The following is a 63,943-nucleotide window of genomic DNA, read 5'->3' on the forward strand; positions in this document are numbered from 1 at the left end:
CTGTGACTTGACTTTTAATTTGTCCACATTTTTAAAGACTGTGAGTGCACACGTTTGGTTTTGTTTGGTCAAAATGTCCATGACCAATGCCACAAGAATGGGCGGATTCCTTCAATCCCTGGTAAGACAAAACATTTTCGTACTTTCAGTGTGTGAGGCTGTAAACATTTTTTTTCCAAAAAACAGTTATTCGAACCCCATGCCTTCCTTGTTCCTCCTCCTCTCTTTCAAACGCAACAATGCTTAATGCATACAGGAGAGATGCCACCACAGGATACCACAAGATAGTACCCATGACAATGGTAAGCATCATAGATTGACATTCATTTAAAAAATGCGTCATGACACAAAGTGCAGAGAAATGAAGACTTGTGCCAGACTAGCCAACATGCAGTCCAGGATAAATAAGAATGCTACACTGCCATTGTGATAAAACAAAACACCAAACACATTCAGATAAATGGTCAAATGAATACTTGATAAAGATGAACAAATTCCTAAAAATGATACAAAAATAAATATTTTTTTTTTGCAGTCATGAATCCTCTACTGCTATGGAAAAATATAAATTACTTTGAAAACATAGGTAATCTTGGACTACACATCACCTCAAGCATCTCTTTGTCTATGCTGCATGATATCTCATACATTTCTTTTCGTAGATGCAATAACGTATGAGTACACTTGCTCAGTTTTGTTTTCTTGTAACACGATTCAACAGCATGGCACATGACAAAGAACAATACAATGAATCAAATATATTTGCTGTACACTGGCATAAATTCGTAGGTGGCCAGTGGAAGTTATTAAGCACCTCCTGGTGTCACTGGCAACTGCAGACATGCTGGCAAAGACCGTGGCGAATTCATCAACCCAGCTTATTTTGCCTCTACTGCGCCACATGGCAGCGAATCCACAGTAGAGTACAGTGGCACCACGCACGTGGTAATAAATATTCCAAGATGGCTGCTAGCGATGTGTTCTGTGGCACGACATCACGGCGAACTAGCAGCCAAAATGACACGGCATTGCTCAACGAGGCGTCTCTTCCCACTTCCATCTGGCACACGACTCGCTGGTCAGTTTCACCCTTGAACAGGTGCGAGTTGGTGACCAGGATTCCAAGTTCTGGTGGTATGGCACAAGAACAGACCAGACTTCTCCCTGTAGCTGTTGTTTTGTTTTTTGTTTTTCTCGCAGGAACACTCACTCGACCTTTCCCATGTTGGCACGCTTAATCACATTGCACCACATCCTCTTGGGTACCTCAAAGTACACCGAGTTGCTGCCGCTATACGGGAAAATGAACAAAGGGAGGAGAAAACAGAGAGAGAAAAAAGAAAACAACAGTTAATGATCTGAAAAAAAAAAGTATGAGTACAACAAACAGGGCTAACAATGTACAGGTGTTTGATAATATGCCAAAGATTATATTCAATGCTGTCTTGTTTTTCTGATCTTTTGTATAATCATACTTGGTCTTCACAGGGTGTACCATAACACAGACTACACAAGTACTGTAAAACCAGTAATCTTTGCATTCAAGAAACTTTGGCAAAATTTTGTGAGCCAAGATTCACGAAAGTAAAATGATCACTGCAGTTTTTGTCTTCACAATGCACTGACGGCCAGTCACCCACTTGCAAAAGTTTCACATCGTGATTGTTTCTGGTTTTACGGTAATCTTACTTTTGAGAGCTACAGCAAACAAATATGTTAGGGATTGTATATAATATTGGTTCAGGTGAGGATTTCGCTTTTAACTTTTTGCGAGATACTTAGAAATCACTTCATGATATGTTAAAGAGCAGGCAACTCTAAGACAAATTCAAAGTTTATTTGATGAAACTTGGTTTTGAAATAGCTGAGAATTCCAAAGGCAAATAGTAAAACAAAGCAATCCTAATAAAAAGTGGATCCCACCTTTTATTAGGTTAGCTTTATTTTGGATATCTCAGGCATTTTACAACCAATTTTCATCACATAAACTTTGAATTCCTCTTAGAAATGTATGCTCTCACTATATCAAAAAATTATCATCACGAAAAATTTTTGAAAACCTGAAGTTCTATATCTCAACTGAAACTAAACCATCCCTTTAAATGTTACTAAGACAGACCACGGTGTGTCATAACATTACAAACACAAAGCCCACTCACCCCTTGGGAGCTGAGATGTCCAGGAAGTCCTTCCCCAGGTCCAAGTCCTCAAGGCCCAGCATGACACCCTCCTGGGTGAGACCAGTCGTCTCCTTGAACTCATCCGGAATCTTGTCAGCCTGGTCCATCTCAAATTTGAGATTTGCTGTGATTTAAAGGAACAGCAGAATCAGACAGACATGAAGCAGGTGTTAAAAAAACGTATCCAGACAATTACCCCCAGAGGGCAATTACCCCCCCCCCCCCCCCCCCCCCCCGGCGAAATACTGGTAAGTGGTTAGGTTAGAGTAAAGATGAGGGTTAGGGTTAGGTTTAGGGTTAGGTTTAGGGTTAGGAATAGGTTCAGGATTGGGATTAGGAATAGGGCCTGGGGGAAGGGTCCGAGGTAATTGCCCTAGACCCGTTAAAAAATATCTGCATATCTGCCGATGTGACAGCTCAATATGCAGCAACAAACGGGAGAAAAACTTGCAAACCTAAGAATTTTCATCCAACTCCCAACAGATGTTTACAAAAGTACAAACACAATGGTGGCATAAAGTTTTTGTTGTTTTTTTTTCCATGAAAAAATAACACTGCTTTTTAAACAGAAACATCTGGGAGGGATGCATTTCTTGTCATACAAGCACCTGAGCACCTTTGTTAGATGTCATTTGCACTCACCTACATTACTCAAGATGAGGGAGAGATTGGAGATTTTAAAGTAAATGTTAACTTCATTTATGGGGGCGTAAATGATGCTTTGAAGGTAGACAATGTATTATTTCAAAACAGGCAAGGAAACGGTGTAAGGCAAAATTTAAACACAGTGTAAGTCTTACTAAACAGCTTGAACATTGCAGGTCCTGTTTACCTTTGGGAGCAGTGATTTTAAAAAAAATGTTCAAGATATCATATCATATTATATGTGTAGGTGTGTTGTATCACAAAACATCCTACCACATAAAATTTTCGCAATGAAGCCTAAAATATAGGAGATATCAGTATTTTTCTCGATAAACCATGATTGTAGACGGTTTAGTCTGGAAACATTCTTATTATAACTATTGTTCACATTTTGTGTATTCAACAATACTTCACATTGATGATACAGATTCAAATTTTTAGAGTGTTTGTTTTTATCCCTAACTCATATTTTACAACTATTTTAAAGCACTAATTCAGGGGATTTTGTTTCATCTGTAGATGATGAATAATGCCTTTAAGAGCAGTGTCAGCAAATTTGCTTCTCGCAAATACCTTCACAATTTGGTAAATTTGTAAATACTTGCCACAAGGTGACTGAAAGTGTTCACAGTCAGAGGAAAGGAGTGATCCTGCGTTAGTTGGTGCATAGGGAAACTGGATGTACTGTGCGCGAGTGAACATTATGAAGAAGAACAGAGACAAGAGTCTAATACAGTATGTCAAAAAAAAAAAAATTACAATCGGATTTTTGCATTGATAACATGCAATATGATTAAACTGTCTCAATGCTACTTCACGGTCTTAAAAGATAACATCTTAGCTCTATTTTGCCAATAAAAACCCATTCAATTTGGTTAAGTGGTCACAGAGAAATGTAGATTGGTGTAATGCATGTCATGGGTCTGATTCTTCCAAGTTTAGCACTTGGATGCACTTGGAACTGCATATTAATGTGTGAACATAATAGAGAGAACTTGGAGGGAAGAGATTACTGACATGCTCTACAAAATTCCTCATTTCTCTTTGACCACTGAAGCAAATCGAATGGGATTTTCTGTAAGATGTGGGCAATGAGTTATAGTTTCATACCCTGAAATTGTATTTGGATTGATTCACTATTTTTAAAGTTATCATTGCAGAAGGTACCGTTGTATTTTTTTTTTTTGACATGCAGTACAGTGGAATAGCTGCCAATCAACCATACCTTTGTTGATTGGTCCCAGATCACAGGCAGTCTTGTAACACATGTCACTGGTCCAGAAGGTAGGGACTGACGGGTGGAGGCGGCCGGTGTCCTGAGAGGTGTGCAGGCCCAGCTTGTGAAGCAGGGACCTGAAATGGAGCTCGTTCTGGACTGCCTCTTCCTTCTCCGTAAAGGGGATAATGGGCACAGACTTTCCGTCCGCTGGGGTTGGGGGTGGTCAGAGGGGGAGGGGGCGGCAGAAGGAAAAAGGAGATTAGGTCCAAATCTTTCAACGACATCTTCAAAGTCAAACGATAATGTAAAACTACACAATTATCTGCTAAGGACTCATTTTTGCAAAAACCTACAAATATGTGGTAAGTGAATATGAATATAACAAATAATTTGATATTGATAAATTGCTTAAGGTTATAAGAACATATTAAAGATAAAGGAAAGCTTCATAGGATTATCTGTGTACTCTCCCTGATTCAGAAAAATTTATTGAAATGATGATGGTTAGGATCATCTCTGACAACAACAACAACAAATAATAATAATAATAATAATTTTGCAATAAATACAGGTGTCACACACAAATTACATGCAAAGCAGTATGACAAATATGCAAAGTTTGATGTTTAACATCATTATGATAAAACTTCTCAATTCATAGACATTAATAAGGATGATTGTACTATGAGTGCGGGAGATATGTATTTTGCCATAAAAGTGCACTGATGGATATTCCCTGTGGATTTGTAAAACTAGAGTTAAAAAGTGATAATTACTTCATTAAAGACATATTTCAATCTCTATACATCCTGATTTGTGTCTTGCTTCATATAATTGTGACATAACATAAGTATTTCTATTTCTTTGAAGTACACCTAGAACTCAGTGGTGTGATGTGGAGATTATAGTTTATATACTTACAACAGCAATGCCAGATGTGGGGTTCACCAACATGGACCTTGGGGCAGTCTAAGGAGACAAAACCACATACAACCATTTAGCATTAGCTTAGTTAAAAGTGGCATATCACCATGTTTATACCTCTTGAGCTATGATTTGTGGTACACTTCAATGTGAATGTAGTAATGCTCTAGCTATGGCAACATTTTATCTGGTGTTTCTTGTCATTCATTCATGCTGTCCCTCTCTTGCATAAACATCTTTACTTGTACATACTAGTGTCACATGTGGCAAAAAAAAATGTGGAACAGGCTATACAGCTGTACACTGCCTCACATCCCCTTCCTACAAGAACAAGATCTAAGATGCATAATAGTATCAAGAGCAAAGAAAGAATCCTAGTGACCATAATGTGCAAAGTGTGATAATGTTCTGGGCAAATACATTCATATGACATTTACAATTGCAACTGATTGCCAACATTTTTATATTTGCAAGTGATCATAGAAAATCATAGCATTAGAAATTTGCACTACTTGAATGGCAATTGAGTCATATTACCTTGTACATCAAACTTGATTCGACGTCTCAAAGACATAATAAAAGGTGAAAAGTTCCCTTCTCCATACATGTGCAAGTCAAAAATGAATTCAAGTAATTTCGATCATCAATCCATTACACATGAGTTATTTAAGTGTCAGAAATGAAATTCAGCCATTTCTTTCCCACTTACTCAATTTGAAGTAGCAGATCTCCAGTAAGATACCTTGAAGCTCACGGATCTCATCCTCGAAGCCTGTCAAAAGGAAGGGCAGCAAAAAAAAAAAAAAGTAGTGAAAATAAAATATTGCATCGCATCGTAGAGGATGCACTAATGGGGGAGATTTACTCCGCAAGAATACAGTGAAATAAAGCTAACTGATCATTCACAGCTATAGCTAAATCTGATGGATCATAGGCCCCATTCCGGTAAGCCTATCTTCAAATACGTCTAGAGGTGCACTGAAATGAGGCTGGCTAGAGATTAACTTGAATTGTTATATATTCACAAAGGAGTTGATAGTTCTCTTGACGTGGGGATGAAATTCATCACGTATCACAAGATTCATAATATTTGCCATTTGTAAAAAAAAAAAGAAATATATACATATATATATATATATATATATATAGCAAATATATATATATAGATAGATAGATAGATAGATAGATAGATAGATAGATAGACAGATAGATAGATAGATAGATAGATAGATAGATAGACAGACAGACAGACAGACAGACAGACAGACAGACAGACAGACAGATCGATAGATAGATAGATAGATAGACGCAAAAAAAAAAATCATGAAATATGCTAATCTGTCTTGGACATGGACAGGGAAAAGATAAATTGTAGATCCCGATTCAAGTCTGAAATTGGACAGAATCATGCCTACAGGAAAGAACAGACAACAGAAAACCCCAGAGTTCATTGCAGCGTACCTTTCTCTTTCAGGGCGGCAATGCAGTCTGCTACTGTTGTCTTCTCCACTGGCTTTACCATCATCGACGGCCCTGCGTCCTCTGGCCCGTCGCATTCGCTGTCGCTCTCGTCACGGGGCACATAGAGGCCCTTGACATTGCCAGTGACTTTGAAGTTGAATTTCTGCAAAGATTAACAGGGATATTTACACAATGACATAAAAAGATAGATGCAGGTGACACAGTGAAATTTTACACAAACTTTTAGTCATTAAGATCAGTGTTGAATCAATCATTAATACAGCTTTTCTGTCTTGCTTTTCAACCAAATGTTGATGCACATGTGGCATTAACACTCCTTGAAATTTCCCTTTTCATTTTTTTTAAAATCCCTTCAAAAAATGCATGGTCATTTCAGGGCAATTTCTGATGGTTCCATGACACTTGCTCCGGCAACAATTGTTCCCATGAAATATTATGCATGAAGCCAAACATATATTCCATCTACTAACATTACCCTAACCCTTATCCTAACCCTAATCCTCACAACAAACTAGACCTAAAACCCTATAACAACCCTAACCATAACCCAAAGTCCTTCAAGAAAATAAGACCAGAGCAACTGCTGCAGAAGTAAATGTCGTGTCACCATTTATGACATATTTCTCAAGTAATCCCTTTACGTCAAGCAAACTTGTTCACGCAGAGGATCTTGAAATACATATCCCGTTGGAAAGAGAAGACACAACTAGACTTGTTCTTTCCCAGCTTGACCCTTTGATAACAGAGCATATCCCTTTATAATAATACATGTCATTGACATCATATCTGGCAACAGAAACGTGCTTTACCAGCAGTACATAAGTACATGGCATAGTGAGAATACATACTCTTCACGGTAATTTTCATGCAACTTTGACAAAAAAAAAAAATATCCTGGAGTAGTTTCCATATGCCATGTCAATCTACAATACAAGAGACAAACACTCATTCTGTATTTCTTCAAAGTATACTGCAAAAAGGAAGTCCCTCATCAATGCCCCTGTTGAACTATTAAAGGCTAAGGACATGAAGAGCTCAATGGTAAAACGAGCTAACTCCATTTTTTTTTTCAATGTGAAATATTTGAAACTAGAGGCACTTAAAAAAAGGGAAAAGAGTAAGAAAACATGGGACACTTTTAATCATAACTTCAAGAATATTCCTTGTTACATAACAAGTGAGGTATCACTGGAAAGATTTTTACTTTGCGCTGTCTGATGAAGGATCAATTTCAAATGTTTACAAATGGCGTTCAACCAATTTTGCGATCACATTCTTCATGCGTACATCAGTTTCCAGCTGTGTACATGAAACTCAGAAATGAGACTATCAATGTCCTCATCCAACGTACCTTGTTCTTGCCCTTTTCTGATTCTGACGTCTCATGTTTCCTACAAAGAAGAACAAAAGAAAACATGGCAGAGTTTAATCACCAACATGGTCAGAAATAAGCTCATTCTGCTCCTGATTGAAGATTCACTGATCTGGGAGCACAAAGGGTACAGTATAGTTGCAAGTTGAAATTATTTGATAAAACGTGTGCTTGTGAAATTGTATTTCTCCATTAAGATCTAACGGAATGAGAAAATATACCAGCTTCAATATAGAGCCAAAAATCTAGGTCATGTTTTCCATTCGTAATAGCATACACACACACACACACACACACACACACACACACACACACACACACACACACACACACACACACACACACACACACACACACACAAAAGCAACAGTTCAACTGTTATCAAGTTGGACTGAGGGATGGACAAGCACGATTCAGGAACTCACCTTTTGCGAGGAGCAATGTCGTCGATCAATGTCACCATTTTCAGACACTTCTCCTTGTGCATACAGCCCAGAACGCAGAACTCGTGGACGATGTAGTCAATCAATTTCTGTGATTGCTGCGAATGAGAGTGGTGATAGTACATAAGCATTGATAAAGAATAAATCAAGTAAATCAAATGATAGGTACCAAAATATGCATCACCAGCCTTTACATTAATATGCAGTGGATGAATGAAGAAAGGTGGGTGCCCTCTCCCAAAATAGTAATGAAATTGTAACATACATCTCATCACAATTATCACTTTAATTCGCAATGCAGCCATATCTGATTGCAAAACATACAATCCCCGTTGAAAGATTTGGGGTTTTGCTTTTTTGTTTTGTTTTTTGTTTTTAAACTTTATGAGGTACGGTACAGCAAATTTCTACTAACTGGTGTTGGTGGTTACCTTGGAGATGTGGCCACTGCCTGACTCCCAAAGGCAAGCAAAGGTGGTGAGGATGGGTATCTGGAAGAGGACCTCTGGGTTTTGGATGTCCACAGCAATGTGGTGCATCATCGTCATGACGACCTCGTTCTCCTGCAGCGAGTTCTGGGAGAACTTGGAGAGCATGTAGTTGTAGACTCGCATGATGGGCCTCGAGGCAAATCTGGATGGGGAGAGGAAGGACAATAATGAGAAACATGGAATGATAATTGGGCAAAGAGGGAAGGAGCATCCAAGGAAAGAGATACTGACTAGCAAAGAATGATGAGTCAAAGGGCACAAAGCACGTTGTCTGCTTCTACGCAATAGAGACTTTTGGATTGGATGAACGAGAGTGATGTGACGCCGACCGCAGGCTTATGTCAAGGCGTCACATCCCCGCGTTGAGCCACTGTGTGACGTCATAGATAAGGCGGCGTGAGTGCGGTGTGAGTGAATTTGGGTGGACGGTGATACCCGGGGTGAACGTGTTCGAAAACTGGGTGATGAGCCAGAGATCGACACTCAAGCATGTGCAGTACATAAAAATATATCATAGCACGGAGACGCCGGGCTCAACATGAAAATCGAAAAGTGTCTAATATCTCTTCGTTACTGCTAAGATAACATGAAATAAAGAGAAAGTGTAGAGAAAGGCCTCCAAAAAAAAAGGGGGTTCACTGTTGCTCTAATGATAATCATGCAGTTGGAATTCTATATGCCGCCTGTCTATCACTTCAGAGTGCTAAAAACACCCTTCACCCTACTACTATCTAGCAACATAAGTCATGAGAATCAATCCTCACCCTCATTCCCCCCCCCCCCCCTTAAGATGTTCACACTCAAATCATTGGCCAGCTTTTTAATTCAGGCAATACTTCCCAGTGAGTATACCCCAAATCAAACCTTAAGAGTCACCTTTCTATGAAGTTCTAACAATGAATATGCTACCCTGGGTGAAATACAACACCTTGCAAAGGCCCTGTCATCTTATCATTATTATCATCATCATCATCATCATCATCATCACCATCATCATCATCATCATTATTATCATCATCATTATCATTATCATCATAATCAATTTTATCAAGAGAGATAGCCAAATAACATCACAGCTGGATATCTTTTGTTGAAAAAACAAAGGAAAAGGAGGGTGGGGGAAAGAGTGGATGTAGCATCAGCGAGGGTTGCTTGCTTACTTGCGCACGTGACTGGCCATATCCAGCTTCCCCCACTCCGGCCTGTGAATGTGCTGCACCTGGTTGATGATGCGCAGGGTCAGGTCGTTGCCCATGATGATCTCGCGCAGGAAAGCCAGCGTCTGCTGCTGCGGCTCAAACTTGCGGATGAGGAGCAGGTAGAAGCTGCGCACTGCCTTCGTCAATGCAATGGTGGCTGCATACAAAAGAAAACAAAAGAGATTGCCATGTTTCATTCCTAGATCAAAGATAGAACTGATACAGGCAATACCGGTACTCATCCTTTGCTAGAATATTCCAAAGTGAACCTCCTGTTCTTTATAGAAATTGTTGAGATAAATTTTTCATTTTGGGCCAATTTCAGTGAGATTCACTAGCTTATAATTTCACAGATGAGAGTAATATTGCAGCACCTCTAAAAAAACAAACAAAGAATATTCATGTTCTGAATGTCATCCTAAAGAGAGTGCTAAATTCACAAAAATTTCACACCACAAACTTATCCACACTTTTATGGTGTGATATCAACACAAAAAAAAAGAAAACAGATATGGCAGCAAAGATAATGAGAGAAGAGGACAGACGACAAGCTCTTTAGTGGCATGGCAGAGTGGAATGGAGAGTGAGTAAATTATGCATGCATCACAAGGGATAGATGTACATACCCAGCACGGTCTTCATGTGGATGGCATCAGTGCTCTGTGGGTTTGTGGTAAACTGCTGAATGGCATTCAACATCTGTCTCAGTGTGGACATCTGGAGGCTTAGTCTGCAATCCAAATATAAAATACATAACACTATTATACGAAGAAGAACAACAACAATCTACACATTTCCATCAAAACAAACTCTTGATTGGAAAGCATTTTAGAGGGACAGATGCTAGTTTTGGCTTATGGTACTTCTACTTTGCACAACCCAAATATCAAAGCCGCTTGGTAATTCTTTTCTATACTTTGCAAGTATTGTGCATAGAAATTCACATGATTGACCATCTGATGCAATGACTACAAATAAGTTACACATTTCCTTACACATTTCCTTATTTTATTTATTATCTTTAATTCCTTTATCGGTCCATCAAATTTTTCATAATCTCTCCACTACGCTTGCATTCCAAATTACTATGAGTGTTGTATGAAACTTCATTGTCTCCTTGCCAGAAACAAATATCACAACCTGTAAATATGAATAAGATGTATACAACAAACTAGAAAAGCACTCTGAGAGCGCAGACCTCCGCCAAGCATGCAAATCATTTTCACCACTGATGTTGTTCTTCTGCAGAGATATCTGTGATTTCCACCCATACGTACTTTTAGCATTGTATGCTGAAAGTTGCCTGATTTCCCAATATAGAAGCCTTTGTTACGTCATAAACACTCAGCTGCACGGCGCGCCTCACCCAAGCAGAAACTAAAGTACGCACTTTAGAGCGCGCATGCAAACCTCAAATATGCGCAGCCTGAACTCCCAAGTTCATTGACCCTACCTGCCAAAACGTGAAAAATCCTTCATAAATTCCCCCAAAATTCTCGGATCACTACCAAAAGTTAATCGTTTGGTACTTGTGTCATTCTCAACCTTTCCTGCAAGTTTCATCCCAATCCGTTCACCACTTTTTGAGTTATTTTGCACACGGACAAACTAACAAACCAACAGTAACGAAAACATAACCTCCTCCCTTGGCGGAGGTAATAATGAACATCTACCATGACAATGAACCAAAGGCACAGCACAATACTCTCAACTCACACTTTGAAGACAGAGTTGGACTTGCTGTCATTGCGCTGAGCATTCGCTCTGACGTATTCTTCCCACGTCCTCATGGCCGTGTAGACAAGCTGATTGAATACTGGTGCTGAGAGAGTTAATCTAGATGATGGAGAGATACAATGTGAACAAAGAGAAAATAAGTAGACACAGAGTACAAAGGGTGTATGGTCTTTCTAAACTGGTTAAGTCACAAGGGGTGAAAGGTCATTTAGAATTAAGTTTAGATCTCACAGCAGAAGAAGAAGAAAAAAAATTTTGCTGTGTTTGGCACTTCACCTCAACATTATCCAGTAAGTACATTAAACATTTTTAAACATGCATTGGGTGTTCCACAGGACTGGATGAAAGGTACATCAGGCATAATGTAGCTGGGGCGATGAGACCTTGTATCTGAAATTTTCGTGAAAATGACTGCTTTGGATTAATGATCAGGTAATCAGTGAAGTGATGACCTGTCCAAATCTTCCTTGTCCTACCCCAAAATGAAGCCACCTCGGCATGTCAAAGGAAAGGTTATCCCATTTGATATAGTGCTTTGGTTGCCATGTTTTTTTGCTCTCTTGAACATTTGACATTTTGAAGATATGACGTCTTGTCGCCTCAGCGATGATAATATACTTTCAAATCAACACAGGCTGATTTTCCTCAGCCAAGAAATGGTTTACAAACAAAAAGCTCTCTATTACCACTGGCAGCAAAGAAATGACATGTTCAATAAACACTTACTTGACATCAACATAGTCTACCGTCGGCAGGGTACTGAAGGGCAAGAAGAAGGTGAGTTGCCAGAGGAAGTAGTGGTTACACACCATGTTCTTCAGGTCATCCTGAAATCAATTATGAAACAGAGAGAGATATCGCGTCATTAATACTCTACATTGATGAGGTCTTCCACCTTAATCTTCCTCCTTTTTCTATTTTTTTAAAGGATATTCTGCTTCCTTCATCCTGAAGATTCTTGCAGATATTAGTCAGCTGTTTTTGTATGTGTGTGTGTATGCTTGTATGTTTGTTTGTTTTGTTGGACCACTTTGCCTACATTTCACCATGCTCTTCACAAGAGAAGTGCATGGTTGCCCACCTTGCAAATAGTACGGCATTATTATGAGCGCTGGAAAACAATATTTTTACTGTTCCTTTGATAGAAATGTGTAGCAATACATAGGGAAAACAATAATATTAATGAAACCTGCACTATTTTAGGCTAAAAACAAAACGAAATACAGCAAAGAAGTAACATTTGGCACCTCTGAATATATTTCAAATGAGTCTGTGGCAGAATGACAAATTAATGGTGACGGTGACATTTTGATTTGTGATAGGTCAGGACTATTAAAGAAATGCCCACCTTACACTGTACCAGGATGTTGTCCATTCCACATGTGACATACTCCACTCCAAATTCTGCCAGGTTTTTCCTACGATAGGGGAAAAAAGATGACAAAATATGCATTGCAAACTTCACCAACACTGAAAGAGGCTCCTAAAGTGAGGCTAGCAAATTGAGGTTATCTCAAAACCATCAACAGAGGGAGCTCCACAAGCATTGCAGAATTATCAAATAGATCTGCAAAAATAAAAATATGGCACAATCCAAGGGAAAATTAAACAAAGTTTCAAAATATTCCAAAGAGTCCCCAAAATTTAAAACGGAGAAACAAAACAATATTACATGCAGAACAATGCATGTCAAAACGTGATGGAATTATTCCATCAATGGTGCCAAGATGCTCCTAAAATTTCTTTCCAAGATTAGATTTTATAACTGATCCCATTTCCAGTAATCTTGCATTTCAGTACTTGAGCGAGCTTGTCATGATACTGTGCATACGCCATATATTTGGGAGTCTAACATTTTCGCGAATCGGGACTTCCCAACAAGTGGTTAAATTCGCGATCATGGAGTCTTGTACTGAACAGAGAATTGTATACACATACGTCATATTCATGTCGGGATCAGGGTCAATATTTTTTGCGTGTCTTTAATTTCGCGAATAGCACGTCTCGCAAAATTCGTGAAAATATAAGCCTTGCGAAATATTTGGTGTACTGGTCTACAGTACTACATCAACACTGCACATGTATGCAACAGATACAAAAATCCAACCAAGAAGCATCAGTATAATAAATTTCAGTGTCACACTCACAGATTTCTCTTCTTCAAGTTCTTCCGGCCTTCTTTCTCTGAATCTGTTTCCGATGACCCAGATGACCCTGTACCTGACCCTGTGCCTGACATTGTACCTGACCCCTGACTGGAGCCTGAGTTCGGTGAGCTTGGACCCACGCTTCCCTGTTGGGGTGAAGGTCAAAGGGATAGACTTGTTAAAAAACCAGTAAGATATGAAATTTATGTGTCCTTTCATATAATATCTTATACAGTATCAACCTGTAACCAAGTTTTATCCAAGGGCATACACAAGTCAGTTTTGTCTCCAAAAGAACATTCAATGTAAACCATTGTATATTGTCCATACTCTACAAATCTCACATTAATATCCATGTCAATATATGGATTTTGAATTGTTTTGAACACTGAGAATCCCAAAAGTTCTTCTGATCAGCGAATGTATATTTTGTTATGAGTGATAACTGCATTTTCATTTGAGCATTTGATGTTATGAGAATTCTGTACCTCTGGAATCATGCCGTCGTCGCTTTCGATGACTGGTGTGTTGCTCCGTGAGGAGAAGGAGCCATCATGGTTACTGCCTTCATCCTTCAGGGTCGACTCAGAGCAACTGGAAGACTGGCTGTCTTCATGCGCGGATATGAGAGGTGAGAGCTGGTCGTCGTCGTTAGGTGGAGACACTGGTGGTACGAGCTCCAACACCATCTTGCTCCCCTGGAAGTGCGAGAGAGCCCGGTATAGAGGCAGTATGAAGAGACAGGTCACCAAAAGCCGAGTGCCATCTTAACTAGATTTACTGAATTCAGTTTTATCACAGAACTTCTTCATTTTTTTTTTTTTTTGGTGGGGGGATAAAATTTAATCTAAAATCCAGTTTCTGCTGCAGTTTTTAAATACTTTGCAAGAGTACACAGCAAGTCATTACAGAGATCTAGGAAATAAAACACAAAATACCAGTACATTAGAAAGTTAGAGGTACTGTAAACCCTTGAATCTTCCTGGTTGATTCACAGCAAGGCAAATTAAAAGCATCCACTTCAAGATGGATTATCTAAATTAGCTCTGCAAACACTACTGTCAGCCAGATAAAGTAAATACCAATGACCTTCAGTAGTATCACTACACCTACAATTCTGAATATGTGTTAAGATCAAGAGTGGCACTGTTCAGGGTTTATGTGCATGTTTCTACGAGCCCCTGTCATACCTCATCACTCGTTGATCCCGGACCGCAATGCGAATCTTTGTGGGAAGGTTCGCCAGTGCACGTCTTATCAGCCTCATGCGATGCAGAGGGCGTGATTGGGTCCTCCTTCTCCTTGGTAACCTTCATTTTCGTCTCTTCCTGCTTCCGCCTCAGGTACATCACCATCTTGGAGGAGCTCTGTGGGTAGGGGCAAAATCAAAAGTCTATTAACCTCCATACCTTGCTTATCATACATCCGGATGATTCGTATATCTCTTGAAAAGGACAAGTTCACCTTAATGTACAAGTGGATTGAGAGAATGCAGTAATATCAGAACACAGAATGCCATAATATCAGGAGAACACACCAGTGAAAGTTTGAGGAAAATCACACAGTCTGTTCAAAAGTTATGAATTTTTAAAGTTTCTGTGCAGTCAGTGCTGGATGAGAAGACTACTACATCTTGTGATGTCACATGCATAGAAACTTTAAATATTCACAACTTTGGAATGGATCGTCCAATTTTCCTCAAACTTTTGCTGATGTGTTCTCCTGATATTGCTGCATTGACTTCATCCACATGTATATTAGGTAAACTTTTGGCAGAAATAAAAGTTTAATGTTCCAAAAATATACCAAATGATAAGCAAACAGTTCCTCAATTATGCTGGTCCTAATGATTCTTAATGGTAGCATTCCTCTGTTGGAAGTCCTCCTGATTCTTATGAAACATCAGTAAAAAAACCTCTTGATATCACTGAGAGGTGTTTGACATATTCACATCAGACTGCACTCTATGTTTAGAAGTGAGAAAGCATGACAGCATTCACTTTCAATTTTCAATTGCCAAGGTCTCCAATGACCCCAAAAAAAACAAAAATTAATGAAAAAATAACAAAGATGGTGCCTTGACATGTAAAAGATACACTCTTTCAACTCGATTTAACGGGGGAAAAAAATCAGGTTTACTGGTAAGTTTCATTGATACTCTATTTCTAACCTATTGTTCAAACAAAAACATAATCCGTTTAGCAGCATAACTGAAAGTTTGAACTCGAGCACTTTGAGACTTATATTGTTAATTCACCTGTTGATGCATAAACATGAGTTACGTGTATTTTATGTTTGTTGTGATTGGGAACAACAGTGTGACTTAAATCACCAAGCACAACTGCTACTCACCGTGTCTTTGTACATTAGGTGCAACACTTGCAGAAAGGATGACAGCCATTTTCCCTGCAAGGAAATGAGTACAGCATCCTTCATTACAATTCCATACATGTAGCTCCAGAAACACACAATAACAAACAACACTGCAAAGGTACTCTCAAAGGACTTGTGAATTAAATGTAGCATTAAAACAAAAACAAAAAAAATTGACAAAAGCTCTACTAAACTGTATTTCTGCTGGTACATGAAACAGCATAAAAATGAATAGTGAATTTCTTTTCATGCACGTTCCATAAACACATGCAAATGTATAGCACATACCATCATAAAGAAAAATCATTTCATAATTGATTTCTTCACCTGGGCCACTCTTTATTCAACACATACTCTGTAAAACAATGTATATTTCATGTTCATATCAATATTGCAGAAATAGAGTAACATATCGAGTGAAGATTGATTACTGAGGAGTCTTACCCCTTCACTTCTCCTACAAAGGTCCTTCAGAACACCATGGAATCCACATGCAAAGAGATTTCTGCGGGGAGAAATTCAACACATTCCAGTTGACTCGGATGAGTGGTACTCATCCACAGTGAAGCAGCAGTAGAGAGCTCAAACAAAAAAATTTTCTACTATAAACATACTCTATTACTCAATCTTCTCTCTATGTAATTATGTGTGTAACACTATTACTGACACTTCTTAACATTAGTCGTCATCTACTGTCACTATTATTCTCAATGATAATAAGGTATACATCAAAGTGGAGCGTATTGCATTTTTAGTATCAAAATAAAAGAGCTGTAGCATTACTTGATTCATTATTATCATACCATTATACCACTATAATTATTGTCATTATCTTTGATATGCATGAAAATGAATTCTACACATCCAAAGAGTATAAAGTACACACATTCAACACATTAAAATGCTCATAGAATAAATAAAGGTAATATTTCCCCCTACAGCTCAGGAGGGTGATCCTATGTTTAACATATAATATCCTAAAGAACATCAGCGACTCAAAGCATAATCCATTGGTTACTATTGGCAAATGAGCCCCTCTTTCTTGACACATACAACACTATCCCACTCTCAATCACTCATAAGAAATAAGACTTCTCGAACTCACCTGATGATCATGTCATTGTTGAGGCTTCCCACCATGTAGCGCTCGTAACTCACATACAGCACATTCCTCAGCAGGGTGAGGCAGTTGCTGAGCGTTTCCGCATTCGTTTTATTGATCGGATAACTTCCCGCCTATGATGATGTGAAAGGACATAGGAAGGCATACAGAGTGGTCATGATAAATACTGAACACGAAGTTGAACTCTACGACAAGGGGGCAGAACTACAACATCTGAGTAATTAACTCATGAACTTTGCTTCCAGCTATTTTCTTTACAACTCTACGTAACTTGAATAAGAAAATCTGATACTTCTTGTACATCAAGCATGTTACAAGACTGAAAACCCAGATACTTTCATTTGAACACAAAAAAAAATAAATGAAATATAAGGCCTCCGGCGACACTTTGTGGCAGAGGCAAAGAAACCAAAGTATGTATCAAAACAGCATAATCCATTTACTGTACAAATCATAAAACAAAAGAGGTTCTTTAATAGCTGGAGTCACATAAGCGCTCCAGTATTTCTTTTTCTTTTTCTTCTTTTTACATCCATGGAAGTGACAGGATGACAAGGCATTTGCCTAGAGAAAAGAAAAATGGTTGACAAACTAATCCCTTTAAATGAAAAGCAATCGAGATCACACTTGCTACTAAGAAGTGTCCAGGGGCTCCTTCCCAACCTCAGGGCTGTTTTTAGCCAGGAAACGCAAGCGCCGCCGATAGCCGTGGCAACTGGCTGACTCACCTCTTCGATGATTAGTGCCATCTGGCTGACGAAGGCAGCAATCACGTTAGCCTGCGTGAACTCCTTCTTGATGGTCTCCAGCATCTTCTGGAGTTCGTGCCGCTGCTGGTAGTCCTGCTTTGTCAGCTTCTTCACAATGGGCATAATCACCTCCAGTGGCATTGACAGGTGCATTAGCAGCCTAAGAGAAGGGGAGGAGGGGGAAGAGGTGTAAGGCGTGGTTGTCTGGGTGTGGTCGCACAGGCGAAGATTGAGCTATGAGGTAGCTTTAACACTTTAAGAATCTTTTACTAGCACCGCTGCAATTCATTTAAACTGACGGGAGGGTTTCTGACAATTTAAACATTAACCAGACTGTATGCTCTAGAATATATTCAATAACAAACACAAATCCTTTGGAAAAATCATAAAGGAGGTAAGTGGATATAATCTATTCTAGGTATCTAAAAATGTCAAAAGAGAAAAAGGAGGAAAGGACTTGGGACAGCATGAATTGGAGAAAAATAACGAAACAGCATAAATTAAACGATGGGGGTGAAGGAATTTCTTACCTCACAATGGCATCAAACACATCGGGATAGTCTTGGGAATGGCACAAGATTGGGATCAAATCCTATGCGATGAAAGGGAGGGAAACACAAAGTTGAAGAGTGACAATCTAGTAACATTGTTTTATTGTCATCATTGATGTGTGTACCACTATGTATAGAGATTCATATTACTTGTACAGTACTCTATACCCAAGTAAGTACATGACTCAGAAAGTGCAACATTTTCACCTCTATAGCAGCTGCCATGCACAGTCAAAATGTATGAACCACAGATATTCTTGAAGAGTAATTTGAATAGCAAAGTCGAGATAGTCATCAGACAAGCATGAAAAGAGAGCAAGCAGAATGCGATATTCCTTCACTGAACAGGTGATAGTTCTATTTTTCATCAAAGCAGACACTACCACACTATGATTATCAAAATATTGGATTTATTGATAGTGGGTGTCCATGAGTTGAGAAAATGAGGTAGTCGTTTCCTTTCTTTACTTCAGTGTTATCCCTGCCAGCCCCCACATACAACAGACTTAAGTATCCCACCATCATTGACATGATTCTTTTGAAATAGCAATACTGTCAAAGATGTATTCTCAGGAAGAGGTGGGTTGGGGAGTTACATCATACTGTCCCTACAGATTCAAACATGTGGTGAAAACCTGCATCCACATTCAAAGGTCTCACACTTACCATCTGGATGAGCCTGCTGTTTCCAATATTTCGTCTTGCTTGGCAGGTCACTTTGCTCTCTTGCATAATGCTGTTAAGAATTTGCTCCAGACTATCTGCAACGTACAAATGGAGAAAAAGTCCCAAGGGTATGTTAATTCATCCCATTACTGTCGAAAGTAAGAATTACAGAGATTTCAAGATTTAAATCCAATACAATTGGGAACACATCTGCTTTCATATATTTTTATTTTTATTATTTCTATATTTGATGGAAATTGCGTCCTATTTATTGCTTGTAAGGGAATCTGCCTCGACAGGCTTCATACGGCCTTTACTGATCCCTCACCTGCTATGTTTGTATATCTTCTTCTCTTCTGTTATATTGTGAATGTGATGTTTTCTTTTTAGCATGTGAAATAAATTTGAATTTGAATTTCACACCGATCTGTCTATGTCTTGCAAAAATTGCCTGTCCTGTAATCATTTTTGTGTATCACTTTGCATTGAAGTATCACTTCTTTTACATGTTGAAAACACAGCATGCACAGTTGTCTTCCATCATATATAACACCTAAAACAAGCTCTACTAACATACTGACATCCTTTTCACAATTGCTAGCAAAATACAAACAGCAATCTGTATCTTTTTGAATTTAGGAACATTAAAAATATGAAAGAATATTCATTTCTTTTTCTTCACAGCAGTAAGCACATTCCTAAGTCATATTCAGTTATCGAACTTGCAACACTTCATTCAGAAAATGAGGATTATAATGAGGCCAAGTGGAACTGGAGTAATTGTAACTCATTACTGTGCACCTTACAACATTTTTTTTCCTGAGGCAAAAACAGGAAGAATATGTGAATTCCTTGAAATAAAAAAAAGGGGGAGCCCTTCTAAATTGCAGTCCTTCTTTTACTGTCTTACCGTAGCACTCCTCTGCAATGACATACTTGGAGTCCTCCTGGTAACCAAGATTTGTTGCCGTGGCCGAAAGACCACTCACCATGATAAGCCACTCCATCTTCCTGAGTTTCTGGCCTTCTCAAACGTCTGAAATTACTAACAAATTCAAAACAAGCAACTATATTATAAGAAGATACAAAGCGAGCAAAAACTTCTAGAATTAACAAAAAAATCTAACCCTGTCTTTACAGTGAGCATAGCCCATTCAAAACAAACGAATGAATAATGATATAAAAGAAAAGTTCTTTTAAAACAGATCCATACAATATGTAAAACGCAGTCATGTGTGACAGCACAGTATAGCCCTGGGCTCTCTTTGTAATACAATGTACATTCAAAAGTGCAATGCCCAATTGGTATTAATTTACATTTGATTAAATAAAACATCAAAATCTGAACTAAGTTGGCTACTAAAGCATACTTGCACACAGCTGCAATGTTATTCTAAATTATTTGTTAGTTACAAAATGAATGCACTGTGTACACCACACGTTATACTTGAACTATTCACCAAGCTATCACCATTAAATGTCCTTTGACTTTATCCATTCACAAGATGTAATCCAAAATAAGCAAAAAGATATAATGAAAACAAATTTACTTAAATGAAAAAAAAAGTGAAATGAACTGCAACAATATTGTTTTATACAGTGTAAGTATACAATGTGGATGATAACAAATTTTCCCTGCTTATCAGAATTTTCCGAAGCATCCACCTGCAGTAGGATTTACAAGTAAGTAATCCCTAGCATGATCCTGCCTCAGGCCCACAAAGCTGCTAAATTCATCTCTTGAGATGCTTTGTAGGCAGCAACATGGCTTGCTCAGGGCAAAATGACATCACTAATCACATTTTATACTACACATGCATTACACAATGCCACAGACTATTAAAGTATTTTCTCCCTCCCACAGGGTTTCTTTCTCTTTTCTTCTCTCCCCCTCTCTTGCATTCTCACTATCTCTCTCTCTCTCTCCCTCTTTCCGGCAGCATCTCTAAGTACATGCACAGTAAAGGTATTTCAATGAGCAGGGAGACTGATGTAACATTTAAAATATCTAACATTAAACACTATGTCTTTGAGTACAGTGTGTTGTATCATCTATATTACAGAAAGGCACACCCAAGCACTTACACTTAATTGCCTACACAGTATACTGCTAAGACGAATACATGCTGACACGATAAGTTTAGCACTATTCCTTGTCCTTGTTATTGTATGGCTCTGAATATGATGAACTGCACTACCAGCATTGTGTAACAAGTTTTCTGCAGGTATGCTGAACGGAAAAGTCATCCTACAATATAATATAAACACAACATTGCCTCATGAAATCCCTGAATAAGGTTTCAGGGCATGGAATTGGTGCCAAAATATACTTCAGCATAGAGAATTGGTAACAAACAAATGTATTTTGAATAGTCTTGTTTTCTAATTCAACATAAGGATCTCATTTCATACAAAGGTTCGCAACAAGTTTAAATAATTTCATTTTAGATTGCAACAGTCAGCATACAACCAACAAGAACTTTTTAAGACATGTTCAAAATAATTGCAATTGTTGCAAATAATGATTCTACTGATGTCTTCATGAAACAGGCCCACAAAGAACTTTGAACTAATATTTGGTTGCAATTACAATAGCACATTCTGGTTTCTGTACAGTCAGTTAGTCAAACAAATGTGAGACACAGCCTTTCAAAAGTGCAGCACATCACTTGCACCAGCAGACTGGGGCATATTTGTACTATTTCAACTGATTTAATAGCTCACATAGCAGCTATCTAAAGATTCAACTAAAAACTTAGATCATCTGTGACATAGAGTCATCTTCACAGTAATGATTCACCTCAATCAATGTTATATCTCTTCTCTCTCTCCCATCCATCACATGGTGGTAGCCACTATTCCTCACTGAAACTCATTTCAACATCTTGTGTTTTGGACAGTGACAAACATTTTCTCTGGCCTTATTTTCCCCATGGACTTAGGGGTAGGGTTAGATTTAGTTTTCCGAAGACATGATTAGGATTAGGACTAGGATTAGGGTTAAGGAAAGGTAAGGGTAATGTTTGTGGGTAGACTTTATATTTGGCATAGCGTGCGAGCAATCACGGCATACATACGCTGTCTGCACAATCTGAAACTGAAGTTAGCCATCAAATCACAACAATGGAGTAGCTCCATGGTCTAATATTATGTGACGACTCTTTCAAGTAACTATAGGAACAAAAAATCAATTATGTAGGCCTACTAGGGAAAATGATTTATGTCAACTTGAGAAATGTAGTTCCTCTATCACATTTCAAGACCAAGCATTACATGCAGACAAATGGGAAGATACAAACATAGCAGACAGACAGACAGACACAGACAAAACACACACACACACACACACACACACACACACACGCACACATGAATCTACAATTAATAAAGAATTCTATGCCCAAAATTTCTCATTGACCAGATATAGAACTCTATAGACAGGATTTCAACTTGCCACAATCAATGCACAGTGATTTTTAGCTCCAACGTTGAGTCTGTTCACACAAATAACTAGATGTCGGATCTAGATTCGTCTAATTTTAAGACAGATAACTTCAGTTTCAGATCGGTGCAGGCAGCATACGCCACGATCACTAGTGAAGAGTGATTTTATTTTGAATTTAATTTAAGCGACGACATGAAGTGTTAGACCTATCCACCCACAGGCACTGACCAGAATTTCCACAAAAGAAATATCTAGACCCTATTTTTCTATACCTCTAACGTGTGCTGGTATAGGGCCCTATGGATCTCGATCGAATTCAAAATGATGACATAAGATCAGCCTTCACAATCACAGGACCATCTAACGTCAATTACCGCTTAGTTGCCACTCGCGTGTATTTCCTATGCACTCCCAGATTGGTGAACTACAGCTGTATTACATTAGGCACTGTATTAGTTCCCCCCCCCCCTCATAGAGTGCCACATAATTACCTATTAGCGCACGTGCTATACACACACTTCAATGTGGGATTCAATGTGCATCATCACTTCTGAAAAACTTTTTTAATCTGCCACCTGAAATCCATTCAAAATCAAAAACATTCTTGCATTAAGAATAGTCTTGTCACTGTTGTAGTGTTAGGGTCTACCAATGATCTAAAAACATTTGGATTACGATTAGAGATAAAGGTACCGGTAAATTTAGATCTATTTGTTTTTATGGAGGAAAAAGGTGAATTTTCAATAGGAATGTCTTTTGAGAGCAATGAAAATCCATCGCCCCAGCTGATTTCAGATCGTGGCGTGCATTACATGCGATGTGAATGTCTGGCAGTGTGCCGGGCCGGGCTCTTAGCGAGCGTGCAATGGATCCAAGATTGCACGGTAAATGGAGCCACAATTGCACAGATGATGACATCATAGCCTACTCATAGTGAAATGGGCGGAATGATCAATGTCAAACAACTAATCTAATGACAAGGATCTCTTCAGGCGTTATATAATCGTATTGACGACTTAATCTTCCACTCCAGTTCAGCACTTCATATCATTATGAAACAGATGAAAATTTCTAACGTTATACTCCTATTAATAGACCCCCCTATAAAATAAATAATCATATTTATCACACCGGTACCCAGTAGAACTCTATGCATCAACTTGTAATATAACTTTGAATCACAAAAATGCCACGCCACGGGGATGCCTTCCTGGCTATGCGACCCTCCCCATCCATCCCCACCCCCCCCCCCCCCCCCCCCCATTTCTCGTTCGTTTTTGGGCCTTACTCGCAGTTGATACTCACCAAGGCGAAACATTATCTCCGCATCATCATAGTAAAAATGTAACATTAAATTATTAAAATGTCATGATAATAACTGACTTACTGTACGTTTAGAAGTAAAATATGGATCCGGGGTCTACAAAAGTAGACAATCACGTCGTAGCGGCGTTGGCTAACAAGTTGTCTTTCCTTCACCTGTACTAGTAGCAGTGACAGTGTTGATACCAATGCAGTCAGCGAATAGTGGCAATTGAATGATATGGTTTCTGCAGCTACAGTGGGACACAGTAATGATATCCCCGTTGACGTTGTATTATAGGCCTACTCCTGCGATACACCGAGTGTCACGAAAAAGCTTGTCGAAAGATGCTGTTCATGGCAGTATCCAAGTGACTGGAAGAACTTCAGGCAGCTCGGAATCGACTCTAACGCCTCACTAAACCAGGCATCATTTTCGGCCAAGTCTATCTATAATGCCATAGAAAGAAAGAGTATATATGCGCATACTGTACACATACGTATCTGCTTCCGATATCCAGCCAATATATTACGACGCAGGTGCCTTACTGTTGCACAGTACGTTTACCCACTGCGTATATCGTTCACCTTGGCAGTATGGCTCTCAGCCAATCAGCGTGCAGGATTCCAGCGATTTTCCGCTACACGTGTGTCGTCTGCACGTGTAGTAGTGTTCATCTGAATTTCTTTTTCCTGTGTGGCCTACGTGACGACGATCGTTTCAATTTTTCGCTGCTCCGAACAAGTGCGTTTGTCTGACTGATTAAGATGTGTGGATCAGCGGCTTCGACAGCGCGCGAGATGAGATTTGCAATGCCGAACACACTATACTCTACTTAGTATTTTGTTCTTATTGTTTTCAGTCACACGGTACGCCGCGGGCAATCGTCGAAGCTCCGTAGGGGTAGGGCCTATGCAATTTCTTTGGAGGGAGTAATCTAAAAGTTATCTACAGAGAGGAAAGATTCATCAAATTTGTATCTTTATTGTAACTGTCTTCTGGATACATACGTCGAACGACAAACGGGTGAATGCTGCTCTTCATCATGAATGTATCTTGAATTTACCTTGAAGTGCCACACCTCCATCTTCACGTATATAGATAGATTGCAAGTGTGGCAGGGATTAGGGAGCTTTGTAGCCCATTAATAACCCAACACCTAAAGCCAAAACCCAGCTTTAGTGCTTCAAAATAGTTCTTAAGTGTGAGCAAGGGATAGAAACAACCAATTTCAAAATTTCAATCAAGATATTCGATGGTTAGTATTGTTAAATTTACAAAATGTGAACAATAGTTATAATAAAATTGTTCTTATAATAAACCGTCTACAGTTACGGTTTAATAAGAAAAACAGTGATATCTCCTTATAGTTTAGGTTTAGCTGCGAAATTTTAATACGGTAGGATGTTTTGTGATACATTATTACTGACCTACATAATATGGATCTAATGTGATAACTCGATCATTTTTAAAATCACTGTGTAAACTGTACCTTTTCAGTTTAAATCACTCGATCACTCCACAAGCAACGAATGACATAGGCCTACATGTATAGTCATTATGATAATACTTTGTCCAGGGTAGTACTGAGTAAAGAGGTAAGTCGTGGGTGGCACACTGTTATGAGGCCCTACCACCAGGGAGGTGGGAAGAGAACCGTACGTATAGCTCCGTGGATCACCTTGGTCTATATGATCACCGTTTAGACAATGAGTCGCGTCACTTCAAGGGATCATTATAGTTTTGGTTGAGACCTAACTCAGGTTTCTAACATTTTCTGGTGAGATAATGAGAAACCTCCTCTGAAATATGAAAGTGCATGATTATAATTCCAAGAGGGATTCAACGTTTACATGATGAAAATTGGTTTTGAAATGGAGGGGTCTATATAATTCAAAATGGAGCAATCCTTACTTGCATCTTTTATTACAATCGCTTTGTTTTACTTTGTTTTTAGATGTCTCAGTCATTCTAAAACCGATTTTTTATCTCATGACTTCGAATTCCTCCATGGCATGCTCTGTATTATTTTATGAGTGGTTTCTTGGTATCTCGCAAAAAAGTGTAAAAGCCCAATCTTAGGCCTAATTCATCTCCACCAATAGGCCCTACCTTCCCTTTCAGCGTTACCATGCAGGTTCCATGTAAATCACGAAAAGGCATGTAAAAATAATATAAAAAATCACCCGAAATCGCCAAATGTTGATAACGAGAGCTTAATTAATTCCAATATACAACCACAGACTCTTAAGGATTTTTCCTCTGTACTGGTTGCACGGCAGCACACGTGCCCTAGGTGCGAGTTACGTCTTGGTGCAATAAGGGCCTAGGGCTGTGCAGGGAATATTATATAGTTTTGTAGGACCCACTCGAAAAAAAAGTCCTTGAATATCTTGTTCCCTTTACCAAATCATGAAGATGAACAAGAAAATTGTTGATTTATAGCCATAGCATATAAACGTGCAATAACATAGAGCATTTATATCTACATTTCGACCTGATTTTTATTCTGTTCGCATGTATAGGTCTATATATTTCAAAATAGGAAAAGAGTAGACTGCAGCATAATTATACTGAACCAACGTATAAACATATACAAACAAAGTTTCCCGGGTATAGGCCCAATCAAAAAAGAATTACCTCGATCCAGGCGTCAAAGTCTGATCAAGAATGCAAAGAGTATAAAATCAACTTCTTACATGAATTGCTGGCAAAGAGTATATAGCTTATATCATCATAATCATATTCCCTGACACAAAGATAGATAAGAGGGTGCAAAGATTGACAGCTGAACTAGGTATAAAACACGAATGAATGCACCAACATTTAAAGGTTGAACAAAGTTTCCATATGACTGCGTAAACTGTCGATTTTATAATGCATTTGTGTGAAATTACGCTTGAGAAAACACGATTTCAGTCGGGGTAACCATTGAACGAAATCGTACTATATACCTAATATAAGGGTAAAAAAAGATAGATTCTAAAAATATTCAGTTGATATAAAAAAAGGGGAAACGGACTTTCAAATTCAAATTCAAATTCAAATTCAAGTTTATTTCACATGCTGAAAAGAAAGCATTTCGGCCATAAAGTTTTGTAGTTTATTTTATCCTCTTACCCTCATGCAAACTTTTTCAGGTAATCGGGTGATCCACGGCCGAGATCTGGGGGAGGGGGCGAGGGAGATATAATGCCCCCCTTCAATAACAAGACTAAATACCCTGGGAGTATTAGGGTTAAGTATGATTAAAGTTATACACTCTAAGATCGAAATTATCTTATACTTTTGATCTAAAAATATAGTTCAGTCCATTTTTTTAGCATTTTCTCCATGGCATCATACATCACAATCAATAACATAATAATTAGGCCTATGCACAGTGTACGTGAAAGTAAAAAAAAATTAACATAAGTAAATAATTAGTGAAAGGGGGTATTATTATAATGATAAATCAACCAGATGATGGAGATGGGGGACCCATTGAAAAAAAAATATATATATATAGGCATATATATATATATATATATATATATATATATAATATTCCCAAACAACTCATTATCCTGGCAAATGCACACGTTTCTTGGAATTAACCTTTTGATATATAATTGCGAGCAAATTTTAAATGGTGAAGGATGAATTTGGACCTTTCTGAGAAATAGGCCCTATATTTTAGCTCGAACACCTTTATATTAAAAGATAAAAAGAATAATGAATTTGTCGCAGTAATAACATCACTTCAATCTTCAGATATTAAAACTTATTGTAAATATTAAGGTTTTCTATATTATTTCATAATCTGGTGCACATTATAAACGTATACACACACATATACGCACACGCACACATAAACACACGCATGATGCATTTCACATAAGAGGAAGAACTAAGATGTATTTTGCACAGTGACGGTTTGCGATATCGAGTATACGTGTGAAACAGTCACCATGTTATATGACCGTTTACATGCAGGTTTTCAGCCACGTTAAGCTGCATGTGCTTGTCCGCAACAGGGAATGTTGTATTCTTGGAGGTAGCTATGTCTCGACAAATGTGTGATAATAACCGTTCTCTGTATGCATTAGCGAAAGCGCGAAAGAAGAATAATTAATCAAGAACAAAAGTCAACAACTAATAATAAAAAAAAAAAAGATCAACGCCCGTGATCATGGTGATCGACCGGGATCACTTTCAATTTATACGGTATAACGAGTGAATAACTGATTACAAATTAACTTCGGGTGATCTTCGTCTTTCCAAATGTTTGTTATAAAAAGATGTGAAGTTTTTCTTTTGTCCCAAAAGTTCGTTATTCCTAAACACACATTCGTTAATCCGAAAATGAAAGAGGGTTCGGTTATCCGAATGACGTTATTCTGAAGGTACGTTATTCCGAAGGTTCGTGACTCCGAAATGTATTAAAGGTTCGTTATTCTGAAAGTTATTCCAAAAGTTAGTCAATCCGAAGATGAAAAGGAGCTATAGTGCATGATACTAACAAACCGGAATTTTACAAACTTTATTTCATTTTCGGAATTTACGGGAATCTCTGGAATGGCGAGCCTTAATTCATTTTCGGATTAACGAGCATTCGGAATAACGAACCTTATTTCGTTTTTTTTAATCAATATCATTGTGGACCTTTAGAATAGCAAATCTATTTCGGAATAACGAACTGTATATAAACTGAAATTACATAGACGAAGTCGTGTTGATAAAGTCAATACATTGCGATGTTTTCACAGCAGTTGGAGATGTATCTTATAAGAATTCACAAGTGCATGGATCAATACTATACTCACAACACTTGTGAGGTCCCGTTACAGCACCTACACTTGTCTTGTATGACATCAGCCGTGTGGTACTCGACTTATATTTTCCTAAACATGTTTCCTCTCAAAATACTATCTTTGCCATTCCGCAAGAATCTGCAATTCATAAGGGGAAGGTGGGGGGGGGGGGGGTAGCGTTGGGCGGTGTTTCAGATTATTATGTCCCAATATAATATTCTTCAACCTAAACAAAACCAACTTCCATAAAGATGTTAGCCACTTAGAGCTCCAGCCCATAATCATTGTTTCCGCCAATGGCGAATGTTAATATCATAATTTCGTCCTTATTTTCTGGTAGAGGACATGCAAGTATGGATATTCTCTTTTTTTTTTTCTTTTCTTCGATTTGAACTTGTTCATTGTTTGGTTGTTTTCTTGGGTTTTTTGCAATTGATGTATTTACGGTAAAACAAGCGACTGATATTTGGTGGATAAACAATGTCTTATGATACATTAAGGTGTTGATTGTTATAATAAATTATGTACCATTAATAGTTTCTTGCAAGTATTGTTATATGCATACAAAAATATGAGAGCATAAGTCATATCATGCATGTTAGTATATCTCTTTATCATGCTGTGGGGGCGCTGTGGCATAGTGGATAAGACTCTCGACTCCCAATCGGAGGACCCGAGTTCAAATTCCGCCCAGTGCTTACGTCCTTGGACAAGATGTTTTTATCCACAATGTCCCTCTCGACCCAGGTGTATAAGTGGGTACCTGGCAACGCTGGGGTAATAATAATGGCAGAACCCTCTGGCAGAGCAGTGGCAACACTGAAGAGGCTTCCCTGGATAAATAAGACCTTATTATTATTATTATCATCATTATTATTATTATTATTATTATTATTATTATTATTATTATTATTATTATTATCATTGTTGTTGTTGTTATTATTATTATTATTATTATTACTATTATTATTATTGTTGTTATTATTATTATTATTATTATTATTACTATTACTATTATTATTATTATCATCATCATCAACCACAGCAGCAAATACTAGCGATTGTAATGTGAGGAGAGTTGGAACAATCTGATATCTTTTAACAATTTTCAAATTCTCTGCAAATTTCGAGTCTAGCGGATTACGTGTATTATCGTCCTCCCCCTCCCCCCCCCCCCCCCGCCTCTTTTTAATGCTGGAAGACGGCAAGCAAGAGATGCTCATCATGCATTTTGTATGAGCTGCGAGTCGAATGATAATCTTTATCATAACTCGATGGAGCTAAATGGCCGGTGCCATTGCTCACATTACACTTTTCTTTGCATTCCTCTCACTTCGTTAAGTCTGCGTTCATGTCGCTTTTTTTTTCATTATTATTAAATATTCTCTCCATCTAGCCTTGCCATGATCCCTCCCCCCCCCCCCCCCCCCCCCCCCCCCCCGCCCGTCGAAGGAGTTGCTACCTCAATTTACCCTATAGTTGCTATGGACACGTGCTCCGGAGGCACATGTCGCTAGCTGGGACTACCAAACGTGTCGTGTGCATACGAGCGAGTGCGGGTCCGTCCAATCAATCTAGCGCCAAGGAGGCTGTGAATGGCTTCGCGGCTCACAAAAGGGCCCCAGCTCTTCCTGACACACATCATGCGCACATGCAAGCAAAGAATCTGAAATATTGATAAAATCAGCCGTGTCTTGCAGCAGAAATGGGTAATTGAAAAGCGATATGCATGTACCAAAGAGTAAGTGTTTTTTTACGAGAGAAGTGAGAAAAAAAATCAGACAAAAACGAGGAAAGTAGACATTAACAAAGTGATTGAAAAGATATACATTTATGATGGATTGTTACTCTCGGACGCTTCGACAGGAGAATAAAAAAGAAAGACAACAAAGAGAACAATCACATGACTACGCCATTTCGTTCTTATACAAGAGGTTACAAGAGCGTGTAAATCTTCAATTCGTACCGAAGAACATCGATTCCTATAGATTAGAGCAAGCAAAGAGATTTGCAGCTTCGATAGATCTATGTGCTTCTTCACACAACCAGACGACATGCACGTCAAATTGATATTTGAGATTGTTCGTATATTCATTTTTTTTTAATTTTTTGGATCCATGCCCGGTCTGTCAGTGATCCCATTACATTTTCCGACGTCATAGAAACGAGATAATAGTTTGCTTGCTCTCAAAAGAACACTCGAACAATTTTCGCTAAAAAAACGATAATGTATACGGGCCCTAGATATTGGAATGACCTCTCCCCCGAAATAACAAGCTGCTTGTCTTTATATTCCTTTAAACGCAAATCAAAAGAGTCTTTATTGAGTGTATATCTTGCAGAAACTGAATAATTGTAATGTCTTATGTAATATTGTGGTATGTTATTGTCCGATCAAACATTCTTGTCAACACGCTGCAGATTCCATTTTGGGTCTTGCTGTCAGGCTCTCCGAATTCATCATTATCAATTCCACATTCTACTTCGCTTCCCTCTCTTCCTCTTTCCCTCTTTCTCTCTCTAACTATCTGTACAGAGCTTGACGGCGGACACCAAATGGCTTGATAGCTGTAGGTATTGTTACTTCTTGTGTCTTACTGATCATATCCTGGCGATAGCTTTAATGCAACAACAGTTTATAGTGTATATACCAAAGTAGGCTTTATGATTATGCAAATCATGTTGTATTCCTGAAACCAATGATAGCTCGGTCACAGTAATAGTTCACATTTTAGTTTTTTTTTTTCTTATTTGGCACCCTTACATCATCTGGTCTAATCTACTATCCGTTCTCCGTTTCTTTTTCACAAACACTGATTACTCGGGGCTTACAGCCAAACAAGCTTGCTTTCATGTAGGTCCGCCATACTTTTCTTTGATCAACCCCATCTCGATTTCGAATTTGACCAGTTATTACATATAATTACTGTGTTATCACCATGTATATTGTTGTGTTTTGCACATTGTTTACAAGGTGAAAGAACTTGTTTGATTTCTGTGTAATGTCCATAAACGAGAAGTATGGAAATAAATGAATTGAATTGAATTGAAAAAGAGATTAGCCAAGAGGTCACAGGAGCGTGTAAATCTTAAATTCGTACATCGATTAGAACATCGATTCTTAGATTAGAGCAAGCAAAGAGATTTACAGCTTCGACAGATCTCTGTGCCTCTTCACACAACCAGGTGACATGTACGTCAAATTGGTATTTGAGATTGTCCCTATCTCTGTGCATTTGGATCCATGCCCGAACTGTCACTGATCCCATTACATTTTCCGACGTCATAGAAACGAGATAATAGTTCGCTTATACTCTAAAAAGAGACCCCATTGCTCTCGATGAGATAAGATGTACAATAGTATAATATAGGGTCCTACTCATAAGTTATCTGGTATACGTGCATGCGGTTAAAAGGGGGAGCTTCGAAAGCGTAGGTTTAAGATCAAACATTTGCAGATTTACGGAAATTTGGAATTTGCCACATACTTAAATGATTTTGTTAATTTAACGTGTTTCCCTCTATAGGTGTGAACTCTGCGACAATTTCTGATGTCATAATATAGTACAACGTGTCAGTGAAAAGAAAGAAGGATCCCTTCTTTTGTGGGGGGGGGGGGTGGGGGTCTAACTGCATGCAGCCAACCTCGCCAAAGTCAAAGGGATAAAGGGATGGGGCGGGGGGATGAAGTGCTTCGATTGGGATATTTCTACTTACACAAGGGAATTAACGCACGGTTATATAAAACATTTTCTTTGACTTTGCCCATTTTTCCACTTTTATGAGTTCGACTTAATAGAGGTTGACTGCATTCTTTTTTTTCCCTGGAAAAGCAAAAAGACGATTTTTTTTTTCCACATGACTTGGTACGTGAGTGTGCTCCGACAAAAGCGAGACTGTAATGTGTGATAGTACAATGGCATAGTCCATGCATACTTAATAAGCAGAAATAATTCAACCATGTACTGTTGCAGCCTGCTTCGCAGTATACTGTACTCAAGGCAAATAAAATCTTGCGTGCAAGCCACTACTCAAACGAGAACCTGCATAATGTATGTACTTTCCCTCCTCCCCCGCTATCTCCCTCCTTCTCAAATCCCCTCCCTTTATACTCACATTATATATCTCCCCCTCCCTCCCCTCTCTGTCCTTCCTTCTCTTCCAGCCCCCCCCCTCTCTCTCTCCCTCTCCCTCTCTTCCACGACTTTCTTTCATTGCACACAATCAATATCTTGTGCCTGATAGCACAGATCAAACTGTTTTTATGTATTTTTTTTTTTTATTGAGAGCTCTTTCCGATTTTTATACTATCTGGAGTTATCAATGTGTATGCTGTAAAGTAGAATACGCCCTCAATAATGGTGAATTGGAATAATGCAGCAATATCATAGTGGATATCCAAGGAAGTAAACTACCTCCTTTGATATTGTTAGAAAGCATCAGTAAAGTTTGAGTAAAATCGCACGACTGAATCGTATTGAATTGAACTGAATTAAATTGAATTAAATTAAATTAACTTAAATTGAATTGAATTGAATTGAAGAAAGGTATTTCATTTATTAATATCCATTGCAGCTCGCAGGGTAAACTGCGGGCATTTTACACTAATGAGCATGATTACTTAGAAAATATGTGCAAGGTAGTAAAAACACATAGCAGCAAAGCAAAATTTTGGATTTACAATTTTTAACACCACTATTCCCATTACCATACTAATCAGTTTATCACAATAAGTTCGCTATAGTTTGTAAATCAGATCTCTGAATAATAATATATCATTAGAAATAATATGTATAATTATATACAAAATATGTACAGTATGTATATTTGTCAAGACTCCTGAAAAAGGCGGAGGCCGCTGAAAATTTGAGTCGAATAAACTCATTCTTTATTGGCTAAAATGTATTACCAGTTTAATTCGTCATTATATACATATATATATATATATATATATGTTGCGAATTCACGTATTGGCTCCAATTTAACGAAGAATAAACCGGTAATGCAATATTTCGCCAATATAGCGTTTATTGAGCAACTCAAATTTATATATATATAAATACACACATATATATAAACATATATATATATATATATATACATATATATATATACATATATATATACATATATATATACATATATATATATATATATATGTATAAACCCCACAGGAAACCCCACATATATATGTATATATATATATATATATACATATATATATAAACACACACATATATATATATATGTATATATGTGTGTGTGTGTGTGTGTGTTTATTATATACATACATATGTGTGTTTGTTTATAAATGTATATATATATATATATATATATATACCACCCATGCGCATATATTACAATATCTTCAAACTACCATTACACCACCCAGATACATATATACACTCAATCGTACACGCGAATTAAAAGAATCCTAATTTGCAATGTGCAATGTATTGCTAGAGGAGACACCATCCGTTTTTGGTTTAGATTAAAAAGGAAAGAAAACTTGTTCCTCTGAGGAGTGAATGACGAGCAGAATTATCACCCTTCCCAACGTGTATAACCAAAGCAACATGTATTGTACCAATGTATGTTTCTGGTCTGATTAGAGATATAGCTGTCATTCAAGTCGCTCAAATGCCTTTACACATAATATCGTATCATTCAGAATAAAGAAAATGTTTATATCCTCTGCAGATACTGCGAGTGCTATATATGATTTCGCTGACCTTCCTTACCAATGTAGTACATCGTTGCTGCTAACAAGCTTCCTTTGCTGCGACAGTTTGTTTCAAACCTCATTACCACACACTGATTGTAACATATTTCTCTCTTGACCCATACATACAGACACACAAGGAATACCTAATTGATTCATGCCAGAACACATGGCCACTGTCTGGTTTGGAAGACAAAAATAGAAAGAAAAACCCCACAGGAAACCCCAAAGTGAGGGACTGTTTTCGTCCCTTAAAAGTGCCGTTTAAAGCTCTGTATATACGTTGATACAAAAAATACAAGACTTCATATTTCACATGTCACAGAACATTAAAAACAATCGAGTATTGCAATCAGACTAAATCAGAAAGGTGTACTTGAGACTAAGATATTCTGGCAGATGAAAAAGAACGTGGAACATTTGAGATAAATTCAGTAATGGACTTTAGAAAACCCAAAACAAACAGACAAACAAATAAAACATATTCTGTATACATCAGTTGTATATTCCGGGGGTGTTTCGCAAAGCTGTTCTTAAAATTACGAACTTAAGAACGACTGGTGATCAGTTCTGATGTGCCATAACTATCAGAATTTCAATAATTCAGCACAAGAGCTGATCACAAGAACTGATTAAAAAGATGGAAATTTCTACATATACGAGTAGGGTACGAATGGACAGAAGTATTAAACCTAAACTTGTTATTAAACGATGATGGAAGTTGATCATGAATATATTTAAACATAATTACTGCTACTTGAATAATATTCAAATAAAAAACCTTTAATGTTCTATGTTCATGAAATAAAGAATCAGTATGAGCCAGGAAATGAGATCCAGTACAAATACGTATAGCTTTCTTTTGTAAATTGAAAATATAATTTATTTTGGTAAAGCCGCAAGTTCCCCATACAATATTACAAGAACTTATATGGTAAGAATTAAGGAATTCTATAATAAAAATAAAGTTGAACGAGGGAGAAAAAACTTCAGCCTGGAAATGATCCCTATATTTTTAGAAACACGTTGTAACATGATACAAATGCTCATTCCAAGTCAAAGTTTCGTCTATACTTTCAGAAATTTTGAATTTGTTTTCTTTTCTAATGAGATATCATCAATGTTGATATGTATCAGCGTATCTGCATTTATGAGAATGAAATTTGAAATAAATGAAATGAGTCTTTTTTACATTAAAAAAAAGTTGATTAGACTTAAACCACTTTGATACTTGACTAATTTTCAACATTTAAAGTATCATTTAAAATCTTAAGATCTTTATGAGAATAAAATATGTTGGTATCATCAGCAAATAAAACGAAAGAAAGAAGAGAGGATGTATTAATGATTATCATTGACATAAAGAAGAAATAATAGTGTGCCCAGAATTGAACCTTGAGGAACGCCACATTTGATTAAAAGGGGATCAGATTCAAAAGTATTAAAAGTAACATATTGTCTTCTATTAGTTAGATAATCTTTAAACCATAAAAGTGCTTGACCCCGAATACCATAATGACTAAGTTGGAGAGTAGAATAGAATGGTCGAGAGTGTCGAATGCCTTCCTCAAATCACAAAATATACCTGCAACGTGTTCTTTATTGGCAAAAGCACTCGCAATTTTATCATAAATTTGTATCAGTGCTAAAGTCAGTTGAATAATTCTTTCTGAAACCATATTGATTTGGAATAAATAAATCATATTTAGTAATAAATTTCAGAAGTCTACTATAAAAAATTTTTTCTAAAATTTTGGATATACTAGGCAACAAAGAAATGGGCCGATAATTGCTAATTTTATGAGGATCATCTTTTTTATGAATAGGATTAAGTTTGGCTATTTTCAGTAAATCTGGAAAATTGCCTTGTGATAAAGAAAGTTTAAGTATATGAGTAAACGGTTCTGCGAGTGGATAAACTATTTCTTTGAGAAGCGTCATACTTATTTTGTCAAAACCACAAGATTTAGAGCTATCTAAAGATTTGGTGATATTGATAATTTCAATAGGAGTTGTTAGGTTGAAATAAAAAGACTCGCGATTTTGGTCAGAGAGATAATCTGTAAAATGAGCAGAAGTATTGGTAATTTTAGTAGCAAGTTCCGGACCGATATTGACGAAAAATGAGTTAAATAAATTTGCATACGTATTGGGATCATTTATCTTGATGCCATTTAATGTGATATCATCCGTTGGTGGAGAATCGGACTTTTTACCTATAGGACCTCTTTGATCAATTTCCATGTTGCATTGATATTCGAAGAGACCTTTTTTATTCTATCAGAAAATTATTGTTATCTGCGGGATAAGCGAATCAATTTTGTCAATTCATTTCGATAAACTTTATACATAATCAAATTAAATTCAGTTGGGTTACGAATATGTAATTTATACAATATATAACTTATATAATACTTATATCTACACAATGTATTAAAAGGATCCTAATTTGCAATGTGTTGTTGAAAGAGACACCACCAGTTTTTTTTTCTTTTATTAAAAAGGAAAGAAAAGCTGTTCGTCTCAGGAGTAAATGAAGAGCAGAACCATCCTCCTCCCCAACATGTGCAACCAGCCCAACAACTATTGCCAATGTCTCTATATTCTTGTACAATCCTCGTGTATTATCTCTCGGTCTGAGTGATAATTCATAGTTGTATGCCTTTATACATAAAATTGTATCAACCAGAATAAAAAATGTATAGATTTCCTCTGCAGATACTCCGGGCGCTAGGCCTGATTTCGTTAACCTTCCTTACCAATGTACCATAATATACATCGTAACTGCTAACGAGCTTCCTTTGCTAAGACAGTGCGTTTTCACTAAACCATATCATCACGCTGAATGTAACATATTTCTCTCTTGACCTATACATACAGACACACAAGCAGAGACTCCAACCCCAAGCACCTTCTGATCTGGAGATTCTCCCGCCTGAAACCCCTGGCAAACGGGAGACTCCTAGTTTATGTGTGCGAAGCGCGAAGTTCATTGAGATGCTCTAACATGGTGCTATCTAAGGCTTATTTTTTCAACATACGATAGCAACAAGTAAGAAATCCTTTAAAACGGGAGACAGTGAGCCAGGGCGGGAGAAATTAAATCTCAAGCGGGAGAACGGGAGATTTTGCAAAAATGGGTTTTCGGCGGGAGAGTTGGAATGGCAACTGTAGAAAGTTTGAAAGAAAAAAAGATAGAAAGAAAAAAAAAAACACCACAGAAACCACCAAGTGATTGAATGTTTTGTAAATTTAAAGTGCCATTCAAAACTCTTCACTTTACACAAAACTCTTTACACAAAACTTCATATTTCATAAATATGTCACCAGTATATAAAAAACGAGTACTGCAATCAGACTAAATCAAAAAGGTTTACTTGAGGCTAAAATATTCCGGCAATTCAAAAAAATAATCAAATATTTGAGACAAAATCAGTAATGAACATCTAAAAACAAATAAAATGTGAGTTAGAGGTAGAAACAACCAATGTAAAAATGTTAATCAGGATAAGCAATGTTAAGTATTGTTGAATATACAAAAAGTGAACAAGAGTTATACTAAAATTATTTCTATATTAAACCGTCTACAGTTATGGTTTAGTGAGAAAAATAGTAATATATATCCTTATATTTTAGGTTTTATCGCAAAATTTGTATATGGTAGGATGTTTTATGATACAATTGACCTACACATATACATAAAGTGTGATAACTCGAACATTTTTAAAATCACCTCTCCCAAGGTAAACTGCATCTTTGAGCCTCATTATCACACTGATTGTAACACATTTCTCTCTCGACCTATACATACAGACACATAAGGAATACCTAATTGGCTCGTGTCAGCACGCATGGCCACCGTCTGCGTTTGGAAGAAAAAAATAGAAGAAAAAAAACACACAGCAAACCCCCAAGTGACTGTTTTTTTCGGTTTAAAGTGCCAAAGATCTTTACTTTACATATACGAAAAAAAGATTAAAAAATAGCAGATCGTATAGTTGTGGTAATGTCCTAACTTCTGGTTTCTATCATTTTTTTTTAATGAGATAATGAGAAACCGTTTATGAAATTTGAAAGAGCATGTCGTGATTCCAAGGGAAATTCAATGTTTATTTGATGAAAATTGGTTTTGAAATGGCTGAGGTAGATATCCAAAGAAGAGCGGTCCTTATAAAATGTGGGACTTACCTTTTATACGATCGCTTTGTTGAGTTGCTTTGTATTTGGATGTCTCAGTCATTTCAAAACTGATTTTCATCAGATAAACTTTGAATTCCTCTTAGAATGGTTATGCTATGTCACTATTTCATAAGTGATTTCTTGGTATCTCGCAAAAAGTACAAAGCTCAATCCTCATCTCCACCAATACTATACTATCCCTTTGATATTGCTCTATAATTATACATGCAGGCTCCCCTGGTATTACTGTTACTTTGTAATACTAATATTAGTATAATATGTGTGTTACATCATACCAGATAATCACACGATCAAGAATAAGGACATTTAGTGAGAGTGAATAACCATCATGTCCATTATAACGAGAGCATGCAGGATATACGTACGGGCGGGTGAGAGCCTCATATCCGCTGTACATGCACAATGATGGATACTCATATACAGTCATGACAGTACAAAGACAAAATGAAGAGATCTTGGACGCTGACGAGTAGTTGCTATGGCAACTCTCAATTCAGGAATCCTTAGATGCGAAAGGGCCGAGAATATGGATCGATGAATTTCGCGCTCGAAGAAAAACACTGAATAATTCTCCACAGAAACGAGTGGGGAATAATCACATCGAATTGCAAAATGTGAGAAAGACTTCAGTGTTTCTTGTTTTGTGTTTCAATGTAAAACAACATGGTGTTCCTTGATTGTAGTATGTTGTTGTTGTTGTGGGTTTTTATTTTCTATCCAATCTTCTCAGGGGGTCTGGCGCACAAAGCTTTATGTAAATGCTTGATGCAAACTGCAGTTGTGTCTGTCGATACTCACGAGTGTATTCGGTGTGTATTTTATACGCGGAAACAAACAGTAGTAAACCCCTTTAAAATTGCACATTAAAGTGTGTTCATCTTCTGAATGGGGCACATTGTTAGGCCTACACAGAAACGCATCCTCATCAACCACAGCTGGCTATTTCTTACCAAGCTGGCACTATTCCAGCACGTGATGCTGTTCCCATATTTTGGTCACTTTTGTTTCCTCTGATATACGAATGAAAACTTCTCTTGCTCATACATTCACATAAGGGGAGGAAAAAAAAAACCCTGTTGTTCCTTTGCTTTCATCCCCAGTCTACGTATCTCTTCAGTAAATGTATAAAAAGAAAAAAAAAAGGTTAATCAAAAAATGTGCCATTACGTATAGTTGTAGATATCTTATATATTTTGCAGCATTACTTTTTAAAGTTCTCATGCCTGTTGCTGTTGATATCATAATCACTATTGATTTTTATAAATCATTATATCAATTAAAAGAACTTTCATTATTGAAATCATCATTATTACAGTTTCATAACACAGTTTAATTCTTATCTAAAGATTTTACCTACGCCTTACAAAAGCTTGCCAAATTTTCATGATTGCTGCTCGTTACCAGTGTGAAATCCAAAGTAAATTTATTCCCTAATAATGAAGAGAAATTGCGCACGTGCAAATCGACACATCACGCCACGACATTTATGTGCCGTGATGTCAGTGCTTTGTTAGCTGAGTAAACAACATTACTTGCATGAATGTGTTTCCCCGGCAACTGCGTGTCGTCTGCAGCTTGCGGAGACACTGCCAGGACACGTGCCTGTACCATATGGGCTGAACAGTTTCGAACGGGTAAGAGTGGTTTATAAGTTTTGCATCGTTAGTTTGCAGGTAGGGGCTGAGCAGGGAATGCTTATTGCTCAAGAAAGCAATACATTGCATGCATGCCACTTTTAGCTTGTAAGCACTAGTACACTGTAAAACATCGGTGTCAGATTTAACACCCCATGGGTGTTAAATCTAACACCGGTCAAACTTTAATAGCGGACCACACCCACAGGTGTAGAAAATGTATTGTGATGGTGTTAAAAAGTGTTCACCTGGCACTTCGTGGTGTTAATTTGACACTGTGGCTGGTGATATTTTTGACACTGCGCCAGAGTTAATTCAATAATGACACCGCATGGTGTTGATTTGATACTGGCGGTGTTAATTTCAATGGTATAACACCCGTCCAGCTTCAATAGGAGACCACACCACCTGGTGTTACTGTGGTGTAAATGTGTTTTCACATTTTTCATAAATCAAGTACTTTATCGGAAAATTCTTTATCGTCTTGTTGAAGTTCAAAATTAACAAGAAGTACAGTAACTAAGAAACTGTTTAAAAAAAACAATTTTATATTTTGAAATGACACCCGGAGGTGTTAATCTAACACCATGAATGAGCACCGGAAATCTAACACCAGCTCGGTGTTTCATATTTAACATCGGACTTTTTGCAGTGTACTAAGCAGCTAGGCAATCTAAATGGGATCCTTTCGTTCACCCAGTGACGAGCTACGACAGCTGCTTGGTAGATATTATACACGTACTACGTAATCTGACACAATTTATTATCCCGCGCTTTTCCGACCTTTTTTTAACCCGAGGCCCACTTTGCCTCTATACAAAGTTTTTCGAGGCCCAATTACTTGTGTACCTGAAATACAAATCTTATAGTTTAGAAATATTTTAGTCTACTACTACTGCAACTAGTACTACTACTACTACTACTACTACTACTACTACTACTACTACTACTACTACTACTAACAACAACAACAACAACTACTACTACTACTACTACTACTACTACTACTACTACTACTACTACTACAACTACTAAGCTACTACTATCAGGAATAATAATGATAATCGAGTTAATAATAATAATGATGATAATGATAATGATAATAATAATTATGATAATAATAAGATACTACTACTAATAATAATCTAAACAATAATAATACAATAATGATACTACTAATAATAATTGTTATTATTAGTATTATTATCATTAATATTATTATCATTACCATCATTACCATTTTAACGCAGTGGTTGAGAAGAACTGCCATATAGCTATAGCATCTTCAATTTACTTGCTTCATTTCTATATGAAAATTAATCTTCGCAGATTTTTTTTCTCTCAAATAGCATTAACAATGATAAAACAACAAAACGGCACATAATAACTCTACATGCACTTGCACCCTAACTCACTGTTGCACTGATGAATTTTGTAGCTACCCTATTCGGTTACACAATTTGATATCTATCAAATGATTTGTAAAAAAGTATGATAAACTATTTGCTCATCCAGAGACCGCCATCAAATTCAAGCTTTAGCTTATCAGATGCCGGTCTCCTGCATTTTGTATGTATTAACTCGATTGAATAATCAATGATTTTCCACTTGTTTTTTTGTATGACTATAATTTCACCTATACAATATTTCATTATTGGTACATTAGGACTATATTTCTATTCATCTTGTGTTGGATGTGATATGTATAGTATTGACAAATTGTTTGTAATGTTGTATAATATACTTTGTGAAAAATGCAGAAATAAATCAAATCAAATTAAATCAAATCAAATCAGTTCATCTCATCAGAATTCACTGTTCAAAACGCCAAAAGCTGAATTCGTTTTGTGAGGCTTGGGGAAGGCTTAGACAATTCGGCCGTGAGATTTTCATATATAGGGTGCGACTTTGGACTCTGGAAACTTTGAACTTTGTACAAACATTTGACATACATGAACGTGACAACGGGAGGCATGTGGCGGCTGTCACGAAATCGCGATAAAGATAAATGGTATGCACACGAGACTGGGGAATGCTCGGAGCGTGATGTTCTTTCTCACTTATCCTGCTCATACGAGTGACAGATCTCCGATTTATTTCTGCACGTGGACGCCGTATCAGCTTATCTACCTATAGCAGTGGCGGTTAAATGCACCATGTCCAATGAAATGAATGAAAGTCCAATGTAGGTCACCTTCTTTGATTGGCGCCTGTACGGCTAAATGATTTTTTTTGTCGTTACTTTAATTATGTGTGTGTGTGTGTGTGTGTGTGTGTGTGTGTGTGTGTGTGTGTGTGTGTGTGTGTGTGTGTGTGTGTGTGTGCTAGTGTGTGTGTGTGCTTGTGTGCGTACGTGTGTTCGTGTGTTCGTGTGTGTGTGTGTGTGTGTGTGTGTGTGTGCGCTTGTGTGCGTGCGTGTGTTCGTGTGTGTGTGTGTATGTATGTGTGTACGTGTGTATCAATTTACATTATGTTCTTTTTTTTTTCTCGAGAAACAATTAATGGTCTGAATGTGCCCAATTGCTAAGAGCAAACTATCCTGTCCCCGTTTTGCCGGCATTTTGAGAGAATTATGTGCGTTTAAAAAAGAAAAAAAAACACGAATTTCATTTTATTTTGGGTAAAAAAGAGTCATAATGTAAGATTGACATTATTCTGTACAATGTTTGTGTATATTGCATTGTGTCTTTGTATAATGATTTGTTTTTGTGAATGTGAAAATCAATGTGAATTTTGTGGTATTGAACGCATTTCGAGAAAAGATTTTTTTTTAAAGTGTGTGCGTGGGTGAGTGTGTGTGTGTGTGTGCGCGCGTGTGTGAGTGTGTGTATGTGCGTTCAATTAGCTCCACGATTTCAAAGGCACAAACTAATTGCACCATACAATCGGTATCAACGATAGAAGGCTCACACCTGTAAATATCATGGAATATGAAAATAAATGAGGAAAAAATGATTAAAAATCAGAAAGGGTGGCAGAAACTGAGTAGCTGCAGATATTGATTATGAATTCCTCTGCAAACTTCATTTCGGTTGGAAGATGAAAGTTTCTCTCATGGAATTCGAAGGGACTATATTTGGTTGGGTGCATGTACAGAAAATATGTGATTTTTTTTTTTTTTTGAGTGACAAGAACTCGTAGTCTGGCTTTGCGAACCCTAAAACGGAGTTTGAGCTAAAGAACCCCCTTAGAAATTTGATGGATGATGTATACCTCACTTTTTCAGGCTAGTGAAGATAAAATACCTCATTTCTCCCAGCTATTTTACATAATTTTTTGCATTTTGAATTTTAACACACGTCTCCATCGGGAAATATTTACCAGTGTGAGCTTGGAACTAAGCAAAACATACGCGACTGTAACCCTTGCCAAGAGATGGCGCTCTTCTTCTTCTTCTCCTGGTGAAGCCTGCCTCCTTCAATACGCTGAAAATTATTGGAGACTGTGCTATTTACTTTATAGTTTATTATACAGATATTTACAAGCACATAGCAAAAAATATGAAGAACAAAGTCTAGACATTGTGATCAACCGTTAGTCGGTTTCAGAATGCTCCCTCAGATGGTGCTGGAACAATTTCCAAGGACAGAGAATTCCACCTCCTTGCATTAACCGTTAAGTCTCTCCCAGACTGTTACTCGCTCACACACACACACACACACACACACACACACACACACACACACACACACACACACACACACACACACACATATATATATATACATATATATATATATATATATATATATATATATATATATATATATATATATATATATATATATCTAATAATAATATATGAAGAGTTTGTTTGCAAAAACCGATAAGTCCATATTTGCTTCTTTTGACAATAACTTCAAAAAAAAATGTAGTGACCAATATATCATTTAAAAGATATTATTTTGTACTTTATGACAGAGACCATACTTCAAAATCTTCAAAAATGGACTTATCAGTTTTTGCAAACAAACCCTTCGTATATATATATATATATATATATATATATATATATATATATATATATAAAACGAAGGATCAAGAAATAAACCAGTAATGCATTATTTCGCCAATATATAAGAAAGAATGAGTTTGAGATGCAAGGGGACAAAAACTTATTTTTGCTATTACATTCATGTCTCTATCTCATTCTTTCATTTTTTCTTATATATTTGCAAAATAGTGCAATACTGGTTTATTTCTTGATTCTTCGTTTTATTGGAGCCAATACATGAATTCGCATCGATATATATGTATATATATATAAGAAAGTTCACAATTTTTCCATCACATATTTTTCATAGAAAATTTTGATTAAAATCATTGTGTCATAATATATACCACATGAAAGATCATTTAATTGGCTATCAACCTGGTACGTTAATACAAAGGGAATTTTCATGCATGAGTGAACAGTGTGATTTTTGTTATTCAAGACACAAAAGTAAAAATTGCAAATATTGACATTTTGTCGTTCATTTGCAAATGCCCTTCAAGGTAGCAATGATAACAAAAGACCAATTTAACACACTGAGAGACATGAATGAATAGCAAAAATAAGTTTTTGTCCCCTTGCATCTCTTTGTATCCTCAAACACAAAGTGAGAAACTAAAGGGGAAAGATAAGAGTGATGTCCAATCTAACTTCAAAATGACACAGGGAGTAAGCCACAAAGGTGATAAAATGGATTTGCTTTCTTCATTTCATTCTTTTATTTTAGGAATTGAAGAATTAGTGAGACAAATTCAAGAACCAAATATCATTTTCAAAGTTCTTAATTTGACAAAACATTTGAAATTTCTACCATTTTTGTTAAATTGCCTCTTTCATGCCATTTGATGTTGGACATGACAGAAGATTCTTAATTTTTCTGGGGTTTTTTTCGCCTTTCTTTATCTTTGCAGGCTACAAAGTCATTATAGAGATCATATGATAATTTTTGAAACTTGATTTGTATTTTTTGTTTTGAATATTGTCTTTTGCTGTCATTGTTACATGGAAGAGCACATATATAATATGAACGACAACTTGTCCATTTTTGCATGTTTTACTTTTGTGCTTTGGAAGATAAAAACGAATGTGTTCACTCATTTGCAAAGTTTGCCTTTTTATTGACCTACCAGGTCGATAGCCAATTAAATTACCTTTAACACGGTATATAGAACATTAATATTTATTCAGATTTTCTATGAGAAATATGAACTTGAGAAAGTGCTTTCTTTCTTTCTTTTTTTTTTTGCTGAGTGTATGATATACATGCTGTATATAGATACTGTATATATATATATATATGTACCAGTACATATAAATGAAGAGTTTGTTCGCAAAAACCAATAAGTCCATTTTTGAAGATTTTGAAGTACGGTCTCTGTCATAAAGTACAAAATAATAGCTTTTAAATGATATATTGGTTACTACATATAAAGGTACATTTTTGAAGTTATGGTCAAAAGAAGCAAAAATTTTCTTATTATTCTCTTTATTTTTCTTGACCTTTAATCGCAAATATCTCCATTTGGCAAATATGGCCTTATTGGATTTTGCGAACAAACTCTTTATATATATATATATATATATATATATATATATATATATATAGTGATAGTTCTTGACAAAGACATCTTACACATATTACCAAAATAATGTCTTAAAGTACCAGGTGGTAGGAACAAGTTCAGATAAGTCACAGATAATCAAGTCAGTAGTCACATGGAATGATAGCTTTATTTCCAATACAAAAGCTGGAAGTCGAAGCTCACAAAGTTATGGCACATTTGATATGAATATAGCATCGATAATCACATAGACACAAAAACTGTTTCTCTAAGTGTATACAACCAAAAATAAATCATGAAAAATTAAAAAAGAAAAAATGATGTACTTTGACATACAAAGAAAACAACAAAGTAAAAAACACACAAAGTAAACACAAAAAAGACAAATATTTGCAACTCTGGTGAGATTTTCTTTATAAGGCAATATCTAATATGGTAAAATACAAGAACTTGAGGCCTGTTCAGAGAATTTGGATCAATGCTTAATTGTATCCATTAATTCCTGGCTAACATAAAAGTACATGTTGTACTCCATACATTCGGCCACTTGAACACTGTATTTTGTCTTTAATATCCTACATAATTATTGTTGATAAGGAAGCAGTGAAGTCTAATGTGAATCCCTCTTTAAAGGGGAGTGGAATCCATTTAATGTGAACTCAGTGATTGCAGTGATATTAATAGAACACATCAGGAAAGTTTGAGGAAAAAATTGGACAATCCATTAAAATGTTGAGATTCTAGGTGTCGGTACTTCCATACAGCTGGATGAGACTACAACATTCAGACAAAGATATAGGCCTAAAGAATATATAAAGATAATTTAGCATATTTTCATTTACTAGCACAATCAAAAAGCACTTGACTCACCTCTATGAGGAAAAAAAAAAGTGAATTACCAATAAAATATGATATCAGTATCAATGGGAGGGATTGCATACTGTTCATAAGAAATTACAATTTTTGATATTCTCTCGTTATTTTCTTTATATAATTTTCCATGCATGATGTCACAGGCTGCTGAACTCTTCTCACTAAGCAATGACAGCCTTTTCATCCAGTGATAGCAGCATCAAGACATAAAATTCATTTGAACTTTAACTTTAAAGGACAAGTTCACCTTCAGAGACGTGTGGATTGAGTGAATGCAGCAATATTACAAGAACACATCAGCGAGAGTTTGAGGAAAATCGGACAATCCGTTTAAAAGTTGTGAATTTTCGAAGTTTCTGCTGAATCACTGCTGGATGAGAAGACTACTAACTATAGTAATACAGCTTGTGATGTCACATGTGTACAACGATATAAAGAAAGTATAAGGAAAATTCAAGATATTTTCACTTTTCTCGCATGATAAAAGAACGCTTGACTTCCCTCTTTCAGAAGGCAAGGGGAATAATATTACCCTATTAGGATATACACTTGTACATACATGTACATTGTACACTGTATAACTTATTGTAGAAGTTGAAATTTTATGCAATCAAATTTTCACACAAAGTCCAACATGATATATTTCCTACGTTCTTCATTTTGCCGACTGTCTACATGTTGTTAATACTACATTGTAGTACGTGTAAAACCTGACATGGACACAACAGAGTAAATAAAATGTTTGTATGCTTTTACTTTGTATACTGCAAATAGAGCGCTTGTATGTTTTTGTTTTTGGATTGATGTCATGATGTGCTAAAATGTTTACACTGTGGAATATTCCGTACTTAAAGTAGTCTAATGATAATCCAATAAAATACAACTGATATTTGATAGAAGAAATCACTTGAATGTTCAAAACTGCTTTACAGGATGTGAAGCTCAAGTACCAATGTTTTATTGATAGATAAACACTCGCATGCAATGAAAAATGAACATCCTCACACATCAAAGACCCTCTTTCCACCATATATATTAAATTGACATAAAAACAAAACTCTGAAATGATCCAAATAGATGGAATAGAAGGACAACAGGCTGTAATAAACTGATGAATTCAATAAAGAAAAAAGAAAGGAAATGTCCTCCATTGTTACATGCAGATGAATTTCACAGGATTTGATGTAAACGACAGTTTAGCTTAAGTTCCTTTTATTGAGCCTGTAATCCCTTAGTGTTTCTTTACCTTCACTCAGAGCAGACATCCTCACAAAAAACAAACAAACAAACAAACAAACAAACCAAAAACAGCCAGTAACCACAAACGTTGATCACAACTACTTATAATACACACATTAGAAATATTTCACAAGCAGCAGACCCCTTAGAATTGGTTGCAATGGACGGCTCATCATATGAGAAGCAAAAGGATGCTAACTCCACAAACTCTCCAGTGCATCTGCACCCTTTTGCACCTCAAACCTCTGTGACATGTAAATCAAGTCTTTGTGGCCACACACAGGCAGTATTATAATGTTTATTGCACTTCTTAAGCACTCACCTTTTTAGCTTATTTTCTTCTTTTTTTTTCATTAAGTAGATATATCCCAAATGCACAGCAAGCAATCGATTGTTGTATAAGAGATCTTTCCAGAAACGGCGGCACAATAGAGGCACTCTTTTGAAAAATTACTTTCCCTATACAGATTATATTCACGTACCATTTCATCCATAAACCACAGGAAGATATTCAATGTTTATAAATCAATTTGCAGCACTCTGGGAAAAGAAAGATATATAATAATGATAATAATTTATCAATCCTGCATATAAAAAAATAGTACCAAAATGACAAACACAGCAAACTCTTATGCAAAATATATTCAGCATACTTGAGCAAACCATTATGTATACTTTGATGTTGTTCCCTTATTCAGACCAGATTACGTGATCTATAATGATAATATTCAAAGGCAACTCTTATTATGCATTTACCAATAAACTGTGCAGGGTTTCCTCCTCACACTGTTGTTGTTATTATTTCTCATTTGACATTGTGAGAACCAGATTTAAAGACATTTTTTTTTAATATTTGCTGTGAAATTGCCCGTAACTAGTAAAGTTTCTTCTCACTTGTCCAATCAGGGCTGTCCCTTACTTCCAATTCTCAAAATTCTAAAAAATTGGAACGTTATCATAATTGTCTTTATCAGAAATTCCTGCAACTGCCCTTAACCTTATCAGAAATTCCCTCAACTATCAGAAATTGTCTGTAACACTATAATTGTCCTTATCATAATTGTCCTTATCAGAAATTCCTGCCAATTAAGGATTAGAATGAGGGTGGGGCCACAGTATCCTGTTGGACTGCTTTGGACTCAATGATGGATGACAGGTACTGGTCAAGCAGGTGCTTGGCCACCTGCGATACCTCATTTTCTTGCATCGTCCCACTGGCGGGATGGTCCAGCCTGACCTGGTGGAGGGAATCTGCATCCATCCCCCTCAGCTCCGAGAGATGGATCGGGGTGTTGCCCATCTCAAGTTTGCTCCTACTCTGGCTCTGATTGGACGTCTTTCCCAGGAGCACCCACTCGTTTCCGGTGTCCTGGCGGCTGCCTCCGTTTGTGGCCCGCCTCTCTGACCGTCTCATGGCCTCTCTAAGCCGGTCGGCCCGCTGGGCGCCTTCGCCGTCCAGACTCAGGCCAAACTTGGTTGAGACATCCCGGATGAAGCGGGTCACTTCGTCGAGGTTGCCTGCGTCTTTCGCCTGAGACTCCTGTGACATACAACTGGAGGATTCAGCTTGGTCCGGCCCTGTTTCTTCAAGATCGGCGATAATATTCTCCTGCAAGTTCTCTTCTTTGACAGCACTTTTCGTCCCGTTTGCCAAACTTTTAGACTTTCTCGGCCGCTTTGATTGTGAGCCTGTTTTGGTTTTTGATGCTTTCTTTCCTGTGTCTTTCTGGCCTTTGTCCAAGCCACTGGACATTCTGGGCGATTTCTGTGAGAGTCTTTTCTCAACCTGTGAATCGCTGGCACTTCCTTTGACTTTGTGGATCTTTTGTGAGCAGCTGCCAAGCTCTCCAGTGCTTCGACTGGTCACAACCCCGTCACTGGAATGACCACTCTGACTGAGCGTGGTCTTGCTACGGCTGACAGCCACTGTGGATGGCTTTTTGCCCTTTGCTCGGGCCGGTTGAGTGAGGAAACCTGCACTCCGACAGAAGGCCATGATGCAGTGAAGATTGCCTCCTGTCTTTTTGGTCCGCCGTCGCTGGACTCCGAGGTGGCGTTTGCGGATGTTCATGTATTCAGGATTTTGGCAGTTCAGGTCTGTGCTGATGTCTTCCCATCTGTGGTAGGGATCACAGAAAAAAACAATAAAGCACTTCATGAAAACAGATACTATACCCATATTCATATTTGCCGCCTTTCTATTATGTAGTTCTGTACATAGAATACCACCAGTAATTCACTAATATTTCACTTCTGTGGTTATAAAAATTTACTCATTCATTTCATACTAACCTTTAACTGGTTCAGTATTGTCCTTTCATTTTTTTTTTTTTGTCAGTACCAACATAGCTTGAATATCATTGGCATTGAAACAAACCTGCAAAGAAAAGTACTACAATATTTGCTTAATGGATACAAGGTTTAACAACAATTCTTTTACAGTCAAATTTGCAATGCATATAGATACCAGATACTTAACTGGATATTTCTTTTCAGACATGAAATACTACATTTCATCTGTTGAGAGAGACAAGGACATTCAGGTTTCACTAACCCTGACGATTTCTGTCTGTACACATCTTGGATAAGAAGATGTAAGAATGAAATTCGAAGATACGTGAAGTCATTGTTTGCTTTTCTACAGATCACACATTGCACTCGAGATGATTCTTTTCTCAGACAGTACAGGAGTCTGGCTAGAGAACAGATCACAGTTTTAGGACCAGCTCTCGGGGCCAGGACTAGGACTTACTTGAAGCAGTGGATGCCAGGATGTCTCCTGCTGGGATCTCCAATGAGAATCCAGGTCTCTACCTCGTCTTGAGTCAAAGGATCCCTATAGGAATGTACAACAAAACAAACCAAACTAAGCTGCAAGTTGTGAACATTTTGCCTGGAACCCATGCATATTAGGTCCATTCTGTTTTTTTTTTTTAAACGATAAGTTCCTAATTACGTGGAGAATATATCCCTTGCTTTTATCTCCTGAAAATATTTTAGATCACTATGGCAACTGAATTGACATGACAAAAGGAATTCAGCCTCAATGCAATCATCCCAATTCATCTGGTAGTACTTTAATTCTATTGACTCATTATAACAAATGTATATAATGTACTTAGCATGCTTGCCACATTCTGAAATATCATCATTTACTAACTTTCTTCATACTACAAAAGGATAAATGATAAGCTCTGGATTTGTAATCAAGTGATAAGAAGTAATACTACAGCTTGTCCCAGATCATGCGATCAACTTTAGCATATACTCTAAGAGTAGAACAAGCAAATTCATTTGATGACAAAAATGTTTCCTAACCAGGCAATAAAAAATTGAATTTGTCATGTCAATGTTATACTCATATGGAACAAAATGACCAATTGGTGACAGTTCATAGTAACTCAACTTACAGTTTACAACTACAACTATCAAGTTGTTCCAAACAAACTTGGTAACTTTTATTACACATACTCTTGGAAACAAAATCAAAAACAAAAAATCTCCTACCTGTAAGCATCTACAGCCTTCAGTGGAACATCCTCGAATCCAATCGGGCAGAAGTAGTGGTTGTAGCAGTGGTAGATGAATGCCATATTTGGATCCTGTTGATTACAAATAACAATAAGGAGTACACTATAAAATAATTTACAAACAACAGCAACAGCAACAACAAAAACAAAAACAATTCCTGGAAATGCAGAAATGCGTGTGATACAATAATTTTCATGTAGTTCATGCTCCTTTTGGCTAGCGCAAATTCTAAAACCAGCAAAAATATCTTCACAATTTCATCTGCACGTTCCAAATAGGTTGACAATTACGTAGTGCAAATTCAAGGACTCATGAATATGTTTTTGAGCTGCCCAGCATGAAAATATTTACATTTCCAGCATTACAGCAAGCAGCATGATGCAGCTATCATGAGCACTGTATCACTGCACCTTTGTGTCAGTATATCTGACATGTGTTTCAATTGTATGATTCTTTTGGCAATACTGCATTAAAGAAGAAATGAATATTACTCAGTGGAAACTGTTCATTTTTTTAACAAAATGCATGCTTGCAGCCAGCAGGGCCATTTTATATTTTTACCTCCGCCAAGGAAGGAGGAGGTTAAATCAGCGTTTGCAAAATAACTCAAGAAGTTGTGTTCGGATTAAAATGAAATTTGCATAAAAGGTCGATATTGACACGAGGAACACCTCATTCAATTTTGGTAGTGATCCAGGAATTTTTAAGGATTTTTAAAGGATTTTTCATCTTTTAGCATATAAGGTCAACGTACTTGAGGTTCAAGCTGCGCGTACTGGAGGTTCCCAGCCGCTAAGATCAGTAGGTATTGATAATGATTTCAACTTGTTTCAAATCATACTAATGATTCTCCAAGACAGCAAAAACAAAATGCCACATCTGCTAACATATGGCAATTCAGAAATGACAAATGTGGAATCCTGTTCCAAACTGAAGAAACGAAACAATAGAACTGTTGAACCATCTCTGGGAATAATCTTTTCTTGCTCTGACAAAGGGTAATTTAAGACAGTCTAAACATACCACAGCCACCAAAATAAACATGCCAGCCAAATATACCTTGCACGAGATTCTCCCTCAATGATTACCTAAAGACAAATTCACTTCTAGGTACATTATCCTTGATTGTTCACCATCCACAAAGCATGAATAGGAGTATTCTCCTTGAAGGGGAATAGTAGCAGTACTTAGGATTTGGGAGGGTGTAAGCTTGATGTATATAAAAAATGATGGGTTCTGTCAACTGCTTTCAAGAGAGCAAAGTTGTCTCTAGCCCTGATACATTAAAATATACCACATGAGTTTAACATCAACGGGGAAACTTAAGAAATGCTTGAATGCCAACCAACTAAAAAACCAGTAGTTAGGACTACAGTTTTTGATCCATGGCCCAGGCAGAATTAAGAAGGGGGAGGGGGGTGGTAGTATGAATGATTGTGGATACCTCATGAGGGTGGCGTTTCCGGTGAAGGGACCGAAGCGGATCTCTCCAAAGGGGGGCTTGAATCCCAGGACGGTGAGCGCCTGCTCCTGGGTTATGGGGGCCATGGTGCCCCCTCCCAGGGAGCTGAAGAGGTAATTCCAGCAGGAGACAAGGGAGGAGAGGCCGCAGGACTTGCTGTACTGTGGACGACTGATGCAGAACCTTGGAGATATGATGATTATAACAACAATCACAGTAATGATTACCACCACCATTATAACAATAATAACTATAATAACAACAATAATAATGAAAATGATAATAATAATAATAATGAAAATAATAATGAAAATAATAATAATAATAATGAAAATGATAATAATAATAATAATAATAATAATAATAATAATAATAATAATAATAATAATAATGATAATCATCATCATAATAAAAAAATAATAACAACAACAACAATAACAGAGGGGGACAGATAAGAGGCTCATGGATACAGCTAGGTCTTTGCACAAGAAGCGTGCCAACAAATAATCCTCTTGCAAATCAAATCAGCAGATGTAGGTGAACATGATGATAATAGTAACAACGATGATAATGATAATCTATATAATCCTGTCATGTGAGGCAAAAGCTGTATCAACGAAGTGGTGCCTTTCTAGTCTGCATACACGCCAACAAAAAAACACCCAAAACCTGACACAGAAACTTGCAGTTTGGTCTGATTCTATTTGGTCTGTTTTACTTCTTTTCTTCTTTTTGTGCTGTTTTGTTTTGTTTTTATGAAGAACTAATCAAGATTTAGACGTTCATGATTGGGAGTAGAGGTTCAGATCAGATGAGATATTGGAATTTACATGTAGGGTATTAAAATTTTGGATTTGGATTTGTACAGGAATGGGAGGAAAAGTGTATTTTTCACTACGGGTATGGTAAGAAAAGTCGTACTGAGGTTACTAAAGAGTACCAGACATAGATCTTGTTGAATAGGGGCAAATTGTGATTTTGAAGCACATTAATTGTCCTGTCTAGTCAAGTGAGTTCCATTATAACCTTTGACCTTGCTCATGCTCACCATCTGCTTTGATCCAGGCACTTTCTCTGGCTGAGTAGCTCTGTTGTTGTTGAGACCGCCGGAGGATCGTAAGGCGGCACTTTCTTTCCCTTGGATGAGGACTTCTGAGATGCAAGCTTTGAGGAGCCTGTCAAGCAAAAGAGGAGCAGATTTATGAAAATTTCTTCTGCAAGTGTAAACTTTGGGAAATGTGGCTTCATCCATGTGATGGGTGGCAAAGTTTGGAAGAGGTAGAGTTATCATGTAAGGTGTGAAACAGGAATAATCTAAAACTTCAAGCAAAACTGGCATTCACTGACAGTACATATTGTAAAAGTGGATATTTTTTCGCGCGACTAATTTTTCGCGCTTGGCCGGGCAAGAGGAGTTTCTCATGTTTTTTTTTCCCCGGAATCAAGACATCAGACACAGGAACATATGGAAAGCAAAAATATTTGTGCGCTTTTATTCTCGCGCTAGTTTCCAGTTGCGCCAAATGCGCGAAATTATCTATACTGCGAAAATTTCCACTAATACAGTACAAGGTAAGCATAATCAACACAGATGATACCTACTGAGGGGTAACTATGATTTCTAAAATTTATATTTTCTCATTATCTCATATCATTAGGATACCGCTTCAAATGTGAAATTCAAGTTAGACAAATAGCAAACTATTCTCCCCAGATGGCATGCTGAAAGCAGTATGTCTGGTTTTTATGTATGAATTTCTTGGAAGTGATAGGAATGGGTGGGGATCTGTATAACCAACTACTACAGAGGTAGAGGCACATCTCCATTGACCTTGTTTATTCTTGCCGAGTCTTACGTTTTGCGCCTCGCTTCTTGGTGGTTTTTGAGCTCCGTCAAATCGCTGACATCAATCTCCCAGGCCAGCACTGGGGGCGCCACATTCTCTGCTCCATCTACCTCGGTGGGAATCTCCTCATGAAGAACACTGCTAAATTGAGCTGGAACTGTTGGAGAAGATAAACAGGAAGATCATATAACATACACAGGTAGTGTAAGAAGTTTTTTTTGATGCCGCTCATCAGGTGTAGGCCCCTACTGTGTACTACATCTGCAGCTGTGGATTCCAGTGACTATGGTACTAATATATAGTAACACACTTTAAAGGGACCGTGTAGTTTTGGTTGAGACCTAATTTCAGGTTTCTAACATTTTTTGGTGAGATAATGTGAAACCTCCTATGAAATATGAAAGAGCATGTAATTCAACATTTATTTGATGAAAATTGGTTATAAAATGGCTGAGATATCCAAAAAGAGCGATTCTAATAAGGTGTGGGACCCACACTTTATTACGATCGCTTTGTTTTACTTTGTTTTTGGATGTTTTTAGTTATTCCAAACCCGATTTTCGTCAATAAGCTTTGAATTCCTCTTAAAATGGTGTGCTCTGTACTATATCATATGTGTTTTCTTGGTATCTCGCTAAAAGCTAAAAGCCCAATTCTCATCGCCACCAATACTGCACCATCCCTTTAAAACTGATGATCAGTCAGATACATCAGGATTTGAGAATATGCACGTGATAAGACATTTTCTATTTCGTTTGGTCAAAAGACTAGAAAATTCATGATTTTTATTGACATAATGATCGGTAAATATATATTGTGAGGGGATGGCAACTATTCATCAATTCACTATTTCACATGAATTCACACATTCTTATTGGCTGCTCGAGAACGGTTTCGTGAAAATTTGCGCGGAAGCCTCACAAATTCATAACTTCCTTAATGTTCTTCTTATTTTGATCAAAGACCAGGAAAATACTTAAGTGATGAGTAAGAGTTATATGTGCTTCCCCAGGCGAGTTATGCCTCAATAAATGGAGCAATATCAAGGTATAGAGAACATCAGAACATGAGAAGAACATTTTGCGAAGAAAAAAATAACATCATTTATAACGTCTGTATTTCTTAAAATACTACGACATTATGGAGTCGATATGAAAATTCCAAAAAGTCTTTTATCAAGAATCAAATCTAAGAATTTGATTTGATCTGATTGTTTCGTTCATTACTTTGTTCCTTCTTTCACTTCCTTTCATTTTGATTTCCGAGAACATTCGAAAGTACAAAGTGAAGATAGCAGAATAGTTCGTACTTTGACGATAGTAGCATTCACGTACTAGAAAGCGAATGGATTATAAATAGACAATTACCTGAATGACTTACCATTGCATTTAGGATATCACATCGAAATAATGCTCCACTGTTACTACTCTTGCTGTCTGGTCACAGATGACTTTTTAATACAATTAGCACGAGTTTTGTCGATGCTCGACGTGCAAAACACCTTCGACATAATCGATCACAAGCTAAATCCCTCTAATGCATGTATTTTGCTGTCACAGGTTGAGAATTATAATGGTTTAAAAGTTACCTCTTGAACCGGAAAATAAGAACTTCCACCGTTAAATGGCTCTTTGAAGAAACACCACAAGGGTACTTGGTGGACCGCTAATTTGTATATATACATGTATATATTATATTATATTATGTTATATATATATATATATATATATATATATATATATATATATATATATATATATATTATATATATATATATATATTATATATATATTATATATATATATATATATATATATATATATATATATATATATATATATATATATATATTATCATTTAGGTTAATGTTAATTATGTTCTCTCTTATAGAGACTACATCTTACTACAATGGTGATTCTTCATGATGTACAAGTCTATTGGGTATAGGCCTACGTTATACTCTGATTAAACCCAACAGTTTTTGTTACTTTTTATATAAAGAAAAACACAAACATGAAAACACGGATGGTAGGTAAAGCATTGAATCAGAAATTTAGTAATGACAAAATTATTGTTTTCATTATTGACTTGATAAAAGAATATTCGCATTTATCATTTGAAGGAGAGAATATGCAGATTAATTTAATCGGAGTCGCTGTAAATCGACGACAGACTGCAGTGGAATGTTCACTTTAGAAAAAAAAAAGTTCCCAACAGAATAACTGTATTACGAGCAAAGTAAAGTTTGTTTGTTTGTTTGTTTGTTTATTTGTTTGATGTATTTCTAAATGGTTTGGGTACGGGAAAAAAAAAGTTGCAGAGTTGCATTGGATTAGCGCCACCTCTGGTAGCAAGTCCGATGAGTATCGCTGGAGTGATCACTACACATATCGAAGGCTTCAGTATCGACCACACCACAGTGTACGTATATCGGTTTCGTGCGACAACCGGTAGAACCGGAAGATAGAGCAAGCACAGGGAGCGGAAGTGCAGAAAACTTTGGAGCCTGATGCCTGCCACTTTGGTTGTTGGCGAACTTTGTCTCCTACACTGCGTCAAACGAAACGAATTTCAACACCTCGCGAGAAAGGAACAATTTGTAATCTAGGAAGTATCACTAAATCTTCGTATCGTCTTTGCTGTAAGTACTTGTTTTTTCAAGTCTTGTACATAATGTTTAAAGTGAATACTAGCAGTTAACAAGTGTCTGTAACGTTAAACGTGTGACTGTGAGACCTTTTTTTTTTTGGTTGGTTTGTACTGCCCGCTGGTTGTGGGGTAGGGCAACTCTCCACTTGAGGGGAGCCGATGCCAGCGGCTTCGCGTGTAATCGCTAGGTTCGGTCAGTCTGCGACTACCTTAGACTAGTGACTGCAATTACTGCTAGCTCCGCGCTGGACGCTGGTGTACTGTTGTTACTCCTAAGAGTCCCAACATATTGTTAGTTTATAAATACTGCGTTAGTCGGTGTTTGTATGTTTTTGTAGACTTACAGTTGTTTTCCGTCTTGTGAATCCGAGGTTGCATGTCACAATGTATGTATTACCAATGTATGTAGTATCGCGAGTGTAACGTTAGTGTACTGTTACTGTTGTGTTGGGACAAATACTTAGTAAGGACAGAAGTAAATTAGCTGTAGACGTAGGGGTAGTGCATCATAGTGTATCGTTACAGTGTATGTGTAGGTCTAACAAGTGAGACAAGGGGTTTCTAAAATAGATTTGAAGGGTGTGTACAGTTCTGGTTGAGGTGAGGATTTACCTTTTAACGTTTTGCGAGATATTCAGAAACCACTATGTGTGCGTTCGAGCGCTCTCCTAAAGTGAACTGTACCGTACCGTACCGCGCTACAGGAGCGTTCGAATGCTCCTAAAGTGTACCGTACCGTACTGTACCGAGCCAAAAGTGGATCACTTCCCGATGTGCTCCAAAAGCGTACCAAAGCGTACCAAAAGTTCGTTGTAAACCATGCGCGTATCATGCGCATACGTCACAATGCAAAAACATCATTCTCTTTGTTCGGGACAGCTGTAAGTAGGTCAAGCGCAAGGTGAATGACCTTCTTGCTACAAACAAGCGTGAACTTTTCTAAAAATAACTCGAGAGGTACGCTTTCTCCACAGAGCATTCGAACGCTCCCAAACTGGCACAGTACGGTACGGTACGCTTTAGTTCAGTTCGCTTTGGTTCGCTTTAGAGCGCTCGAACGCACCCTCTGACATTATGAGATGCCAAAGAGCATGCAATTCTAAAAGGGGTAACGTTAGGCCCTATCAAAAGTTTATTTGTTGAAATTGGTTTTGAAATGGCTGACTAAAACAAGGTGAAACAAAGAGATCCTAATAAAGTTGTGGCATGTCGCCTTTTATTCATATTATTATCACTTTTTTGGATATCTCAGCCATTTGAAAACCAATTTTCATCAAATAAATGTTGAATCCTTCTTAAAATTACATGCTCTTTCATAATCATATTTTATAAGAGGTTTCTCATTATCTCACTTAAGAATGTTCAAAACATGCATCCCCACCTCAACCAGTACTGTACATTCCCTTTAACATCAGTTTTTTACAGACACGACCAGCGGCAGTTAGTTCCTCAACAAACTTGTTACTAGAAATAAATACTATTGTTAGAAAATCTAGTTCTACTAGATTCTAGTATCTTATTAATCTATGCAAAGGACACATAGGCTATTCCTATCTTCTTTTTTGTTGAGATTTTCATTTAAATGTCATCTCTTATCTCTAACACTCAGATTTACACATAGAATCTAGTCTTTGCACTTAATTCTTTTACAGTAACGCTGTAACTGTCTGCCTTCTTTTTAAAGTTGCCCACTCTTTTGCAAACTATTCCATTATCCATGCATTCTGGTCATGGATGTATAAAAATTACGCTTTATACATGAATTTCCTGAAATGTCATCATAGACCCTGTCTTCATCCTATGAAATGCTGCTACAATGTACATTGTCGGTCATGATGTCTTGAAAGTCTGGAGTTTAGCTGTATATCCTGTTCATGTTTTGTCAGGTTGTTTGGAGGCCATGTAATATTAATAGGTCATTTGTATGATAGATTCAACATTAATATGATTTCTGTTCTGTGACTTAATATGTAGGCCTAATTATGATTCTATTTCCAGAGGATGCTACATGTCAGTGCAGTTTAATATATGTTTCATAAATGTGTCTCTTTTTTATTGCTACAATTATTAATGACCGCAAAGTTTTTATATATTCTGTGGAATTTTAAGGAATAATTGGGTGTGACAAATATGGTGACTCATAGATTTTTGTTGGATTATCGCAGTATTTTTGCTCTTCAGAACCTGCACACATTTTTATGTGCCGTCTTATTTCATGTAACATAAATTTGTTTCATTCCCTATTTATGTCATACTCACACCACTTTGACTTTTATCATTACCCATGAAATGACAAGGTATGCTCATATTTGTCCTGCATATTGGTCTTTCAATTCATTTTTTTTTCTTTTTCTTTTTTAGACCTGAGGCTAATGTGCAATGTAGTGCATAGTTTTATGCATCTGTCGTTGATATGTCTGTTCCTTTGAGCCCCGGTTATATGTGACTTTCACTTTCATAGGAATACAATGTAGCTCTCAAGGGAGGATGATTCTACTTGATACCGGTACTAAATTATAAATCACATACAGTAGTACTGATGTGAGAGATACATTGTACACCTTGTAAGTGATGCAGTTGTCAGCAAGTATAGAAAAGTAGCGTCAGACTTTGCTGACTTTTATAGGATCAAAACATTTTTTTTTTTTTGGTTCCTCCATGGCGCTGTAGAAACAAAATAAAATCTGTCATTACAAGTCCACCCTTACTTGTGATCACGTAATGCTGTGAACTTCAAACGAGGGGGAAAATGTGCTATGGAGCACTCATTGGAGGTAATTTTGTCCGCTAATATAAATGTAAAACAAAATGTACAATGTATCAATGATATAGTCTACCCTGCGATGATAAATGTACTCAATGTGTGAGTCCTGTTTGATCGCACAATCCCAAATTAGCTTTGAGAGGCCAGCGGGTACGTTGTTCTGCTGACGTATAGTGACTTTGTCATTGCTGACAAATTAGGGAATCTTGCCAAGGATGAAGAGGCAAAGTACTCTATTTTGAACCATTTTTTTTTTTAGGGGGGGGGGGGGAGGGGTTGGTAGGATTTTTTTTTTCTTTTTAAATGTGAATAAAATGTTATAAAAACACAACAGTTACTAGCTTAGGCTAGAATGTACAGTCGTATTTCTGATTGCAAAGCACTGAAATACAGTGTAAACCATTCAAACTGCCTTCTCTACATTCAAAAAAGTAACATTGCAACCAGGGATATTGTTTGTGACCCGAATATGAGAGATAGTTTTAGGCCCGCTTACTCTTTCTGTAGCTTAAAAAGAAACAGGAAAGTATTGTGTCTATCAAATGATAGATGACATCATTCTTCTATTCTTTGCTTAAAGGGGTCGTATAGTTTTGGTTGAGCCTTAACGTCAGGTTTTTATCATTTTTTGGTGAGATAGTGAGAAACCTCTAATTAATATGAAATATGAAAGAGCACGTAATTCCAAGGGGGATTTAGTGTTTATTTGATGAAAATTGGTTTTAAATGGCTGAGATTTCCAAAACAGAACAATCCTAATAAAGTGTGGGACCCACATTTTGTTACGATCCTTTTGTTTTGCTTTGGATGTTTCAGCTATTCCAGACCCGAATTTTATCAAATAAACTTTGAATTCCTCTTAAAATGGTATGCTCTGTACTATTTCATAAGTGTTTTCTTGGTATCTCGCAAAAAAAAGTTAAAGCCCGATTTTCATCTCCACCAATACTCTACCATCCCTTTAACAGTCTAGAACATTTGGAAGAGATTGAAATACAATTTTCCCTCATATTTGAAAAATATGTCAGATTTTTCTTTTTTCAAGTATGCGTATGCACAAGTTCTACTACAATGTATGGGAAGTGTTTTTTGTTATTTTTTTAATCTAACTAGTAGAAATAAAGTAAGTTTGTGGCATGTCTAGCTCAGACTATTTAAGTCACACTTGAACTCACATCAGACTCATCAAAGGCAGGATGAAGAGGTTCAGCTCGCTTGAAATCATATCAGAGGAATAGGTATGCTGGCTGCTCCTCGATCAGCGAACAATCACCAGTCTGTGAGAAGTAATTTAATCGGGTATTCTCGTGGGGGCCGACCTCACCGCTGACCTCAACACTCCAGAGAAGTCTGACCTCCCTGCTCAGACTGGAGAGGAGCACTATTCAGAGCAAGAAGACCAGGAAGTGCCTGATGGGATGTGGTGTGAACCTCTCAAACCTACCAGCACAAATTTAGGCTTCATATACATAGGCCTCCCTGGCAGTCAGTTTATGAAGGAAATAGAATCAGGTTTTAAATTCATGGACCCCAAATTACAAGCAATTCTTCACATGATGATCTTCATTTTTCCCCTTCCTACTTTTTTCTTATTGTTTATAAGTTTTCAAGTAATATTAATACTCTTTTCTTTCTTGGTGATTGACAAACCAAACGATGATTACTATTGTGGTGTGCTTTCATTTTATGCAAGTGTAGCTTGTTTGCATGCAACATACAACAAACACTTACTGATTGCCAAAGCATAGTTTGAGTGGCTGCCTCAGCAGTGTTCTTGTGTACACAGCCTGTTTGTGTTTTTCACAATATCAAGGTCCAAGTGATTTAATTTCCGACAAAGTCAGTATGTAGGCCAATAACAATGGTGATAAATGGTTTTCTGGTTGATACCACAAGCAAAAGTCAGTCATGCTAGTCAAATCAAACATACAGAACGATTTGTAAGCAAACTGTGGCAAGGATTTTCGGGGTAAATGAGAGTTTTTCCATTTAGATTTGTGTACAGCTGCAATTGACTAAGTCATGGTATGCAGCCAACCATGAAAGTGCAGTAATAAGCTGGAGTAAAAGAAACTAAAACCAGTCATTTGTCAAACAAAAATGGTAAACAAATTGTTTCACGATATAACTCATAGGCCTACACACACACTAAAAAAAAAAAAAAAAAAAAAAAATTAAAGAAAAAATAAGCAAGCCATTGGCAAAGTGAAAGCAACGTCATTCCAGAAAAGATGATATCATAATGGACTGAATTGAGACAATGAGTAGGCCTAAACCGTGTACTGGTTTGCTGTGTTGAAAGTACATGTAAGGCAAATCAAAGCACTCATTTTTCTGCTACATTCACCATTTAGTACCAGCTATCGTTGCAAGTTTGAGACAACCTACATGAATTTCTATCCTGCAACCATGTTACATTTAGTGCATAATGCCTCTTACAGGATTGTACATTTACAGATCTATTTCAGCTTTAATAATGTGGAGGGATTACAATCTTAATATCAGTTGGGTTGCACCTGGTATAATTTTCAACAGTAAATGATTTCTTTGGCTGCTGTTATAAAGCAAATTGCCACCCCCTCCCCCCCCCCAAAAAAAAAAAAATGCAGTAAATCAGCTTACTTGACCCAAAGGGGAAATCATGATAATTTCTAGAAAATGCCTCTATTTTTAAGAGCTCCCTTGGTTATTATGTTATAATATTGCTTGCATAGAGTTCACGGGTGTTGTACAAAAAACAAACAAACAAACAAACAAAAAACAAACAAACAAAAAACAAAACAAATCAAAATAGTGTTATAAAGTTTGTTTATGTGTGTGACTTTGTGTAAAGGATTCAGCATTGTTTGCCTTTTAAGATGTGTATTCTATGATGTCTTTGTTACATGTCCTCAGGAACTACTGTATGATACACCAACCAAAGAATGTATTTTTCGATGTAAGGTGAATGAGTGATACATTATGGCACTTCATGTGGGAAGTAGTATGTGACGTCTGTCTCAGGCACAAAGGAGACTGATCTTTGAAGATGCTATGATTGGTGATGACTCATTGAATGGTTTCTTTAATGGGTCCTATCAAACTTCCTTTAATAGCGATCATCAAATATCTGAATGTTAGATAATTTGTAGCTGTTGTGTCACAGTGTTGACAGAACATTAATTCAGCACATGGGTATTTTCTCTGTAAGAGGCACTTCATCATAGTCAGTACTGGAGATATTTCTGTAGTTTGATCTGATATCATGGAAGGGAAAGGGAAATGTGAATTAACTGTCGAAGTATACACCAGAGACCCCTGCATGTACCCCATTGATAGGGGAAGAGAAAGTCCTGAATTTGCCATGATTGGCCAACCTTGCTTCCTAGCATGTTATGTTTGTGACCATACATAACGATCCTGGCATGTATTTATGTATAGGATTAGCCTGGTGCATCACACCAAAAGAATCCCACTCCCTTCTATTGTGTTTTCATTAACTGGTGTTACACTTCATTGTGTGCACATGGGTTTGTTTATGAATGGTGTGAGTGCCCTTTTGAGGGAATGTGTGAGCATAGAGTTAGGAGTGACAGATAGGGAGAGTGTCCGAGAGGGGAAAGGGAAAGGAGATGGGAGAGGGAG

General features: G+C 37.1%; 1 protein-coding gene across 1 annotated transcript; it reads right to left on the reverse strand.

The window, feature by feature from the left end:
- Positions 1–18: 18 nt before the first annotated feature.
- On the reverse strand, positions 19–24,549 carry LOC139714778 (protein timeless-like). Its single transcript, XM_071626434.1, has 25 exons — positions 24,134–24,549; positions 20,212–20,346; positions 19,302–19,396; positions 18,615–18,676; positions 18,064–18,244; positions 17,318–17,448; positions 16,657–16,717; positions 16,192–16,245; positions 15,030–15,206; positions 14,328–14,537; positions 13,840–13,985; positions 13,041–13,110; positions 12,419–12,519; positions 11,672–11,791; positions 10,582–10,685; positions 9,917–10,112; positions 8,697–8,898; positions 8,248–8,363; positions 7,802–7,841; positions 6,430–6,592; positions 5,678–5,740; positions 4,966–5,013; positions 4,051–4,251; positions 2,160–2,304; positions 19–1,285 (listed from the first exon to the last, which is right to left on the reverse strand). Exons 2-25 carry the CDS (start codon positions 20,306–20,308, stop codon positions 1,207–1,209), a joined length of 2,862 nt encoding a protein of 953 aa, XP_071482535.1. The 5' UTR covers positions 20,309–20,346; positions 24,134–24,549; the 3' UTR covers positions 19–1,206.
- Positions 24,550–63,943: the final 39,394 nt, after the last annotated feature.

Source organism: Diadema antillarum, unplaced genomic scaffold, assembly GCF_040938485.1.
Source record: "Diadema antillarum isolate AM-2024a unplaced genomic scaffold, OU_Dant_1.0 seq00002422_RagTag, whole genome shotgun sequence".
NCBI lineage: Eukaryota > Metazoa > Echinodermata > Echinoidea > Diadematoida > Diadematidae > Diadema > Diadema antillarum.

Coding starts and splice junctions, on each gene's coding strand:
- LOC139714778 (XM_071626434.1), bottom strand. CDS start 20,308: ATGGAGTGGCTTATCATGGTGAGTGGTCTTTCGGCCACGGCAACAAAT. Junction 18,677..19,301: donor ACAGCAGGCTCATCCAGATG/GTAAGTGTGAGA, acceptor TTCATCGCATAG/GATTTGATCCCAATCTTGTG. Junction 17,449..18,063: donor TGGCACTAATCATCGAAGAG/GTGAGTCAGCCA, acceptor ACATCATCATAG/GCGGGAAGTTATCCGATCAA.